Below are 58,621 nucleotides of genomic sequence, written 5' to 3'. Positions count from 1 at the left end.
AATGCAAAGAAGCTAATACAGGAGAAATATGTTCTCCTTGATTTGTTTTAGTTAGTACACGAGCTGCAGCATTTTGGACCAACTGGAGACTCTTAACAGACTTATTAGAGCAGACTGATAATGAGGAGTTGCAGTAGTCCAGCCTAGAAGTAACAAATACATGGACTAGTTTTTCGGCATCTTTCTGAGACACAATGTTCCTAATTTTCGCAATATTACACAGGTGAAAATATGCGGTCCTTGTCGTTAATTTTTTGTGAAAATCGAAGGACATATCCTGATCAAAAATAACACCCAGATTACTTACTGTGGTGCTAGAGGACAACATAACATCATCCATGGTAAGAATATCTTTAGCGATTGAGGTTCGGAGGCCTTTGGGGCCAAGTACAATAACTTCAGTTTTTTCGGAGTTTAACATCAGAAAATTGCAGGTCATCCAGCTTTTTATTTCCTTAATGCACATTTGAAGTTTAGCTAACTGATCGGTTTCTTCTGGTTTGATCGACAAATACTAATTATTGATAATTGTGTATCATCAGCATAACAATGAAAAGTGCTTCATTATAATATTTCCTAAGGGAGACATATATAAGGTGAATAGAATCGGTCCAAGGACAGAACTCCATGACTGACTTAAGTGTGCATGGAGGATTTGTCATTAACATGTATAAACTGAGATCTTCAGCATATCTGCTCCCACAAGACATCACTAGTTTCGCACACTGCCCTGGTTTGATCTTGGTCAATTCTTCTTCAGTCTTTTCCAGAGTTTCTCTATGGGGTTTAGATCTGGACTCTGGGATGTTCATTTCATTGTTTCAATATTCTTAGCTTCAATGAACTGCTTCACCTGTTTTGCAGTGTAACAGGGGGCATTGTCTTGCATGAAAATTGCAGTTGATTGGGAGACAATTGCAGTGGAGCTATTGCATGTTGCTGAAGGAGGTTCACATAAACATTTCCATTCACCCTGCCATGAAGCTGTACAAGAGGCCCAACTCCTGCTGCAGAAAACATCCCCAAACCATGACACTTCCTCCTTCAAATTGAACTGACTTCTTTACACACTTTGGGTTCAATCTTTCCCTAGTCCTACGCCCAACATAATGTTTCCCATCAGACCCAAATAAACTGAACGTCCTCTCATCACTGAAGTTACTCTGGACCAGTTTTCCTCTGTCCACACATGCTCCTCAGCAAAGGCAAGTCTAGCCTTTTTATTCTTTCTGCTGATGAGAAGATGACTAGCCGCTCATGCTCAGGTCTTACAGTTTACTACGCCGCCACCCTAATTCTGCATTTGGCACAGTTATTTTTAGACAATATGCAGAATCTTTTCACAATCGGCTATTTTTTCCCAGCACGCCTCCCTAGCCTCATCCCTAAGTTCATTATAATGATCTCTTCAGTACAATATGCAGCCCTTCATCTGTCCATTTTATAAGGGTGAGTAAAATAACGTGATACACGCCCTTTTTATGGGAACACGCATTTAAACAGAAAACCTGACTTGACAAACTAATTAGTAAGTGAGCTTCTTGGTACCATTTAACTCTGATTGCGAGTTTCGTATTTGTCGGCCCAGGTTATCCAAAGAAACCCCAGGTACTTTCTCCAACTTGATATTGCCAGCTGTGAAGTCGGAATTCCCAAGTTCCTGGTTCAACTGAAACGCAGCATGAGCCAGTGTCATGGGGCCCTGCTGCTGAATGTTAAACTCTAATTTACTGAAGAGGGAAACTTTCCTGAATTTAACCAACTGACACAAGTCAGCCTTCATACTTTAGTCAGTGGATGAGAGACGTGCTCCGGTTGCCGGCTCCCTTCACCTGCAGTGATACAGCCAGTTGAAAATCTTAGAGAAGTTACCCTGTAACTACTGTAGCAACCGAAAGCTGTATTTTCAGATGTCAAAATGTTCCAGTGAAGTGTGATGAAGTGAAAACACAGTGAGAGAGGGTCAAAGTCCTGAGACTTTAACACAGACAACACAAAAAAACAAGTCACGGCTATTTTAATGTCCACAGTACTGTGGATACATTTACAACTATGTTTACACATATCCTGATTGACAGGTGGCTGTGCAGCCCCGCCCTAAAGCATCCGCTGTGTTATGATCTATTTTACTCTAAATGTAATCATAAGTTACTAAATGAATGGCATACTGTATTGAAGACTTGAAGCTAGAGATTGAGACCATAAACTGTATGAATGAAGGTTTAGGTGCACACCCAGACCCGGAAGCACATCTGTCCACTTATTTTATTATACGTCTATGGTCATAACACTATGTCTCATCTCATCTCATCTTCAACCGCTTATCCGGGGTCGGGTCACAGGGGCAGCAGCTTTAGCAGGGGACCCAAAATTCCTTTTCCCAGGCCACATTAACCAGCTCTAACTGGGGGATCCCGAGGCGTTCCAAGGCTAGTGTGGAGTCCTGGGTCTTCCTCGAGGCCTCCTCCAAGCTGGACGTGCCTGGAACACCTCCCTAGGGAGGTGCCCAGGGGGCATCCTTACTAGATGCCCGAACCACCTGAACTGGCTCCCTTCAATGCAAAGGAGCAGCGGCTCTACTCCGCGTTCCTCACATATGGCTGAACTTCTCACCCTATCTCTAAGGGAGACTCCAGCCACCCTCCTTAGAAAACCCATTTCGGCCGTTTGTCCCCGCGACCTCTTTCTTTCGGTCATGACCCAGCTTTCATGACCATAGGTGAGGGTACGAACAAAGATTGAACGGTAGATCGAGAGCTTTACCTTCCGGCTCAGCTCTCTTTTCGTCACAACGGTGCGGTAGAGCGACTGCAACACTGCCCCTGCTGCTCCGATTCTCCGGCCAAACTCACGCTCCATCGTCCCCTCACTCGTGAACATGATCTCGAGGTACTTGAACTCCTTCACTTGGGGTAAGGACTCATTACCTACCTGGAGTAAGTAATCCACTGGTTTTCCTGCTGAGAGCCGTGGATTTAGAGGTGCTGATCCTCATCCCAGCCATTTCACACTCGGCTGCGAACCGATCCAGTGAGTGCTAAAGGTCACTGACCGACGATGCCATCAGGACCACATCATCTGCATAAAGCAGAGACGACATCCTCAGCCCACCGAACTGCAACCCCCCCCAGACTTCCATGCAATGTTGAAGAGACGTTTCAACCAAGACAGCCCCTCCAAACCCAAAGCTTTCAGCATTTCTGGACAAATCTCATCAATTCCTGGGGCTTTGCCCCAGTGGAGTTGTTTGACTACCTCAGTGACTTCCGCCAGGGATATTGACAATGATTCCCCATCAGCCTCCAGCTCTGCCTCTACAAAAGAGGGTGAGTTAGTCGGATTAAGGAGTTCCTCAAAGTGCTCCTTCCACCGCCCGATTACCTGATCAGCTGAGGTCACCAGTATCCCGTCCTTACTGTAAACAGCTTCCCCATTTCCCCCTCCTGAGATGTCGAATGGTTTTCCAGAAGCACCTTGGTGCCGCCTGAAAGTCCTTCTCCATGACTTCTCTGAACTCCTCCCACACCCGTTGCTTTGCCTCTGACACAGCAGAGGCTGCAGCCCTTCTGGCCCGTCAGTACCTTGCAACTGCCTCCGGAGTCTTCATATCCCGGAAGGCCTCCTTCTCCAGCTTCAGCAAGGGAAGCTTTGAACATTGCCCACCCTGGTTCAATGCTCCCAACCTCCTCAGGGATGCCAGAAAAGCTCAGCCGGAGGTGTGAGTTGAAGATCTCTCGGACAGGGGCCTCCTCCAGACGTTCCCAGTTCCCGCACTACGTGTTTGGGCTTACCCGGCCTGTCCAGAATCTTCCCCCATCCTCTGACCCAACTCATCACCAGATGGTGATCAGTTGACAACTCTGCCCCTCTCTTCACTCGAGTGTCCAAAACATACGGCTTCAGATCAGATGATACAATCACAAAATGATCATCGACCTTTGGTCTAGGGTGCTCTGGTACCACGTACACCTATGAGCATCCTTATGTTCGAATATGGTGTTAGTTATAGACAATCCGTGATTTAGATCAGGGAGGCCGTTCCTCCCAATCACGCCTCTCCAGGTGTCTCCATCATTGCCCACGTGGGCGTTGACGTCTCCCAGCAGAACTATGGAGTCCCCTACTGGAGCCCCATGCAGGACTCCTTTCAGGGTCTCCAAGAAGGCAGAATACTCTGAACTGCTTTTCGGTGCATATGCACAAACAACAGTCAGAGTTTTCCCCCCTACCACCTGCAGGCGTAAGAACCCTCTCGTCCACCGGGTTGAACTCCAACACCGTGGCGCTCAGCCGGGGGTTTGTGAGTATGCCCACACCCGCCCGGTGCCTCACACCCTGGGAACTCCAGAGAAGAATAGGGTCCAACCGCTATCCAGGAGTACGGTTCCAGAACAGTGACTGTGTGTGGAGGTAAGCCCCACCAGATCTAACTGGTAGCACTCCACCTCCCGCACAAGCTCCGGCTCCTTCCCGGGCAGAGAGGTGACATTCCACGTCCCCAGAGCCATCCTCTGCTGCCCGTATCTGGTCCGTCGAGGCCCCTCACCGTCACTGCCACCCGTGCAGCAGCGCACCAGACCCCAGCAGTTCCTCCTGCGAGTGGTGGGCCCACAGGATGGAGAGGAGGGAGGTGCCACGTCACTTTTTCGGGCTGTGCCCGACCGTGCTACGTGGCAAACCCGGCCACTAGGCGAGCCCTCCTTCTGGGCCTGGCTCCAGATGGGGGCCCCGGGCTTGCTCCGGGCAGGGTCTCTCTTCCTCTTCCTCATTTGTCTTTGTGAACCATTCTTAGTCCGGCCCCTTGCCTGAGACCACTCTGCCATGGGAGACCCTACCAGGAGCATTAGGCTCCACACAACACAGCCCTCAGGTTCACAGGGACACACAAACCTCTCCACCACGATAAGGTGACGGTTCCCGGAGAGGTTTTTTTTGTTCCTGGAGGTACTGCAATACCAGGTCGATGCGTGGAGTGGACGGAGCAAGCCCCTATTCCATCTCCCTGTTCCAAAAATCAATTTAATATATGGTCCCCGGGTAGGGTACGTATCAGATATTAAACTGATAAGAACAGATACTACACTTTATCTTAGCCAAAAGGCCTAAAAGTGTCATAACACAATGTCCACTATGAAATTAAGACTCTGTGTGACTCTGACTTTAATGTCTTAGTATACTGTAAAAGTCCAGCAGATAATTTGATGAAGTGCTGTGATTCATTCCCGGAATGTATTTATCTTGTTTTTCCCATTGCCCGTCTGTACCATAGGTCTGTACTTATCTGGGCTGCTCATATGTGTCACCTGGTGTGCACTGCAGTTACTGCAGCCACTGAAACTAACACCTGAATAAATTATTTACCCCCTTATGCCACCATGACAGTTACATGTTGATCAGGTCTGTAGTTGAGATAAAAATAAAGGCGAGTTCAAAGATGAGTGTGGCCCGAGCAAAGGCAGTGCCCCTGGACTGATTTGTTGTGTGGCTGGTGTGATCCCATCAAAAGATTTTCTCTAGTTATAAAAGATAACAACTGTTGACACAATAACATGTGTCAATACACTGCTTACATTTATTATTAAGATAAAGCTCTTCAATTTGCACTATCCACCTGCTGGAATGACAAGTTAAAGTTGTACTCCATAAGATTTGCGATATCTTGTTTCTAGCAACCTCTGTGGCAGTAAGATTTAACTGTCGGTGAGCCTGTTCTTTCAGAGCCTCCATCTTGTCACGTTCACGGTCACTTTGTGTGTTGACTATTTATTTTTATTTAAATGTTTTGCTCTTTTGTAAACTTTATTGAAACCCATTCCCCTCTCTACTTCCCCTATATGTTCCCCTCTTAAATCCACACACACACAACACACACACACACACACACACACACACACACATTCCTAAAACACTTCTGTCCTTACTACAAGCCTGGCTCAGAAGTTGAGGTTCCTGATTTCCGATTACAAGTGAACGCAGTATAAACCTTGGTGATTCTCGGCCGACAGACCAACCCCTGTCAGCAGAGTCAATAACATGGCGGCTTATTTACATCTAGGGAGGGAATGTCTCCACAGACACACAGATATTGGAATACTCTGAAAAAAAGTCTTTCATTAGTGGGTCGTATGATCAATCACCATTGTTTAACTCACTCTGTGATAGATAGAAACTAAAAACACTTTTAAATAGATGAAAATCTTGTGGAGTACAACTTTAAGACTTAATGTCTCAGTAATAATGACTAAGACTTTAATATAGGCAAGTGAGTCATGAAATCATGTCATGGTCACAATTTTATCAGCCTCTCATATTCAGCTTAAGTATAATAATAATAATAAGATCTACTATCTTATACTACTAACCTATTCTATATTTGTTTTCAAGTCATTGTCTTGCTGACTAGTATCATATGTTATGGTTTCACCTGCAGTAACCTCTCAACAAGTTACCTCAGGTCAGGGCCAACATGTTATCAGTGTTTGTGTCTGTCCCCAGGCCTGTTTTCTGTTAGCAGCCCAAAGGTTTATCTCCAGCATTTACCAGACAGCAACACAATTGTTCCTGTGTAAAAACGTGAAACTGATTACAATAAAGAACTCAATAGTGAACTGCAACCCTACAAGCTGTTGATATCATTAACTTTGGTCATAGGTTAAGAAAGGTTTCTGCTCACCAAGATTACTGATAATGCATAAGTAAAACTTGCTTTTGGAATATTCCAAAAACACCCACATCAGGAATGTCAGACTTGTAATGTGAGTTAACACATTGTTTTACACTGTGATAATTGTCACCTGGACCCAGTGCTGACTCTGACTTTGTCGCTGATAGGGCTACATGTGTGCCCTCTATTGACCAGCCTTCACAGGTCTCACTGGTACCTAAAGGTGCTTTACAAAAACAAGAGTTTCCTGATTATCTTAGTCAGATTCAGGTTTCCTGAGTGTGTATTAGCATCTGATGGTGTTTGAGATGGTATTTTGTTCCATCCAGATACCCAAACACCCACACACGTACATACACTTTACAAAGTTTCCAATAAGAAAGGATTGTAAATAGACTCCACATATATTTGTATTGACTAGGGATAGAGGTATAGTGACATATGTATCACTGCTCATTTATATTTATTGAGAATGTACATTGTCATACTCACTAATTTTAGTTATCTGTGAAGACATCCAGGGCCAGCACAGCAGCTCAGTAGTTATCTTATTTACCTTGTATCATAGTAGTATTTATCTTATCTAGTATTTACATAGTATTTCGTATTTCTATTGTTATTTATGACCTTGACTCTTATTCTTACCTGTACTCCTATTTCTTACTGCTGCAAAGACACCGGAATCTCCCTATAACAAAGGTTGATTTTATCTTACTTTGTCTCATCTTATCTCAAAGAAAATATGAGGTTTTATTATCCCTGTGATTCAGTAGCAGCAGGGCTACCCAGTGCGTTGAAAAGTGACACCTGCAGAATGGCAGTATGTGACGAGTTGGTATAAGGATGGGTTGGATTCAGAATCTACCAAGATAAATTAGAATACAGTTAAGATGAACTACATCTATCATCATACAGCATATCAGCGATGGGTAAACTAATGAATAAAATCTATCAACACTGAGTATATTAGGGAATATTTGTAGCACTGCACAGTACATTCAAAAGTGTGCAATGTACATCTTAGTAGTCCATGTGCAATTGCGCTAGAGTTACAGGTATCTCATGCTACCTCATTAAATATGTATAAAAAGAAAATCATCCAAGTAAAGAATGGGAATCTAAAATACAGCATATATGGTGCGGTGGTTAGCACTGTCGCCTCACAGCAGGAGGGTTCCTGGTTTGATCCAGGCTGGGGCCCTTCTGTGTTAATGGTTGCCTGTCTCTGTTTGTCTCTATGTGCCCTGTGATAGACTGGCGTCCTGTCCGGGGTGTGCCCCGCCTGACGCCCGATGTCAGCTGGGAGCGGCTCCAGCCCCACTGTGACCCCATCAGGGACAAGCGGTTGAAGATGGATGGATGGATATACAGTTTATTGTATAGTGTATGTATATATATACATACACGCAGAGGCATGAACATTAATTACAGTAATTTAAAGCACATAAGGTAAAATGAGCAGTACTTTTTGGTACCAACCTCAAAGACTGTGAATGAGGACGTACTTCCTCTCAGGCAGAGGGCGTCAGTTGAGTATGCTGTCATTAATGTGGTCAGAGTCATATACCTGTTCTCACTACTATCTGAATGTGGACACATGCAGCTTTAAACCAACTCCGAATGTAGTTTTTGACATCCGATCTTAATGCGTCCTGAGAGTGTTTTCACCTGTACTAAGAGCTGTTAACTTGTGTCCGGATCACTTAGGATGGACGTTAGTGTCAGGTGGGAACAGGGTGAATGACTTGTGTTTCATGATGTTGCTGGTGTTACCCTTCTAGCAGTAACAAAATAACACACTAAAGTAAGCACTATCATTGCATGTCATCATGTCTTAATTTTTGCAACAAATTATAGACAGTAGTATCGATTACACTATCGATTAAACTCAAACTAACCATAATTGTAACATTAACTTGCATTGCAAGACATTTCTCCACAGTGCTGGGTAAGTGCTGGAGTATAGTGTGGATGCAAGTTATGATTTTGGTATATATTCTTAATTACCAATTACAATCGTCTTGCATGACCCTAAACGCCAGATGCAGCGAAGGTGCCCTTGCAAAGAGCGCCATACTCGGTACATCCAGTTAGACCGACTATTGTAACACTAAACCTAAAATCAAGTCAAATACATGATCAAACCTGTAAGAACTAGCTTTTCAGTCCGCAGGAAATGTGAGTCATCACTGGGACTGTAAAATACCATTTTCCACAGTGTAATGACTACCATGCTTACAAGTATCTGAGCAGCTGGCCTTGACCTGACCAAAAAACAACTGTGTGTTTTTTTTAGCAAAAAAAATTTAGCAAAGTTTGGGGCATTACTCTGCATCCTTCCTAAAGTAAACGCTGAAGTCCAGACAGTTGACTCCAGAGGTTACTACAGGCTATGGGGTTATTAGAAGTTACATAATAACTCCATTCATTCAGGTGCAATGGCCTAATGCTGGCTAAATATGGTTAGATTAGCTTCATATGTACTAGTAAAATTTATACGGGATAAATATAATGTGCTTAATAAACTGCTGAAGGAGGTGTGTATAAGTGTGAAACCTCTCAGTTAAATTTTTTTTATAAGGGGCATTATCAATGGTGCAGAGCAAAATGCCTCTGGTTGCAATGCAACTATAAATCATTTGTAATGGGGATGTCTTTGGGACACTAGAAAGTACACACTTATATAGGAACCACAGTAGCTCACACACTCTCCTTCCAGTCAGACGGTTATTTAGCTAGGTGCAGGCTCTCTCTCTACTACCGGTCTGCAGGCGGAAGCAGAGTGCATGAGCTACTGTGGCTGTCAGGATCCCATCCTGGCAGTCCTTTCCTTTTCCTTTTGTGCTTGTGATTTTCTCCCTCTGTCTGTGTTTCCTTGTATGTGTCTCCCCTCTCTGTGTTTGTCTGTTTGGAGACGGAAGGCGTGGTTCTGCCCAACTGAACCCAATCCCACTAATCACCTCATTCATTCATTCATTGATAGATATTCTGCTCTGTGTATTTTTGATGCTTATTGTTTCTTTGTTTCTTTTTGTTTTAGTTTCCCGTGATCCTGTTCCCTTGCCTGCATCCCTGTCTGTTTTTCTACAACCCATTCATGTTTTTCCTGTGACCATCTCGTTGTCATTTGTTTTGTCACCTTCACTGGACTCACTCTGGAGAGCAAACCCTTCACCTGGACCCTACTTCTTTCCCCCCTGCTTTCTGGACTCACCTGTACATAGTTTAGTCATTAAAGACCTGACTCTGTTTCCGTGTCTGCATTTGGGTCCCGTTTCTCCATGGTTCTCCCAGTACCGTTCATGACAGAACGATCTGGCCAAAACATGGACCCCGCAGACACAGAAGCTGACCTTTAGAGTTTCTCTGTCCGCCGGGCAGTGTCCGCTCAAGGAGTTCTGCTTGGTCAACATTCCGAAATGCTGCAAGGAATCTTGGAGAATCTTAGACAGCTCACCACATGTGTTCCTCGTGTTAAGGGTAAACAGGTTAGGCCTCCTGTCGCATCCTCTGCTTATGCTGACTCATCCGCTACACCTGTGAGTAATCTTCTGCCCCGCGAACCTTATTTCCCGGCCCCCGGAGCGAGGTGATGGGAAGTTGGGAGAATGTACGATTTTCCTTTTCCAATGTTCGGTAGTTTTCGGTCAGCAGCCCCTTACCTATGCTAGCAATAGCTCTAAAATAGCCTATGTTTTAGGGTTGCTCACAGGCAGGGCCAGGAATTGGGGAGCAGCTTTTTTGAACAACCCTCTCACCCAGTACTCCACCCTTCAGCACTTCTCTAGTGAGATTCTCTCCGTGTTTGATCACCCTTTTTCCAACTGTGACACCAGCAACCAGCTTCTCAACCTCCGCCAGGGCTCTGCCAGGGCTCCGCCAGGGCTCCGCCAGGGCTCTGCCAGGGCTCCGCCAGGGCTCCGCCAGGGCTCGCCAGGGCTCCGCCTGGGCTCCGCCAGTGTGGCTTATTATTTAGTAGATTTTCGCACCCTAGCAGCAGAGTTGAGGTGGGACGATTGGGCTTTACAAAGCATGTTTTTCAAGTGGTTAAACAAGGAGGTTAAGGACTGTTTAGTGGGGAGATCCGAGACCAGTTGCTTACAGGAGCTAATCAGCTTAGCCATAAAGATCAACAACCTTCTCTGTGAGAGATGCCGTGAGCGACGGTCATCACCCTCTGTACCCCCTAACTCACTCACAGTTCCTTCCTACCCTGTTACTAGTCGTCCTAGCGTTCCAGTTAACATCGTTGTCAAACAGTTCTCCGCTCCTTCCAGGGAGGAACCTGGCCTGGCCGCAGCCACCTAACCCCAGCAGAACAACAACAGCGTTTCCGGGAGAGGCTGTGTATTTACTGTGGGGCCCCAAACCATCAGCTTGCCGTCTGTCTGCTTCGGTTAAACACCCAGTCGCAGACGGGGTTCTGGTGAGTCGGTCCTTTGTTCCAGCCATTACCCATAAAATAATTAATTTGGACATTGTTTTGAGCTGTGATGGCAGAGATTGTCTCCTTCAAGCTCTTATCGGCTCAGGGGCGGATACTAATATTATCGACACCGAGTTGGTATGTATTAATCAGTTCCCTACTATTTCCCTGGATACTCCGTTGGTGGTAAACGGTCTTAGTGGAGAAGAGCTAGCTCAGATCTCAGCCGAGACGGTTCCCTGGACCCTGTCGCTAGCTGGTTATCACACTGCTTTGCTCGCATAGCTTTTCACATTATGGCATCCGCTAATGCTCCTGTAGTTCTTGGTCTCCCCTGGCTCATTGATCACAATCCTGTTATTGACTGGGCAGCAGGTAGGGTTGTGAGTTGAAGCAGCCGTTGTCACTCGTCATGAACCGCTCTATTTTTGTCTACCTGGATGACATTGAGATTTTTTCCAAGGATGTGTCGGAGCAGGTCAACCATTTCCGCCAAGTCTTACAGCGTCTACAAGAAAACCAGCTGTTTGTCAAAGCGGAGAAGTGTGAGTTTCACGTTTCATCAGTGACTTTCCTGGGCTAGATCGTGGATAGCGGGCAGGTGAAAGCAGATCTGGCTAAGGTCCAAGTGGTGAAGGAATGGCCGGCGCCTTCTTCCAGGAAACAATTACGACGTTTTCTGGGGTTCGCTAATTTCTATCAACGTTTTATCCGACATTACAGTCAGGTTGTTTCCCCGATGACCCCATTAACCTCTCCTACTACTCCCATTGTGTGGTCTCCTGCTGCTGAGAATGCGTTTTAGGCTCTGAAGAAGCGCTTCTCTTCCGCCCCTGTGTAAGTCCAGCCCGATCCCTCGTGCCAGTCTATTTAGGAGGTGGACGCTTCAGGCATGGGAGCGGGGGCTGTTTTGTTGCAGCGTTCAGCGAAGGACAACATGGTTCATCCCTGTGCATTCTTCTTTAAGAAACTGTCCCCAGGCAGAAAGAAACTACGAGGTAGGAAACCGTGAGCTGGGCCGGTGGGCTTTGTTTTTGGGTGATTTAACCTTTCTTTGACCTACATTCCTGGTAGCAAGAATGTAAAGCTGGATGCCCTGTCCAGACAGTTTGGACTAGCTGAGGAGGAGAAAGCCGGTTCGGACCACATCATACCCTCTTCCTGCGTTATGGCCGCCCTGACCTGGGAGATAGAGACGATGGTGAGACAAGCACAACGCATTGACCCTGAGCCCACCAGGGCGTCTGTTTGTCAAGGAGAAAATGTTTGAAAGAAAATTCAGTGAAGTCGCTGAAAACGAGGAGAACAATGCAAGAAAAATTGAGAGTTTGGACCTGATTAGACAGCAGTCCCAAGACAGAGGAAGACAGTATATGAGGTCTTTTTTACGGAGCTGGCATGAAAAGGTCTCTTGGCTAACTGGGTGTAGTGAGGAAGGTGTCTTATTTTGCTTCCCTTGCTTACTTTTCCAAATTAAAGGGACCAAACAAGTGTTGATTTACATCACGTCCTGCTTGCATTAGCTAGCTCAAGTATGCTAGGATAGGGTGACCAGACATCCCGGTTTTACCAAACAGCCTCGATTTTGAGTTGCATGTCCGAAGTCCCGACAAAAGCCTGGGATGCTAAAGTGTCCCAGTTTCCACCAACAACTATGACATGTCCCCCATTATCAGCGATTACATAGCCAACGTGGTCTTATTATAGCCTGAGCATTAACTGGAAAGAATAAATGGTAAATGGTAAATGGACTTGTACTTATATAGTGCCTTTCTAGTCTTCTGACTACTCAAGGTGCTTTCACAGTGTTTGTCACATTCACCCATTCACACAGACATTCACACTGATGGCAGTAGACATCTACATACCATCTAATCTAATCCTTCACACCACAGTTACACACCCATGCGCAGCACAGGGAGCAATTCGGGGTTCAGTGTCTTGCCCAAGGACACTTCGACATGTGGACCGGGGGAGGTGGGGATCAAATTGCCAATCTACAATCTTCTGTCAACATCATACACATCATACGTTGTAGTGTAGCGTAGCTAGGCTAAACACGTTTTGTACACGACAATGCCGAAAAAAAAGTATTCCTTTTCCAAGGATCTGCAAGAGTCTACTCCTTCCTCCGCGAGGTCCAGGGTGATAAGTATGCAGCCTTCTGCATTAACTAGGGGTCATTTTCTGTAGCTCACGGTGGTAGTACAGTTACAAACCCCATCAAAACCGCGAAACAGAAGCGGTGGCTACAAGCAGGTGCTAGCAGTCTGACCATCTACTTTAGCAACATTGGCACTGGAAGTGATGAGCCAAAGCGGGCTGCTGAGGAGTGGACTTTCGCCCATCTGGTGAACCACAACCAGAGCTTCAGGTCCATGGACTGCACCGCAGGTCTGATAAGGAAGTTTTACAATGAGCGCTTCACCTGTGCACGCACCAAGGGTGGTAACCAATGTCATTGCACCCTATGCCATGGATCTGGTGAAGTCTGACCTTGGTGTTGCTTAGAGGGATACCAGTTATGGCTAGCTGAGCTTTTGAGGCTCTGCTCATGCTTTAGGGCATTGAGATGGTGAGCTCTCTGTTGTATAGTCCAATTAGATAAGCACAGTGGTTTTTAAATTCCTGTGCAACAACATCACCAGCAATACACTTGCAAGGGCCTTCATGTCACTGAGATTACTGGCACATTCATTAAGTTTCATTGTCATTGCTTCTCTAAAGAGGGGCATTGTACTTTCATCTTCACAGATAAAGCACAGTGCTGAAGAGGGCTGGGCAGCAGTAGATGCTCTCTTTTGGGCCCTTTCCAGTTGTGTGTTGTTGAACATAAGTTTACATCTTGAATGATACTTTGCTCTGTTTCTTGCCAATGTGATTTCTATGCCATCACCCCATCCAGTCAGGTTGGACTAAATAAGATAACAACCTTGGGTCTGTCACACCGCGGTGAGGAATGTCCTGTCTTGGGTTTTTTGTCTTGTGAATTTCATGTTTTTATTTTGAAAAGTAACTCTCCTCTCGTTTCAGGTCACTTGCCCTTCCTCTTGTGTCACCGGTCTGGTGTCTCCCCTAATCCCTGATTGTTTCCACCTGTGCTCCCTTCCCTGGTGTATATATTGTCTTTGTCTTCCCCTGTCACGTTGCCAGAGTATTTCGTCGTGTCATGAATCTCCAGCCTTTCACAGCCTTGCCACAGAGTTGGCCTTGCTTGTTTTTCTGTTTCCTTGTATTCCTCTGACGAAGAGTGATTTTGATTTTGATAAAGTTTTTGGTGAGTTGTGAACCCTTTCTAGAAAGCCATAGCCTCTTTGTTTTGTTCCTCCCTCCTTGTGGAGCGCTTTGATTTTGTAATTATTCTCAGCACAGTGTAGAGTAGATAATTTAATAGCCTTTTGTCCTTTTCCTCCTCGAGAGTGATTTTCTGTTGGTGTAACGTTTCTTAGTTTATTCATTATTAGACCAGTGTAGAGTTTTTGGTTTCACCTCCTTCGGGAGCGATTTTCAGTTTCTAGCCCTGTTTCATTGTTTTCTTGTCTACCCTCTGTCAGTTGACGAGGTAGAGTTTTAAAGCCGTTTTGTTGTCACTTCCTCTGAAGGAGATACAAGTGCTTCAGAATAAAAGCCTGTCATACTCGTTCTCTGACTGCATCTGAGTCCTAATTTCGCCAGGCCTGACAGGGTCGGCTCTCCTGCGCAGCTACAACCTGTCAAATCAGTTGCAGCTATCTAACTCTTTTAAGGTAATTTAGACAGCATTTGGTGTACTAACTTTCAAAGAGCTGACATTTAACTCTATAAGTTTAACAGCGGTGATCTATCACCAGTGTGCCATGGTAGCATCGATATTCACTCTTGTCTTATCTATCTTTGATCAACAAATAAACACAACTGTATTTGGAGGTGTTAGTCTTTCTTTAGCATAATGTGCCCTGCGATAGACTGGCGTTCTTTCCAGGGTGTACCCTGCCTCACGCCCGATCTCAGCTGGGATCGGCTCCAGCCCCCCCGCGACCCGACAGGGACAAGCGGTTGAAGATGAATGAATGATACCAAATCGTCCTTACTGAAAAAAGTCAATACATTCCTATGAGAAGATTGATCTTTAAAGGATCCAGGGGGCGACCATCTTGAAAATAGAAATTTCAGAGTGGCTGGAACGGTTTTCTTGTCAAGCAACCCTGACAGACCACTCATACCAATTTGCATGCTTCTGTCACTAACTAAACAATTATATTGCTTAGGCAGTGGCAATTAATCAACTTCAAGTGGTTGTGGACAGTTTCTTGTCAAATGACCCTTTGAAACAGCTCATGGCAATTTTCATGATTGTATCAACAATTCTTCTATTATTATTATTAATGATAATATTAGTCGCACTATATTTAATAATAATAATTATTATTATTAAATATAGTGCTAAAAGTAGTGCTGTTAATGGGGGAATTGTTGGGTCTCTTTTAATCTGTTGAATTGAATTGAATTGAAATTGTGTGTGTGTGTGTGTGTGTGTGTGTGTGTGTGTGTGTGTGTGTGTGTGTGTGTGTGTGTGCATGCATGCATTGGAGCTGTGTTGGAGCTTGTTGTGCAACGTGTTGTCTTTAAAAAGATATCCAAAAACATTTTGACTCTGAAGGCCCAGTGCCAGACCCCACAGTTCACTACTGTCGCATATGCATTGGGTCAACTTTATGTTGTACGAAAGAAAAGCCACAGTAAATCTTGTATCATTTCTGCAATGAACTCACTGGTTTGACAGGTATTCAGGTGTGTTCTGTTGTAGCTGTGACCACACCCTGCTGTGTGTACCTAAACACTGCACAATGCATTGTGAACACTGCACTGAATAGGGTGTGATCAGAAGGAACAGCAAGTGTTCTTGGAGACATAGTAGACTTCAATGAAATGAATCTGGTAAAAGCAGCATTCCCCCTGCCAGCCTAGTTAAGGTTTGCACCTACACGATGTTTGTTAAAGAATAAACCCAATACATTTTTCTTTAATTTACCTTGTAATAGTTGTATGTGTGTTGTATTTTGAATTGTTTTGTACAGTATGACATTGTCCTGCGCAAATAAACTTTTGATTGTTTGTATTAATCATTAGATATTACACTCTGCTTCACCTCAATGCTGAACATGCTGCATTTAACGTTAGCACAGATAACGCTCCTGGGGGACTGTCATTAGTTGATGGATCATTTTTGTTTCTGTGTTTTTGAAAACATGGAGAAAAGCCAAGGATATTATTCCAAATATTTTTGCAATGTTAAGTTTCCACTTTTCTTGAATATACTGTGCTAAGCACTGTTTTATTTTTTCTAATATATTAAGTCATATATCAAAATCCACTTAAATTTAAAAATGTTGCTACTTGTGTCAAATATATATATATGTGATTAATCCTGATTAATTAATTTCAAAGCCTCTAATATATATATATATATATAGATAGATAGATAGATAGATAGATAGATAGATAGATAGATATACTGTATTGGTGGTAATTGCTCTAAGACTGAAAAGAAAAGTGGTGAAATAAGTACTGCTGTGTATTTCATTGACTAAATACACGCTAGAAAACCTTCATCTTTTGTTCAGAATCAGTTACTTATCACAGGTGAGCGGCACAACTTCCGTCTAATTCATGCCCACAGCGCCACAGCGCTTTACACAGTTGGACTCTCAGCTTCTACTGATTTCAATGGGGAAGCGAAGAGCGGGTTGTTCCACTGCAGCCAAACTAGACAGCCATTGGATAAATGCTGGGCTTTGTCCCGCCAATTCGACGCTCAGTGTCCCTTGGGATCTATGGGACAGTGGGCTGGCCCAGACGCTCAGCTTCTGCATGATGATTGAATGAGCTGCCTGAGGCGGAATCTTTTTTGATTGACAGCTAAATGAGCGAATCAGCGATCTTGAAAAAAAAACACCCAGCGGAGCATTTTCCAAGTTTTTCATTTTGTTGTTCTGAACTGATCTGGAGACTTTACTGATCCCCAGCGTCTTTGTCTTTGCTCAAAACGACTAGCGTTGTGGTTGGCGACTCTGTTCTGTCACTCTGCAGTTTTTTTCCCCAATGAACAGCGGCAGCTGCGGCGCTTCTCCCCCCCGTCACTCACACTCACACTCACAGGCGGTCACACTTCACAGTAGCCTGGCGCAGCAGCTCCAGCTGGGCCAAGGCTGTTTAAGCAGCCTAGCTCTGCTGGCCATTGAGAGAACACTGGTCAAGTCCCTGGAAAAGAAGCCTAGTTGGTATGACAAGGTCACAGATCATTTTCTTGAAAAGGAACGAAGGGTAGAATTTACATATAAATAAACAAACACATTTATAATGTAGGCTGGAAAATATATGATCAGTGGCGTATAATATATATATATACATAGGGGATTTCAAAATTAGACAACGATTATTAAAACTTGATTTATTCTTAAATATTGTTATCTTTTATTGTTTAGAATTTGATAGAATATCGGCTGTGGCTATACCACTGCTGTACTAGTATGTTTTTTTAAATAACCAAGGCACAAACCTTTATTATGTTTTCTTCTATAGGATTCAAAAATGAATAGAAAGTGTAGAGGCCACAGCTTTGAATGACTTCAGCACATCTGGGCCCACAGGACAACACTAGTTTCTCACATTGCTCTGGTTTGATCTTGGTCCATTCTTCTCCAGTCTCATCCAAAGTTCACTAACTGTAGTGGGTTTCTTACACATTTCTTTGTTTCCCAGGATTTTCCAGAGATTCTCTATGGGGTTTAGATCTTCACTCTGGGCTGGTCATTTCATTGTTTCAATACTCTTAGCTTCAAAGAACTGCTTCACCTGTTTTGCAGTATAACAGGGGGCATTGTCTTGCATGAAAATTGCAGCTGATTGGGAGACAGTTTCAGTATAGGTATTGCATGTTGCTTAAGGAGGTTCACAGAAAAATTTGCATTCACCCTGCCATGTAGCTGTACAAGAGGCCCAACTCCTGCTGATAGAGAGAAAGAGAGGTAGACATTTGCATTTGCACCGAGTTTAACATATATTGACATCACAACAAGGCATGCAGACATGTACAAATGTATTGATTTATTATCTTTTTGTACCGCATCTACACATCAATACATGCATGTGTGTTGTGCTTTCATAGAAAAAGCAAAACAGCTGCACGTTTACAATGGTGTTCTAAACTTGCTTAGTAATTCATCACATTCACTCTACTCACAGAGCATGTAAACCAGTGGAGTAAAACCCATGTTAGTTCATAGGCCACATACAGACCACTCTGATCTCAAGTGAACCAGACCAGAAAAAAGAAACGCCTGGCAAGATCCAAAATCCTATTAGACACAGTTTCACATCATGGTGATATTGACAAAAGCTTGTCGCTTTTCAAGGTCACAAGATTTCTGCATCCTTAAGCATGTCTTCAGAAACTCAGAACACCGTACTCTCAGAGTAAGGCTTTGATGCTGATGTTATTTTGTTAGTAATAAGGTAGCTAATTTTCTGCTAAATCTCTCGGCTTCGACTTAAGACACACTGCTGTTACCTCAAACCTGCCACAAGTTAAATTATCTATTCTGTTCTTAGTTATTGCAATTTTCACCATGATGAGTAAAATAGTAGTGCTGAATATTCCTTGAGCACTGAAAGGTGCAATGAACACAACAAGCAAACTGGCTTTGAATTAACCACAGTGAAGACTGGTTCACATTCCTTGTAAAACCTGACACTGTGTGTCCGACTCTCTCCTTTCTGACAGAGACATTTTCTACCAGCAGCTCCTGAATGAATGGTTGCTTACGCTTAACAATGTTATAATCCAGATTGGACCCTTTGGCGGGTTGGTTTTTGGTCAGCAGGCCATATGTTTGACACCCCTGATGTAAACAAATTGTTTGTAATTTAACACTTTTATGTGAAAACAGTTATATCAATAACTGAATTACCTTCCTTCTCCTGCAGTGGGACTATAGCTTGACCTGGCTTGTGTTATCCATCTGCTGACAGCTGTATTTACAGTCATGTGTAATTATTATCATTGTCATATAATGTCATTATTATGTAATTCACAGTATGAAAATGTCAAGAAAGCTGATTTGAAATGTGGACATGCCTGCTGTGTCAGCACTCACAAACACCTTTATTACAGAAACTGTAATGCCAGCTATGTCGCAGAAATGTCACACTGACCTGTGAAATACCTTAATTTCTTGAATGTACCTTAATTAAGAGTAGCATTTCCTTTTACGATTCTAGTTCTATATACACTCTCCTATCTCTCTGGATATTTGCTTTGTAGCTGCAGTAAACAAATGTAGTCTACACTCAGACTACAACTTATTTTATTGTTAAACATCATGCCTTGCAATAATTATATGGAGAAGGTAGATGAGACTGACATCTAAAGGTCAGCACTGACCAACAATCAGACATGTATTTGGTGGTAGAAGGGCTAGAGTGAGACAACGAGAGAGCAAACTCCAAGGTTGATAGGAGCTCTATCTTCTATCTCAAGGTGAAGTCAGTAAATTATACTGATTACGATACCTTCATTGATAAAAAAGAGAAAGTTCACTATCAGCAGTTCCACATCACAGAATAAATAAGCTGATGCAAAATGACAAAGTATCAAACAAGTGGTCATAGAGCAGAATAGCTTTGTGTTCACACCGTTTTTTTTTACAGGCTACGTAATAAACACACAGAACATGTTTCAACATGTTTCACTGCAGAATGTTGGCTGTGATAGTCATAGTGACACACGTTAAAGTGGTAGCATTTCAAAACTGCAGAAATTCTAGAAGCTCTGGAGCTTAAAGTAGCATACCAGTGTTTTTGCATATGTAGCCTATTTACAACAAGTCCTCTTTACTTTACTGATGTATGTTTCCCAGAAAATTCCATTTTTAGATTGATATATTATCTGTCAGGCTCTCTTTTTAATTTAAATGACCTAAAAATAATCTTTCGACTTGAAACATGTATTATCACTGAGGTCATGTGCATTGTAGATAGCTGGGGTGGCTGGTGACTGAGTGGTTAGAGCAGTCGGCCCATGTAAAAAGGCTGAAGGTCCTTGAGGCAGCAGCCACAGGTTCAACTCCCACCTGTGGCCCTTTGCTGCATGTCTCTCATAATAAAGGCTTAAGAAGAATTGCTGAAATAATAATGTTTATAAAAAAAAAAGTAGATATCATTTTGTTTTTTTCATGTAAAGTTGTTGTGGGGGGCAAGGCAGCAAATCACACAATCACACAATCAAACACTTCATACTGACTGAATCAGTCACAGTAAAGAAAAAAAAGTTATTTTTCTGTTATTTGTCTCACATATTGAAACCAATATGCCTGCAAGGTGAACAAACTGCCACTTGTTCTGAAAAACTGTTGGCAGTAATGTCTCTCTACAAAATGTTGTTTAAATACATGCAAAATACTTTATTTTCTAAATTTCGTCAGGTCTGTCCTAAGACAAAGAAAGAGAAGAATTGTTTGGCACAACATCACCACATATACTGAAGGATTTTAACAGATTATATCCATATGTGCATAATACATGTTCTTCAGCGGCAGATAAAAGCAACAAAAATATATAATTCAGTCTATTTACATATACAGCCAAGCATCTTCCTTAACACTGTTAGATATACACTATGTACAATATGTATTTTAACCATTCTGCTTGACAAAGAGCTTATTGGTTCAATTTCAGCTTGTACCTAAAGTCCACATCATAGGTAGGCTGGAGGATTCCCAGACCAGCGCGGGATTGGTCAAGAAGTGGGACTTGAATAGCAGGGTCCAATAGTTCCATGTCAAAGTAGGACAGCACAAGAGTCAGGAACAGCTTAATCTCATACATAGCAAAAAATCTACCGGGGCATTTGGTGACTCCAGATCCGAAGGGCATGTTGAAGTAACGCAGGCGCCGGCCGCTGCGGTAAAAGGTGGACTTCTCCTGACCCTTCTCATCCAAGAAACGGTCAAACTTGTACTCCTGCAGGGTGAGGAGAAGATAGAAATATGAGTTTTCAGCAGGGCAACATCATTTGTAGTATAGTATAGTGATTTCCTGACGAAAGCATTTTTGTTAATTTATTAAGTAGTTTTACATAAGGGTCTTACATAGGGATTCTCATAGATTTCTGGATCGTAGTGCAACATGGGTGGATATAGGGCTATGACATCATCTTTCCTAATACGATAAGCTTCTTGGTTGTCGAGGTGAAGCAGGAAATCCTCCTTGGCAACTCGTACATTCATTGAAGCACTGGAAAGACGCATGGCTTCTTTTATGATGCTGTCTATACACAGAAAGTAGACAGAAAGACAAAAAGAAAGATATTAGTTTCATAACATTCCTTTACTGCCTAAAAAACATGGCCAAATTCTGTACATCAACCACAGTGGATGAATAAATGAATGAATGCTTTTCGAACAGCGACCCATCACCTTATCGTGGTGGAGAGGTTTGTGTGTCCCTGTGAACCTGAGGGCTGTGTTGTCTGGAGCCTAGTGCTCCTGGTAGGGTCTCCCATGGCAAAGTGGTCTCAGGCGAGGGGCCGGACTAAGAATGGTTCAAAGACTCAATGGACAAACAACGAAGAGGAAGAGAGACCCTGCCCGGAGGAAGCTCACAAACCCCCGGCTGAGCGCCGCGGTGTTGGAGTTCACCCCGGTGGGCAAGAGGGTCGCCTCCTTACGCCTGCGGGTGGTAGGGGGGAAAACTCTGACTGTTGTTTGTGCATATGAACCGAAGAGCAGTTCAGAGTATTCGGCCTTCATGGAGACCCTGAATGGAGTCCTGCAGGGGGCTGCGGTAGGGGACTCCATAGTTCTGCTGGGAGACTTCTACGCCCACGTGGGCAATGATGGAGACACCTGGAGAGGCGTGTTTGGAAGGAACGGCCTCCCTGATCTAAATCCGAGTGGTCGTCAGTTATTAGACTTCTGTGCTAGTCACGGATTATCTATAACTAACACCACGTCTGAACATAAGGATGCTCATAAGTGTACGTGGTACCAGAGCACCCGAGGCCAAAGGTCGATGATCGATTTTGTGATCGTATCATCTGATCTGAGGCAGTATGTTTTGGACACTCGGGTGAAGAGAGGGGCAGAGCTGTCAACTGATCACCATCTGGTGATGAGTTGTATCAGAGGATGGGGGAAGATTCTGGACAGACCAGGTAAACCCAAACGAGTAGTGCGGGTGAACTGGGAACATCTGGAGGAGGCCCCTGTCCGAGAGATCTTCAACTCACACCTCCGGCGGAGCTTTTCTGGCATCCCTGTGGAGGTTGGGGGCATTGAACCGGAGTGGGCAATGTTCAAAGCTTCCATTGCTGAAGCTGAAGCTGCAGCGGTGAGCTGTGGCCTCAAGGTCTTAGGTGCCTCAAGGGGCGGTAACCCTCGAACACCGTGGTGGACACCGGTGGTCAGGGAAGCTGTCCGACTGAAGAAGGAGGCCTTCCAGGATATGCTATCCCAGAAGACTCCGGAGGCAGTTGCAAGGTACTGACAGGCCAGACGGGCTGCAGCCTCTGCTGTGTCAGAGGCAAAGCAGCGGGTGTGGGAGGAGTTCGGAGAAGCCATGGAGAAGGACTTTCGGGCGGCACCAATGTGCTTCTGGAACACCATTCGACATCTCAGGAAGGGGAAACGGGGAACTTTCCAAGCTGTTTACAGTAAAGACGGGACGGGAGGTAATCGGGCGGTGGAAGGAGCACTTTGAGGAACTCCTTAATCCGACTAACACGCCCTCTTTTGCAGAGGCAGAGTTGGAGACTGATGGGGAATCATTGTCAATATCCCTGGCGGAAGTCACTGAGGTAGTCAAACAACTCCACAGTGGCAAAGCCCCGGGGGTTGATGAGATTCGTCCAGAAATGCTGAAAGCTTTGGGTTTGGAGGGGCTGTCTTGGTTGACATGCCTCTTCAACATTGCGTGGAAGTCTGGGACAGTGCCAAGGGAGTGGCAGACCGGGGTGGTGGTGCCTCTTTTTAAAAAGGGGGACCGGAGGGTGTGTGCCAATTACAGGGGTATCACACTACTCAGCCTCCCTGGTAAAGTCAACTCCAAGGTGCTGGAAAGGAGGGTTCGTCCTATAGTCGAACCTAAGATTGAAGAGGAACAATGTGGATTCCATCCTGGACGTGGAACAACGGACCAGCTCTTCATTCTTGCAAGGATCCTGGAGGGGGCCTGGGAGTATGCTCATCCAGTCTACATGTGTTTTGTGAAACTGGAGAAGGCATATGACCGGGTTCCTCTGGAAATACTGTGGGAGGTGCTGCGGGAGTATGGGGTGAGGGGGACACTTCTGTGGGCCATCCAATCTCTGTACACCCAAAGCGAGAGCTGTGTCCGTATCCTTGGCAGTAAGTCGGATTCGTTTCCGGTGGGGGTTGGCCTCCGCCAGGGGTGCGCTTTGTCACCAACCCTGTTCCTGATTTTCATGGACAGGATATCAAGGCGTAGTTGTGGTGGGGAGGGGTTGCAGTTCGGTGGGCTGAGGATCTCGTCTCTGCTTTTCGCAGATGATGTGGTCCTGATGGCATCGTCGGTCAGTGATCTTCAGCACTCACTGGATCGGTTCTGCTCCTTAGCGTTGAAAGGAGCCAGTTGAGGTGGTTCAGGCATCTAGTAAGGATGCCCCCTGGGCGCCTCCCTAGGGAGGTGTTCCAGGCACGTCCAGCTGGGAGGAGGCCTCGGGGAAGACCCAGGACTAGGTGGAGAGATTATATCTCCACACTGGCCTGGGAACGCCTCGGGATCCCCCAGTTAGAGCTGGTTAATGTGGCCCGGGAAAGGGAAGTTTGGGGTCCCCTGCTAAAGCTGCGACCCGACCCCGGATAAGCGGATGAAGATGAGATGAGATGCTTTTTGAACATGTAAATACCCTTTTTTTTTAAATAATAGAATTATAGTTAAAGACAGAAAAAGACAATATCATTAACATGCCCTTTTATTTAATCCTACCCCTTTTCCACTACTATATTATATCATTCATAATTAGTGGCTTCATATTTATATCATATCCTAACTTTAACACATTCTTTACAATTTCCTACTTATGTATATATGCACACACCACAAAAAACATAGATATTGTATATATTCACCATAGAAAATAAATAATGTAAATAAATAAATAAATAAATAATCTGTGAGAACATCTGGTCAAAATACTGCTTCTTTCTCCCGTACCTTGTGAAAACATATTTTTGTACTGCTTTCAAAACTGGGTCATGCATAGACATCAATTTAGCATACACCGAATCTGATCCACGGCTTCACTCCGCATATAATAACACAAAATGTTTTTAATTTTGTAAGGGCACAAAGATGATCAAAAATGAACTACGCACTCAAATTATATCCCCCATCTCTATTTAAAAAAACAATTTTTGAATATTGCTAGGGATGGGAGCAGTGCCAGACTTAAATTTAGCAATCTTAGCTGTCTTAAAAGCAATTACTACTTTAAAGTAATCTTTTGGTAATCTTACCCAGAACAGGCATGTTGTCCAGCTGCTCCCTGGTCAGGTTCAGCCTGGGGTCACTGGGGTCAGCCGTCTGACCTGAATCCTCCAGAACTTTTTGCACTTCCTCACAAGCTCCTTTCATGGCATCTGGACTCCTGAACACAGATACAAGAGGCTTTAGTCAACTGTGATCCCAAACTAAAAAGTCAAAGTACATTTTTAATGTACTGTCATTTTTGGTTTGATGGTTTCTGTCAATAGTTTGTATTACACTGATGTTTGTCTTCATTTTTGAATTAGCTAAAATATGCTATGAAAGTGGGAAGAAATGTCATGATTGACAGCTGTGATCGGTTTGGTCAGGCAGGTGTATGCGGGAGATGCGACGTCCATCTTTAAATATAGTATATGGGGCAAATAAATACTTTTAAAAAACGCTGGTTATTATACTGCTGATATTTAAATCACAAGCTTATTGCCATTAAAAAGTAATCAGTATTAGTTATATTACAGCGTTTCCTACTGAGAAAAGTAACTCGTTGAGAGTACTTTTGCATTGAAAAATGAAAACTACTTTGCGATTTCTTGCGCATGTTGGTTATATGGTAGAGAATGCCCAGTAGGATACTAAATGACTACCTTTGAATGTCTACTAGGATTGCGTTTACTCCACAGCCTTTGTAACAGAGATATTTTGATCATTAAAATCCAGATGAATGGTGTTTGGCTTCGCTCTTTGGCTGCAGCACATACACCAGCATGGAATTTTTCTTATGATGCTCTACAGGTGAAAACCCTCAAATATCAGGGTTTTCTGATAAAGCTCAAGGTCAGCCCTTTCACCTCAGCTATTGTTTTATTTCAAATCCAAAATGCTGGACTACAGAAATAGAACTAGGAAATATCACGTCCTAAAACATTTTTGTTGTACCATGCAAGATTGTATAAAAGCCCGGCACCATCCTAGCCGGTTCTTTAAGTAGGTACACACTGGTACGCAGTACCCCCACTTCTAGATTTTACCCCCTGGTGTACAGGGACTTGTCTCGGGGTACCACCGCATGGGCTCCCAGAACCGTCGCATTAGCCTCTGCCTTCGCGGATTTAATTCAGCATTTTGTTAGGGTTAGAGGTTACGGTTAGAAGTTAGGGTCAGGGTTAGGGGGTAGGGTCAGAGTCTACATAGGCCCTTTTGCCGTGGCACTGATTGTGGCAAAAATAACTGACTGGGCAACATTGGACCCTTTTTTAAAAGAAAGATCTACTGTTCCCGGGTCACAAACAAAGTGGGGAACATAGGACCTTTTTTGGGGAAAAGTTGAGAACATTAGACCTTTTTTAAAGAAAGGGTCCTATGTTCCCCGGTCACATACAAAGTGGGGAACATAGGACCCCAGGAACATAGGACTCAGGGAACATAGGTACACTCCAGTTAATCTACATTACCCAGGGCGCACTACATGATGCTTGCCTCTCTGCTTTCGCCGTGGGCTATTCAAGACGCCTACTAGTTTGTTGTCACAGAAGCGGAACGTCACATTAACCCTAACTAATGAGCCACAGCAATGAAACAGACAAAAAGGAAGATTAATACCCCACAGCATTGTCGGCCTGGCTCCTACAAGGCACAAAGAGAACGGGAACCGGAACAGAGTCGGATGATGAAAGAACTCTCTGTCAGTCAAAGTAAATTTTGATGCTAATAGTTTTGTACTTTTACTTAAGTAACATTTTGAACACAGGACTTTTACTACAGTGTGGAAAAAATCCTCCAAAGCACCAGATAACACCCTTTGTGAGGACTTTGCAGACCACTTCAGAAGAAAAATCAATGACATCAGATCAAGTTTTTATCCAAACAGCTTTGAACACCTGGATCATTGCTTTTGGCTGAGGAAACACTGGAGAGCTTTGCCCTGGTTGATGCAAGGAAACTTGGTCAAGTTTTCCCCCAGGTAAAGCCCACAACCTGCCTTTTAGATCCAATTCCCACACCATTTTTAGACACTATGGAGTCTTTGAGAAACAGTTCTTGTATCTGGTGAATTGCTCTCTTCAGACGGGTGTCCTCCCCACCTCCTTTAAAACGGCGGTGGTGAAGCCCCTTCTGAGGAAGAGTGATTTAGACCCCAATGTTTTAAATAACTACCGGCCTGTATCCAACTTACCATTTTTAAGTAAGATTTTAGAAAAAATAGTTTTTAATCAAGTAAACGTTTTTTTAAACTCAAATCATATTCTAGAGACCCATCAGTCTGGTTTTAGGAGGAACCACAGTACAGAGACCGCACTTTTCAAAATTTTAAATGACATCAGGTGTAATTTAGATAATCATAAACTCACAGTCTTGGTGCTGCTGGATCTAACTGCTTCTTTTGGATACAGTAGACCATCACATTTTATGAAAATAGACTGAGGAACCTCGTCGGCCTCCCTGGTACTGTTTTTAACTGGTTCACATCCTACCTTACTTATTGAAGTGTCTTTGTAAGTATGGATACGTGTTCCTCAGGAACCCATAAGATAAAGTGTGGGGTTCCCCAAGGGTCAATTTTAGCTCCAACTCTTTTTTTATCTTTACATGCTTCCCCTTGGGGAGTCATCAGGAGGCACGGCATCAGCTTTCATAGTTATGCTGACGATACGCAACTGTACATCGGCGTGTCTCATGATGACACAGGGCCAATTGGTGCCCTTTTTAACTGCATTGTACTGTAGACATCAAGTCATGGATGGCAGCAAACTTCCTGCAGCTCAACCAGGACAAAACAGAGGTTTCAGTCATTGATCCTGAAGGCCAGAGAGAGAAACTTTTACCAATGTTAAAGGATTTTAAACCCTATAAATCTGTAAAAAAAAAAAAAAAAAAAGGTGGGATATTTGACTCTGAGCTCTCTTTTATTCCACACATCAAAAACATAACAAAGATAGGTTCTTACCATTTTTAGCCGCACACATGCTGACAAGGACCAGAGGGCGGGAGCACATTACACCAGTTTTAAAACCGCTGCATTGGCTCCCTGTGAGCTTCAGGATAGATTTTAAGGTTCTTTAGCTAATTTTTAAATGTCTTTACGGCCTCAGGCCTTCTTATTTATCTGCAATACTTTTAGCCTATCAACCTTCGTGGACCCTGAGAACCGAAACACATGGGGAGGCGGCATTCAGTTATAATGGCCCCTGATTGTGGAACAGCCTGCTGGAGAACCTCTGGGCCGCAGAGAATGTTGATGTTTTTAAAAAGAGGCTCAAGACCCACCTTTTTAATCAGGCTTTTATCTTCTATTTTATCTATTCCTTTTTATCTTATTTCACTGTTCTGACTGTTTTTAATCCCTCAGTTTTTAGCTTCTATTCCTTTAATCTTATTTTACTGTTTTTATTCCCTCAGTATTTAGCTCCTATACCTTTTATCTTATTTTACTGTTTTGACTGTTTTTATTCCCTCATAGTTTATATTCCTTTTATCTTTTTTTACTGTTTTGATTTTTTTAATTCCCTCAGTTTTTAGCCTCCATTCTTTTTATCTTATTTTCTGTTTTGACTGTTTTTATTCCCTCAGTTTTTAGCTTCTATACTTTTTATCTTATTTTACTGTTATAGCCCCTCAGTTTTCCAGTGTATCCTCCAGGGGGCCGACCACACCAGGAGTTGTCTGTCCCGTGTATGGCCCTGGCCGGGGTAGCTTGAGAGCTCTACACCGTGGTGTGGAGCCTCCTGTCTGCCAGGGCTGGGGGGTCCCTGTGGCTGCACCCCTGCAGCCATGGGCCGTGATTCCTCTCGGTGTGCGCGGCCCCCAAAGGCAGGTTCTTCCTCACCTCAGATATCGGTGCCTAGCCATGTCTCCACAGCAACAGCTAGTGTATGTGTGTGTATGTCTTTGTGTATCTCTGTGTGTATATTTGTAGGTTGGGAGGTTTGGGTTCTCATGGTGTTTCTTTGTTGTTAATGTTTTTTTTCATTTTTTGTTTTGCTTTTATTTTCTGTAAGGCACTTTGTGCCACTGTAAAAAGTATGAAAGATGCCATATAAATAAAGATTGATTTGATTTGATTTGACTACTTTTACTGAAGTAAGAGCTCTGAGTACTTCTTCCACCATTGTGGATATTTGTATAAATTATGTTGTGAAAACCAGCATTATCTTTGAGTATCATTTATTCACTGTACAAATTCAGAATGCAGTACTAAACGATACATATGCCAACATGTGAATAAGGGGAGTACTGGCACTTACTTTCTTCTTTTTAACGCACTGATCCTAGCATATGGCTAAATTTGAAATGCTAATCTAATGTAAGCCTACTTTGTGTTGATCACAGTCAACGTTTTTTTATTGAAAAAGTTTTTTCCCCCTTGGATACTGTCGCATCGTCAATTAGACTGGCCTAATAATACATGTCTTTAAATATACACATAAATATGTGTATGACTAATTTAAGGCAGTATTGTTAGCCATCCTTGCCCCAGGATATCTGTGAAAAGAGATGTTTTTGCTTTAACAATTAATCACTCTTTAATTAACTGACATGAGGAAGACTTTTTTGTGATTTGCAAACAACTACAAGAGAATACAAAGATTTTTTTATTGTTATTGCAACACTCATCACTGTATTTTCCCAGTTATCCTTGTAACGCTTAAGGAGTTCCACAACATAAAAAAAATGTTTTTATTGTCTTTTTAAAAATTATAGAGATGTAGCTTTAAAGCTGTAGTACTACTGTATCTTTCTTTAGTATGAAAAGCCTTGATTTACTCTACAGTACAATAGATAGCAAATAAGTTCTGCTAAACGTGATCATGAGCGCTTTCTGCGAATGATAAAGTTCAACTGGCAACTGACTGTTTGTAAGGTCTTAGACATCATATAATTCTTTATCCTACACCCAGATTGTTTGAATGATTACTTTGCAGAGAAAGTTACCAGATCTACCAGAGCAGCAAGTAACCAGAGCAGAACTAGTATTGCCAGTTCAGCAATCCCTTGTGGCTGCCTTCTGTTCTATTTCCTGAAAGCACACACAATAAAGAAAAAGAGTATCAGAATCAGCATACCTGATCATATAAAATAGACTCCAGAAGGTAGCAGGCAGGGTGTTAGCCTGTGAAGCCCACAGCAGAGCGACATGGGTCCTGGCCTTGCTCACATCATTGAAGGTTGATAAGGAATCATTCAGAATCATCCTCATAGAGATTAGATCAGAGACGTTCTCTCTCTTGGACAAGTTTTCAGCATGCATTGTCTTCGCTAGGTTCTAGACATTTGAAAAGAATAAGTACAAAAAGACAATTAAATACTCTTATATAAAGTTCATACTTCTAAAATGGTTAGAAATGGCAGCAAGGAGACATTGTGGCATCAGGTCAGTTTATCTTGTCAATGCTTTCTTTGATAGTTGTATGAAAAGCCCTCTAACCTCTCTTGCACTGTGGGCACTCTTAAAGACATGAATGGGCAGGCCAGCTACCAACGCTGGGAAGATCTTGTCAAACTCTTTGAAGTTCTCCAAAGCATTGAGCACCAAGGCTTTCTGAGCCACCTGATGAGCCTGACACTTGTCTTCACCAAACTCTTTCCCAAACAGAGTCAGGTAGCCAGACTCAAACATTACCTGGAGGACAGCAGGACAGAGGGAAATCTGTTAGGACATTTTTGTCACACCATGGTGAGGGGTGTCCTGTCTTGTCTTTTTTCTTTTTTTCTTTATTTCTGTTTCCTTGAGCACCTCTGAAGAAGAGTGATTTTTTGTTTCTTAAGATTTTTGGTTAGCTTGATTTGCTAGTTTTATTTCATAGTGCGTTTGTTTTTCCTCCTTTTGGAGAGTTTTTGAGTTGTAGTTTCATAAGCTTTGTACAGCATGGTTCTTGTTTGTAGCCTTTTGTTCTTTGGCTCCTTGTGAGTGATTTTCTTTTGTGTAAATTTTCATAGATAGTTTTTCAGATCACTGTAGATATTGCCTGATGTCTTTTCCTCCCTCTGGAGCGATTTTCAGTTTATTTGTTTGGTGTTTCTTGCCACGTCTGTTTTTTTTTTTCATTACCTCGTCCGAACTGACGGGTTTAGAGTTTTGTAGCCTGTTTATTCATCGCTCTGTCTAAAGCGGTTAACCAGTGTGCCAGAAATAAAGCCTGCAATTATCGTTTCCTGACTGCATTTGAGTCCTCATTTAGTAAGTCATAACAATTTTGGAACCATTTTCAAGTCCAATTGTAGGGCATAGAAGCTATGGAAATGCAAACTGTGTCCAAAGTTGAATAATTACTCTAAGGGCACACTCACACTGTCCTTCCGCACCGCGCACCGGGCTTTAGGGTACTCGTCCCCCCCTCTCTCTCCCCCCGCTGGCCAGTACTCACACTGCCTGGGCCTTGCGCAAATGCTTCTTGCCTGTCCATACGTCATCACGCCGTAACACGTATTGATGACGTCATCGCGATGCGTCTCTTTGTTTACAAATCTTTTCATAGACCTCAGAGTTTTTGTGAGTCTTGTCCGACTGTTTTTGAATACTTTCCTCCGACCAAATCTGCTGTAAACACTCCACCTCCGCATCACACCAACGTGAACCTTTCGCCGCCATTGTTGTTGTTGTTAAATGTCCGCGCATGGTCCATCTTTTTTTTTTTCTATGTCCGAACAGGCTCACATAAAATGACGTGAGACGTAGGCGTCGTGCTCGTGCTCGTACACGTGCGCACGCTCGTACTCGTACATGTGCAAACGCACTCTACAAAAGCCCACCTCTCTCAAACGGGCTGTGGACGGCCAACTGCCCGCAGCTAGGTGCGGAGCGGTTGCACTCACACTGGTCAAACGCACTAGGCTCTACCCGAAAAAACCTGTTTTGGCCCGGTGCGGAAGGACAGTGTGAGTGCGCCCTTAGTGAGTTGATACATTTTTATTTGGTTGCAGCCATGACAATTGACTTAATAAGACAAAACTGTCTTGAATTATCTTGTATGCTTCCAGTCTTGAGTCCAATCACTGACCTTGTAGCAGAAAGCAAAGATGCCATCCACCTCCCAGTGGTCCTTGCTGGGGCTGAGTGTGTCTGACATTAGCATGACGTCCTGGAGGTGGCCCATCATGGTCTCTATCAGAGAGGGCAGAGCCTCACCCTGCAGGGTCTTCAGAAAGGTTTGGTGAAGATTCTCTGTGGTGTGGCCATGGCGTGGGTCAAAGCTATCATGGCCAAACGCCTGGCGAGGGTAGCAAGAAGAGGTTTAGGACCATTGAAGGACTCACTGATTGCATGAAAAAGTCCTCTGTAGAAAAAGAAAAATATCCTGACAGAATTACCCACTGCGCAATGTGACGTCTGAGTGACGTATTTTCTATGTCATTGTTGGACATCGCATTTCAGTCCACTAAAGGGGTTGTTTTTTAATGCCAGGTGACGTCTTTTTGTGACGTCCAAACCAATGTTTTTTGACCAATGTTAAAGTCTGTGCAACCTCTGTGTAAGGGCTTTCTGTAGTCCAAATGTGGTAAATCATGGACGTCTTTTAACATCAAAATTGGACTGATTTTAGACTACTTCTATAATAATAACATGGCAATTTTCTGCTGCTTATGGCAGCCATTCAGCGCCCACAGCCCCTCTGACCACCAACTCATACATCCAGCTTTCAGACGAGGCAAGGTGGGTGAAGGGTCTTGCTGAAGTCCAAAACTATCATGACACAAGGCAGGGTGAGGATTAAACCGCTGAACATTGGCCAACCCGCTCTAGCACCTGAGCAACAGCTCAGCAACAGCAGCTACAGTATAGCAAAAGATTGTTTGCTGCTAGCAGAGGCACTAACATTAGCTTGTTGCTCTTGACCAGCATTTTCTGGCTCAGTAGTATTTGACTGTCCAAGAGTTCTGTATAAAAAGTTGGATAGGCTACCTTGAAATTATTTCCACAAATTGCATTTCCAAAGTAAAAAAAAACAGATCAATGCAAAAAAACATATATGCATTAATAAATAAATTCAAAATAAACCAGTTAAAGAAAAACAGGAAAATGTAAACTAACAAATCACATCGTGTACATTTCCTGCACCTGTCATAGACATCCAGATAACGTCCAAAAAATGTACCCAGTTCAAAGGTCAAATGATGAACGTCAATATGACGTCCAAGTTGGGTCATGGTTGGAGGTCCCAATAGTGGACCTCATTTGGACGTTGAATAGATGTCCAGAATTGGTCATTGACTGAAGTCCAATGTTTAGTGGGTGGTATTAATCATTCAATTTAATTAAAATGTATTTGTATTGCGGGGTGCCCGGTTGCATGTTGTCTCTTTCCCGTTTCTATAAAACCTCTAGCTTTCCTATCAAATAAAGGCAATAAAGGCCAATAAAAATCTAAAAAAAAGTTTTCATTTTATACCACAATATCATACACACAAAACTACATAGTACAAGCATACAATATGCATACAGTGCATTCATTTAAGCAAAGGCTCGAGTGAAAAGAAAGATCTCTGTTCTTAAAAGAACACAATGTACAATCAAGTCAGAGATTAGCAAGCAAACGGTTTTATTCTTTAGGGGCATAAATGCTGAATGCCATCTCACCAGACACATGGAGGAGATTTCCACATTGTGATCAGAAGGATCTCCTTTGCATATTTGAGATGTACTGTGGAGCCATAGTGCAAGTGCTTTGTAAAGCAAAAGGATTGAATTCTAACAGGTAACGAAAAGAAGGTTTCAGAGGACAGTACTAAATAAAAGTAAATAATTAAAGATTCATTCAAATAAATTTACCTTGACAGATGTAGCGAAGTGAAACTTCCTCCAATCCAGATGTCTCCCCTGTCTGATGACTGAATGGTAAGAGAAGGGGTCACACAAGAAGTGGATGTACTGGCCTGCAATCTTGCAGGTGAAAATATGGCCATGCTTCTTCTGTCGGCTGCGGAGGAACTGAAGAGGGTTGGACCCGAACTGCAGAGCACAACCCAGGTACGGGATGAAGCCATTTTCAACTGCAGGCTCACCAGGTTGCCTATGGGCATTGACATGAGACAAACAGAAAACTATATTCACTAAAAGCCAAAACTATTTGCCAGTGATGGGAGGTCAAAGTGTTTTCTATATTGGTGCTCAGCTGTTTATCTAGGTAGTGGATTGTATTCATTCAAAGTAAATACCTGACATTTTTAAATGAGTTGCTTCTATTACTGACAGATATACAGCAAGGGAATTCCAGCTAATATAAGTTTTTATTTTTTGTAGTCAAGTAAGTCATATATGTTAAAAATGTCAATTTTTCATAAAATCGGAAAAACAGCCTTGCCGGGCCAATTGTCTGAATCCACAAATAGCATTTGAATTCTTCAGGTAATCAGAAAATGTAAAAATAACAAATTATGGACATACATGGTTTGCATGACAAAATGAAAAAAAATAATTGATTCATTCAAAAACTCCTTCAGACCTTTTTCAATGTTGACCTTGTTTAATGAAATTAAACTATGATCCTCCCAACAACCAAAACATTACAAACCAGTTTCTGATGTTGATATAGTTGAAAAACCAGCCAAAATGTTATGATACAAAACATATTTTTACATTGGAAACTTTATATTCTCTCTATAACTCTCATATTTTGTCAATATAACTACAGTTTGACTACAGCAGCTAAGCACTGATAGCAAACTGGTGACAATCTTTGTGAATCAACAGCAAACCAAACACATTACATCTTGTGTGTGCAAGATTGCTGGATAAATACCATATAATATTATTATTATTATTATTATTATTATTATTATTAAAGATAGTGTGACATGTTACTCATGGGGGAACTGTCTCTGTAAATCATAAAAAAGTCATAGAGTGTGGTCTTTACCTACTCTATATGTAAAGTGTCTTGAGATAGCTTTTGTTATGGTTTGGCACTGTAAATAAAATTTAATTTAATTTTATATTTACAAAAACTTTCATATGATTAGCCCACACTGCATGCATACTTATTGAAACGAACAATGGTTTCATAAGTGGCACATGCATCATGCAGTGTTGTTGCTTGACTGGAAAAACTGTCAGTGTTGATGAGCGCACAACAGCAGATTCCTATGAATGTTTAATGTTCCAGAAACACTGTTTAAGTACAGGCATTTAAACTATAAGACATGTCTGATAATGCCTTGTTTGTCCTTTACAGTTTGTTACAGTTTACAATCTGTTGGAGATAAGCACTGTTGTGTCTGCAGTGTTTGCCATATACATTTATTTGAACAGCAACCTGATAAGGCTTGAATGTATGATCCTGTTATGAAAACTAAAATAATTGTTTAAATAATTAAAAAGAAATGCCAAATACATTGCATCTTACATGTCCTACTGTATGTCCAGCCTCACCTGCGTCGTATACCCACAGCAAGCCATAGAAGGCAGCAGAATCCCACCACTACTGCCCAGATCAGAGCAATGCTTATTATCATGATGATGATGATGATGATGACGATGATGATGATGATGAGCGGTAGATCAAATACCCAAGGCTCACTAACCGCTACCAATGCTCCAGGTAGATCACACTGACTGTGATTCACTAACTCTTGCCTGCTTTATTAAAGTCTACAAGAGAGAATTGTGTATTTAAGATTCTGCCTTAGATTCCTCGAGTTTTCCAATGGACAGTGACACTGCTTGTCACTGCAAATTGTGCAAGCAGCCTGTTTAAGCAATGTGGTGTGATGACAGAGTGTATAGCAGGTTTTTATAACTGCTTTGTCCCTTAGGGCCCGCCCTAAGGGACAATGCAGCCAAGGGCAGATTCAGGGGAATGGTATGATGTCATCACTTGAGTCAGCCTCAGCTAAGTAAAAAATAATTGCAAAAGGAAAAAGTTCAGTTTTTTATCTTTATCTTTTGTTGTGCAACAAAATTAGCATTATCCTATCACCAATGATTAATTTGAGTGTGTTTTGGGGATAAGGAATGTTTCTTTTTAGCATGCGATAGCTAAAAATGGTAAATCGACATTTATATAGTGCTTTTATCCAAAGTGCTTTTGCTTCTCATTCACCCATTCACACACACACACACACACACTGATGGCAGTGTCTTGCTTAAGGACACTTTGACATGTGGACATGGCGTGAACTACCGATCTTGTGGAAGAATGATCTGCTCTACTTCTGAGACACAGCTGCCCAAAGTAATTTCTACATATTTCCAGTGGGTATTGATGTTCAAAACTTCATATCAACGTCATTCCATTCCATTCTTAGTAGAACAATTCAGATCATTTCATTACAAACCCATGTGTTTGAATTTGCATAAACAGTATAGTCTTTTTAAGTGTAACCTATCTTAATTCAAAATGTTTTATTAAGATTTCATTTGTAGAAAGAAAAAAACATAAGCCTTGAATTGAATTGTGAATTTCATTTGAAATAGTATCACGTTATCTGCCTTGGATTTCTCTAGGAATTAGGATTGTTTGTGCATGTGTTTTGTGAGAGAGTTGGCCTTGACCGGAGTCCACGGACGATGTTACCTGTATGGCTGTGCTGTGATAGCACTTCTGGGTTGGCAAATAGATTCAAGGTCCTTACTGTCCTCCTGTGTGTGTGTGTGTGTGTGTGTGTGTGTGTGTGTGTGTGTGTGTGTGTGTGTGTGTGTGTGTGTGTGTGTGTGTGTGTGAGAGAGAGAGAGAGAGAGAGAGACAGAGAGAGAGAGAGAGAGAGAGTGCAGGCATTGTATGGTATGGGACAAGTATGACCTGTTAAGACTTGCTCTTGTGTTAGTGGAGAAATCAGTTCATCTAGAAAGGAAACCGTAAAGGGATAAATTGGCTTTTTTGAAGTGTAGTTGTATGAGGTACATATCCATTATCAGTGTATTACCTACAGTAGCCTAAAGTTAGCATGCCCCCAGATTAGATAGGAGTACCGACATTCAAGTTACTGTGGCTGGGGACAACAGCAAAATGTACTTAAGTCACTTTAAAGTCCCCTTCCACTCAAAAATGTCCTAAAATGTCTGGCCTTGACTGAACTAAACTGTATCTGAGCAGTGTTTGTCACTAGCAAGGTAGTACGCGCATTATGTGAGAGAAAAGGGCCGGACCTAGCAGAAAATCTGACAAATATGTATTACTCTTAAAAGTTCCTCCATAACATAGAAAAAAATCCTAAGAGATCCAAGTAGTGGAAAGCATTTTTAAACGGTGTTTCTTAACCATTATTTTCTCAACTTGCAAACAGCCTTTGACACAATAAATCATCCTTTACTTCTGTTAAAGTTACATTTCATGAGTTTAAGACATACTGCTGTAAAATGCTTTCCTTCTTGGTTTACAGGAAGAAGTCAAGTTTGTGACGTTGAAGGGGTTGTATCAGAACCTCTGGTTATACCTTAGGGAAGGAAGATTTTCAATTGAATCACTTCTATCACTTTTTTACATGTGGTTCCCCTTTTTTATGAAGAACACACCGGTAGAACATCACAAGGGCATTCATATAGAATTATAATGCATTCATAATGCTTCATGCACTATATCAACAGTCATAAAACATTAAAGATGTGACTTTGAATGATTTATAAGTTCAAGTGTCTTATTGATGTTCTTAAAAACTAGTGATTGACTGATGGGGCTTATCATACATTATGGGTACCTATACTCATCAATCTATACACCCCTCCACAATCAGATGTAGTAAGGACATAGTGTGCTATAATAGTCCATGCAGTATCATACTGAAGCATTCATAATAATGCATAATTCCTTATGAAGTAAATTGTTGGTTGGAAGTAAAGTGTAATGCATTTTCATTATTATATTTTCAATATAAGAGATGATCATGTAAGATGCAAAAATGTAGAGAATGTGTCTGCTTTAGGAATGCAACTTTAAGGTATAAAACCTATATGATGTATTCAAAGTAAGAAAAAAACAGACTACATTTTGTCAAGCTTCATTTTCATTATGAAATGAAAACAGTGAGTTGAGGTGTTCTGACTAGTCATTCACATCTTTATGCAGGCACTATAGTCTCACATTGGCATCAGACACCAAAATAAATGTGGGTAGGTCCTCCTCAAAACATTTTTTTACTGGAGTAAATGCCTTTTAATGAAGCAAATGCTTTTATAGCCTAAAACGGTTGCCACATACAGTTGTGGTCAAACGCTTGAGAAGAGCATGTACTGTATGTCATGGCAGTCTTGAGTTTCAATAATTTCTACAACTTGTGATGGAATGATTGGAGCAAATACCTCTTTGTCACAGAAAAACATTCACGAAGTATGGTTCCTTTATTGATATATTAATTCAATTCAAATCCATTGTATTTAAAGTGCCAAATCATAACAAAAGTTATCTCAAGACAGGTCTAGACCACACTATATGTAGAAACAAGTCACACTATTATAGGTTTTCTGAAACTCTGCTGGTCAAATAATATACATACAGCAATGCTAATATTTGGTTACATGTCAACTGGCCATTTTCACCTCAATTAGGCGTTCAACTTTTGGTGCATCTGACCACAGAACTTTCCTCCAGAAGGCCTTTTTTTATCGATTTGATAAGCAGCAAACTTCAGTCGAGCCTTAAGGTGCTGCTTCCAGAGCAACGGCTTCCTTCTTGCACGGCAGCCTCACACTGACACCTGTGTTCCAGCAGCTAGCTAATTGCAGACCTGTGGTGGTTCCTGACCAATTTTCTATCAGCAGTAGGCAATAGCTTGCATTTTCTTCCAGATTGTGGCAGTGACAAAACCTTGCCATACACTTTATACTAACAAACAATTGTTTGCACAGTTGATATTGGGACCTGTTGCTGCTTTGAAATGGCTTCAAATGATTTTCCTGACTTGTTCTAGTCAATGATGCAAACTTACCTCAGACTCCCTGTCTCTCACTGTCTGTCTGCCTATTTATTTGTGTGCCGTTTGTTGTCTCTTGCTTTCTAATGCAAATGAAACATTTCCATATTAGCATATTTCACTTGTTTCTTGTGGTTTCTTGTATTCTCTGGGATAATAGACTATAGGTTTCTTACTTTGTGTTCCGGTGGCTGAAAAAAAACTTCATCTATCAGCTATTATCTTCTATCATTCTATAATGGGTTTCAATGTTAGCAAGTCAGTGAGGATAACTATACAGTAGACTTTGGCTTTAAGATCAACACACAGCACTGGTACAGCGACTACCATCTCTCATTTGACTTGGATTTAAAGAGTTGCTAACGCTGGATGATTGATGTGAACATTACTGTAGCTGGCTGGTTAGCCTAGCAAAACTGTCAGATAACTGTTAGCGTTATAACAACATAGTGTAAGTTGCCAGTCATTCAAGACTGCATGATTCAATACTCCATGACTTACAGTGCCTATAGAAAGTCATGATACCCTTGCAACATTCCAGTGAATTTGTTTTTCAAAATTTCTGAAAATTAATTAAAAAAATGAAAAACTAAAACAGCAGGGTCAGAAAAGTAATGAGTCCACAGATTAAATACTTTGTTGAGGCAGGACTGTTCGAGTTCAGTCAAATTCTGTGGTAGGGACTATGGACATCTGGTCACAGCTTCCCTCCGGTAGTTGAATTTGAGGGATCAGTCTGGAAGCACTAGCTGCCATGCCCTGCCTTATCTCCCTGCTCAAAAAGCTGTTTCTTATAGAGGGAAGGGAATGGAGAGGTGGAGTAAATTCCACCTAGTTTTAACAGTTAGGATATCACTTGCCCTGAATAGTAGCTTTAAGGGCTTCCCATAGAGTGCCACTGCTGACATCAGGGGTGTCGTTTAACTCTATGTAAGAGCGGATTTGAGTTGACACAAAATCTTTAAATTAACTATCCGATCACTAGAAGTGACTATTGGGTGATATTCACATGCGTTCACACAGTCAAGCAGATGTTATTGAGTAAAAAGAAATCAATTCGGGAGAATGTGTGGTGCACGTGGGAAAAAAGGAGAACGCTTTACCATGGGGATTGGGAAAAACCATATGTTTTTACTTTGTGTGCTGATTTGGATAGAGTAATCTGCGTAGGAGAAGGTCTGTGAAGAGTCACATCCTGCACCAGATTGAAGTCCCCACCCATGATAATGTGGTGACTGTCAGTGTTTGGGATTTTGGCAAATAGCCTTGTAAAAAACTGCTCATTGTCCCAGAATGTTGCATAAATCGAAACTAAGACCACTGGTGTGTTCTGGAGTGTGCCCGATACTATGACATAGCGGCCGTCAGTATCTAGGATTACATTTGTTGGCTCAAACATGACCCTTTTATGAATGATGATAGCTGCCCCTCTAACTCTATCTGTAAATTTGGAATGGAATAAGGGACTCATCCATGCCCTCTTAATACGTGAGATGTCAGGTGATTTGAGATCTGTTTCCTGCAGAAACATTACATCCCCCTTAAGGTACTGTAACTGTGTCAGGACCTTACTGATTTTGATCGCTTTGTTCATTCCCTTAGTATTCCATAAAATCAGACACACTCCAGTACCTGTCTTTACATCATTAGACATAGGAACAATAAGAATAAGTTAGAATGACACTGCATGGCCTAAAGTATTCTGTAGTTGTGGAGGAAGAGAGTGGGGAGGAAGAATAAAAATGAACAAAAAATTCACATGACAAACAGAATAAAACAACAAAAAAGAGAAAAAAACAATAACATTGAGACCAATCTGAGGGCTACTTCCAAAGCAAAAAACATCATCTGGGCTCTCCAGCTTGCAGCTAACAGCTAAACTGAGCTTCTTGGGTCTTTCCCCATACAGTATCAACTTTCTATACCAACAACCCATCAGACGACGACACCTGCTACTAAAGTAATGTTACAGTAACCTACCGTGGATCCCCGGTCAGGTCAATCTCTGTTGGTTCCTGAAACTGCTATCCAAAAAACGCTTTTCATCGCGGTGCTGTGGTCTTCCTGGACTCCTCCTGCCACTGTCATGGAATTAGCAAACCAAGCTAGGATGCTAGCAGCTTGCTGCCCCTCGGCCACAACTCTCATTAAATACACCGCAGTGGAACTCATGAGTCTTAACTCAAACCCACCTCCGAGTTGCCTTGAGGTGATAAAATCTGTCCATCTCCTGCGTCGGTCACCTTATGTCCATAGGGCTGCCCGTCACAAGTTAGTTTACTCTCACAAAACTTTGTTTGTCCCAGCTGTTTGGTGCCATGCTTCACGTCTGCGACGTCATGGATGCAAACCACGCCCATTGCCTGTAAATCTGCGATCCTTGGTCTGTGTGGACAACACTGTCAACACTGTCAGCCCTGACACTGCATTAACCAGGACAACATAATTTATGCTGCTTGACGTTGGCTCATTAAATAACAAAGCCCTCCTTATCCATGACCTCATCTCAGAAAAATCCCTGGATTTTGTACATCTTACTGAGACATGGCAGAACCAGCAAGAGTTCATAACTCTCAACCAAGCCAATCCCCCAGGTTATATCCATAAGCCACGTAACCTTGGTCGTGGTGGTGGGCTTGCTGTTATCCACCGTGCTGACATCCTGGTCAAAGAGATCCCAGTGAATACTACCTTTGAATGTGTTCACTTCATGTTGACTGGGTCTGCACAGCTACAGGTTGTTCTTATCTAGCTCCTCTCACCACACGCTATGTGTCTTTCTCTCGTCCCGCCCCCTGGTTCACCCCTGAGCTCTGCAGGATGAAACCTGGGTGTTATTCTGGACTCCACTCTCTCCTTCCGGTCTCACATCAACAATATCACCAAGTCTGCCTTCTACCACCTCAGAAGCATCTCACGACTCCAGGCATGGACACTCATCCATGCCTTCATCACCTCCGGTTTGGACTACTGCAATGGTGTCCTGTCTGGACTGCCCACCAAGGCCATTAGCAGACTGCAGTATGTTCAGAACTCAGCTGCCAGGGTTTTAACCAACACAAAGCCCTGGCAGCATATCACTCCCATTCTCCAACAGCTCCACTGGTTGCCAGTCAAGTCACGCATCGCCTACAAGATCCTCTTGCTCACCTACAAATCTCTCCATGGACTCTCACAATACCTCACAGATCTCCTCCATCCCTACACTCAGTCACGCTCCCTGCCTCTGACAAGGACCTGCTGGCCACCCCCCGCACCAGGTCGCGGACTTTTGGGGACAAGGCTTTCTTGGTCAACGCTCCCACACTCTGGAACAGCCTACCACTTCATGTCCGCTCTGCCCCGTCCCTGCCTATGTTCAAAAAGCACCTCAAAACATTTCTTTTCACCAAGTCCTTCGACTCCACTATCTTCTCTCCTTATTATAGAAGTCCCACACGTCCTAGAGGTAATCCCTGGTAAAATGATTTGTAGCTGTTGTGGTTTAAATGAATCCTGATATAGTTCCTGTATATGAACTTCTGTCTCAGTAGAGTCGACCCTTCAAATTGAGATGCATTGTCTGATTCTGTATTGTGGACTGATTGATATTTGATGTGTTTTTATATATCTATATATCTATATATATATAGATATATATATAGAGAGAGAGAGAGAGATAGATAGAGAGAGAGAGAGAGAGAGAGAGAGAGAGAGATTGTTTCATATTTCTATTTTTTCCAAATTTATAGTTTATTGTATGTATACAGTATATTGTTGTTGTCAATATGTCGTTTGTATAGCTTGAGTGTGCAACGCAAATATTTCCCCCTGGAATTATTTAAGTATTTCTGATTCCGATTCTGATGAAACCTTTGGCCTCAGTGACCGGAGAGAGCCTCTTCCTCCCTCTGTCCTTCATCACGATAGGATTGAACTCAAGTGTGTACAGAAACAGAAATTGTGGCTGTTTGGAGTGGGATGAGAGAAATCACCGGCCTAGACAGGAAAGACAATAGCCCGGTTAGGGGGAATCTTATCTGGGCTAATGAACTAAATCACTTTTTAATAGGTTTGACTCCCCCTCCCCCAGTAACAGTAGTATTAGCTCTGTCATTTCTCTGCAGCCCCATCCATCACTCCCCAGCAGCAGCCTGCAGTCCCTGGGTCAGACCTCTCCCCCTCACTCACCTTCCGACTATACAATCAGCTTTAATAATAGTTGGAGAGGCTTCAGCCCAAGGGTACTGAAGGGAATTAGGGCAAACGACTCTTAATAAAGTCAACAAACTCTTAAAAAATTCTAGATCAGTCATGGGGACCAAGCTGGCTCCACTGTAAGAGGTGTTGAGACACAGAATGCTGGGGCAGATCAAATCCATCATGGACAATGTCTCCCACCCCCTCCACAGCACCCTGGACAGCCTGAAGAGCTGCGGCAGCCGAAGACTCTGGCAGCCTAGATGCACATGGGAGTACTACAGAGCATCCTTTCTGCCTGAGGCCATCAGGCTTTATAACACATATGTAGCCTCCAGACATGTGCATTCTAGCTGACCAACTTTTTTAACGAATGAATGTTGTGTGTGTGCCTAGAGTATTTATTCTGTCTGTTTTTATATAAATTGTGTTTTTGTTTTTATTGTATATGGTATTGGGACAAACAAGTTTCCCTCCTCGGGGGATTATTAAAGTCAATTCAATTCAATTCAAGCCCGGCCGTGACCCCTCCACTGATTCAGGTAGGCTGACAAGTCTGATGTTATTCTGCTGGCTCGGGGACTCAAGGTCATTAACTGAAGCTAAGAGCTTAGCGTTTCTCGCTGCTAGCGTGGCGGATTACTCAGTTGAGTTTCGCACGTTAGCGGCAGAATTAGGATGGGATGATCGGGCTCTTCAGAGCATTTTCTTTAAGGGACTTAATGAGGAGGTTAAAGACAGTTTAGTGGGTAGATCTGAGACTGCTAACCTCCAGGAACTCATTGGTCTCGCTATTAAGATTGACAACCGTCTGCGTGAGAGACGCCACGAGAGCAGATCCCTGGTGTACCTGTGAGTAGTCGGGTGCCTCTATCCTCCGCTCCTGACCAGGAGGAACCCATGCAGCTAGGTCATAGCCATTTGACTCCCGCTGAACGTGAGCGGCGCTTTCGAGACTGGCTATGTATTTATTGTGGAGAACCTAATCATCAGATAGCTAACTGTCGGAAACGGTTAAACTGTCAGGCTCACAAGTCACAGGCGGGGTCCTGGTGAGTCGTTTAGTTGTCCCAAATAGTCCCCGTCTACGCATTAACCTGGATGTTATTTTGTCTTGTGAGGGCAGGGAATTTTTCCTTCAGGCACTTATTGACTCAGGGGCTGACACGAATATAATAGATTTTGAGTTTGTTACTGCTAACGCCATCCCCGTGAACCAGCTGGAGACTCCTTTAAATGTCTCAGTGGGAGCAAACTCGCTCAGATCTCCGCTGAGACCTTACCTTTAACCATGTCTCTGGCTGGAGTCAATTGCCTTTCACGTTATGCCTTCCACCAATGCTCCCGTAGTTCTTGGTCTTCCCTGGCTTATCACTCACAACACGGTCATTGACTGGTTAACGGGTAGGGTTGTGAGTTGGAGTTGCAATTGTCATTCTTCCTGTCTCCGCTCAGCTCCTCCTAGATGTCCTAGTGCCCCCAGTTCCTCTGTACCTGATCCTCCTGACCTGTCTTCTGTGCCCCCCGTGTATCACGATCTCGCCGAGGTATTTAGCAAGACTAAGGCGCTGTCCTTACCTCCTCACCGTCCTTACAATTGCCCCATTGAGTTGTTGCCCGGATCTACGTTTCCCACTAGTCGCCTCTATAATCTGTCAGGGCCCAAACGAGAGTCTATGGAGACTTATATAAATGACTCGCTCAAGTCAGGGATCATTCGCCCCTCATCTTCCCCACTGGTAGCTGGGTTTTTCTTTGTGGCCAAGAAAGATAAATCCCTGCGTCCCTGCATAGATTACCGGGGACTAAATAATATCACAATCAAAAATAAGTCTCAGACCGTGGTCCCCAGTTCACCTCCCGTGTCTGGAAGGCCTTCTGCCAGGCCTTAGGAGCAAAGGTCAGTCTATCGTCGGGATTCCATCCCCAGTCTAATGGTCAAACTGAGAGGGCAAACCAGGACTTCCCTTGTTGTGGTCTTCACAGCTTTCCTGGGTCGAATATTCCCACTACTTCCTGACCAGCACCACTACAGGTATGTCCCCCTTTGAAGCTTCGTTGGGCTACTTACCCTCTTCTATTTCCGGCCCATCCATCCAACACCATCTCCGAAGAGTTCGTCGGATTTGGAGGGAGACCCGTGGGGCGTTGCTCCGAATGGCGGAGCAGAACCGTAAGATGGCAGATCGCCATCGCATCCCTGCACCTAAATACAGACCCGGACAAAGGGTGTGGCTTAACTCTCATGACATCCCCCTGAGTGTCGCTTCTAAGAAACTCGCCCCCCGTTTTATTGGTCCGTTCGAGATTGAAGCCATTATTAATCCCAGTGCCGTCCGTCTGAAGCTTCCGGCATCCCTCAGGATTCATCCGACCTACCATGTTTCCCAGATAAAGCCAGTTACCAGCAGCATGTTGTGCCCGCCTGGCGTCGCCCCACCACCCCCCGTACCGTTGAAGGCCATCCGGCGTTCACGGTCAGTTCTATTTTAGATGTGCGTCGCCGTGATCGGGGTTTCCAGTACCTGGTGGACTTGGAGGGCTACGGTCCAGAGGACAGGAGTTGGTTCTCCAGATCCCTTATCCTGGATCCGTCCCTGATCCGGGATTTCTACCGGGCTCATCCTGGGAGGCCCGGTGGAGCGCCTGGAGGCGCTCGTTGAGGGGGGGGGGGGGGTACTGTCAAGACCTGGTGCTGTCAGTACCCTCCTCTCTTCCTTTTTGTTTGAGTTTGTCTCCCTCTGTCTGTCTATCCCTGCTTGTGTATGTGTGTTCATGTTTGTCCAGGTCCGGCAGGGGTTCCCCCAAAGCTGCAGCCTGTTACGCTGATCACCTGTGCCACCATAAATACCTTGAGCTGACAGGCATGCAGCGCCGGACTGTTGTAGACCCTTTACTGGTAAAACTATTCCCCCCGGATTGGCATCCCCTTTCTCGTTGTGGTTATCACGCTCCCTGACGTAAGTTTACTAATCGTGTTTGTTTTCTGTTTTCTCCGTAGTTTCCCATGTTCCTGTTCGTCTTCCTGATCTTCCATCGTCTCCTCGTTCCTGTTTTTCCCGTGATCGTCTTGTTATTTATATTAGCTGTTTTCTCTGTAGTGTTTGCGTTTGTCTGTTAGTATTATTAAACGTTTTGTTTGTACTTTTATTTCATGTCCGTGTCTGCATTGGGTCCACCATTTTTGTGTTATTCCTGAACCGTTCATGACAGGAAGCTTTGAAATCAGCAGATAGGGCTTTGCTGTGCTGTGGAACACTAAAGATGGCCGCCATGCTGAACTCATCGCCTGCTTCATCTGTGGGGCTAACCTTCGCCCCCTGGTCTTTTACATTCTGTCTGGTCGTATACATCAACATATTTCGGTGGTGTTTCCGTTAAACAAGACAAATATTATTACAATATTATTGCTGTGACTTTCAGGGTCTTGAATTGTGAAATTATCAAAAGTTGCAGTAGCGAGACTACTAACAACTATTTTTTATCAAATAATCTATCGACAATTTTATCGATTAAGTGATCAATCTAAATGATTCATTTTCCTCCCAAAAATCTGATTGATTGTTTTATTTATTTCATTTTATTTTGACAAACTGTGTGTCACTGCTTAATGTAAGAAAATCAAAACGAATGTTTACATTTTCAAATGTTATACTGTTCATTTGAGGCTGCAGGCAGTAGCTCAGTCCATAGGTGACTTGGCTGGGAAACCGTAGGGTCGCTGGTTCAAGTCCCTGTGTGGACCATATATGGAGTGTTGACTGGTGGCTGGAGAGGTGCCAGTTCATCTCCTGGGCACTGCCGAGGTGCTGTTGAGCAAGGCACCGAACCCCCAACTGCTCGGGGCGCTGGTCACTGGCAGCCCCCTCGCTCTAACATCTCTCCTCAATTGCATGTATAGGTCCTGGTTGTGCATGTGTGTATTTCGGGCCTGTGTGTGTAACATGTATGATAATAAGAGTGAAAACTGAATTTCCCCGTGTGGGATAAAAATAAAGTAATTCTTCTTCTTCTACCTAGTCATAAGGCCATGAGAGAACAGCTGTTTCCCCTTTTTTGCGACTACGTTTTTGTTTAAGTTATTGTCTGTGTGCTATCTGTCAATGGTGTCTGAATGCAATGAGTGTCGGACCGCTGGGAGCAAACTGACCAAGTGACGGGCGACGAAGCAACAGGTGAGCCTGCACACTACACCTGTGAGCCTGGCAGCCAAATCATTTCCCTCTGAAACCTGTATGTACGGGCAGCCAAGCCACGGAAGCCCTTGACGTGAGTGTATGCCTATTTTAAAAACATTTACCCGGGATTTGTTTGCTGTGTCATATAAATGGGTGGCCCGTCTGAGATCTGACAGTGTCGAAATGTCTTTGAAGCCATTTGCAAGTAGCCTGCTACTAAGGTCGCTACCATAGCTCCGCAAAAGTTATCCACCTGTATTAATACCTTAGCTTCATTGGGGAAAGGCACCAGAGGTGAAATTTCAGCCCATTGCTTGATGGCAGCGACAGTTTGGTAGGTAGCATATCTGTAATTATAGGGATAATGACCTCAGGGATTTTCAGTTATTCTGTTACTGACTGATAGGTCGGGCTGTGGCTTTGGTTTGGGTTGATGAACTATTGTTTATATATTCGGCTTTCAGTGAGGTTGATAGCCTTAAAGCAGTGCTGTGAGAAGAGATAGTTTTCTGTGTTCGTAAATTGGCGTAGCATTAAGTGCAATGGCAAATGAGGCAGTTCTGCAGCCGGTTAATGTGCTGACCATGGAGCAATTTAGGAGGCTAAATAAGAATCAGCTTATTGCTATAGCCGAGGAAAAGAAAGTTCTGCTAGAAAAGAAATTGACCAAGCCAGCAATAGCAGCCTGTTTGATTGGTGTCCTACAGTTTGAGGAATGTGGTCACATTAGGATAGGGATAAGGAAATTGTGAGAAGGAAAGCATTAGTGGCTTTGATACTCTGAGAAAAGATTTCTTGAAAACATATGGCATTGTACCAGAGACCTATAGGCGACTGTTCCATGAGTGAAGATGGCAGCAGGGTGAATCATACTTGGACCTGTGGTGATGAGAAAAAGTTGCGTTATATCGCTGGGCTAATCATGCCTCTAGTTATCAGGAACTAAGAGACTTACTGCTACGTGAGCAGTTAAAAGTCAGTGTCCCCAGGGAGATGGAGGTCTATCTCAATAAACGTGATGTGACCAACCGACGGTGTGCAGCAGAGTTAACTGTTGGCTATGAGGGCATGGGCGTTGGTAAAACTGGAGGACTGATCAGGGGAAGAAGACCCCAAGAAAAGAAGCAGGTAGAAGAATACTGTTCTGATTATTTCTTTGTCAGTAAGGTTTGATTATTTCTGTGTCAGTTTGGCTGCCCTGAAAATGCCCTGGAGCCTGCCAAGGCCTTGATTCCCTTGCCTTCAATCTGACTCTGCAGACTTAAACACACTTAAACACTCACACTCACTTCCTTAAAGTCATGTTTATGCATTATAGCCCATGAGATGATAGCACATCTCCTCTTGCTATAAGAATCTAATTTTTGCTGTTTGAGCCTCAGAAATGAGGTGGCTTCACTCACTACTTTTGTAACTACTTTGTGACAACTCTTCCGTTCTCCTTGGTCAAGTAATTAAACTCTCCAGTATCAGACATACAGGACTCTGGCATTTTCTTTTCTTTTCTGGCATCATAATAAATCCTTCTCTGACAGTGTCCGAACTTTAATGACAGAAAGGGGCCAGCTAAGCCAGTTGGGTTAGTGTCTGTCGGCAGGGAAGCTTCAGAGGACTTTCAGGGCAGTTTCAGAGAGCAGAGTCAGCGGAAAGCTTACTGGTGTCAGTCACCATACTTGGGGACACGGGGGCCAAACAAACTTTGCTCCTAAAAGGTTTCCTGGACAGTTTGCTGTACTGCAAGGGATAGGTGGTGGATATGAGACTGTGCCTCTTCTGGTAATGATTTTGCTGGGAATAAGGTTGTTCCACATGCATCTGAGCAGCCATGTGACTCACCTGAGCTGAGACAACTGGAATATTACTATCCTGAGGTCTTCCCGGCATGTGTGGTCACTCTTGCCCAGGTGAAAAGACACAGAAGCATGGTGAAGCCCATGTGCCTGCAGAACTGGAAAGCCAGGGCAGGAGAAGATGGTGACTGAGGAGAGAGAGAAGGATGTGTTAAATTCAACGGTGGGCAGCCAAGACCAGGGTGTAGAAGCTGAAGCTCAAGTGATGACAGGGGCTCCTATGGAACCCGAGTCACTGCCCCTCAACCGCCAGGCACAAGTAGAAGAGCAGCAGAAAGATCCATCCCTGAACTAGCTGAACTGAGCTTTAAAAATGGCAACCTGTGTTGGGGAGGCCAGGCAATTTGGTAAGAGATAATATTCTGTTTTGGATGTTAAGGCCGACTGCACTCATCTGTGGTCACAAGGTAAGGGGCCCATTGCATCTGTTTAGCTTCAGTTAGCCTGTGAGGTTGCAGGGAAAAACCCGGTTAGGGCCAAGGCCGGCATGAAGGCCAGGTATGATAAGAAGGCCGGAAGGCGTACTTTTGATCCAGGTGACCTTGTGTTAATGTTGGTCCAAGGGCTGTGTGGTCAGCTGGGACCTGGTTTCACTGGTCCATAAGGAGTGTTGAGGAAGGTGGGGGACCTGAATAACATCTCAAGCAGTCCTGACAGGAGGTCTAAAACCCGACTCTGCCACATCAATGCATTAAAAGCATACGAGGGTTGGAAAGTAGCAGTTTGCTGTACAGTGCCAAAGGTTGTTGAGAAGGGAGAGTTGAGTTGTTGTGGCAATGAGATGTACTCTCCTCCAGACATTGTGAGTGCCAGGTTTTACAATACACAGACTCAGGCTGTGCTTGAGGAGAAAATGTAGCATTTGACAGAAGCTCAGAGGCAGGATGTGTTTCATTTGGTTGATTCCTATCCCATGCTATGTAGAAACGTTCCAGGGAGAACCAATAGGGCAGTGCATGATTGTTGACGTTGGCAATTCCATCCCAATAAAACAGCACTCTCACGGTTACCCCCCTCATAAAAACAAAATTGACCCTTAACAACAGATATACTTGCTGCAGCAGTTTGGACAGGAAGTCTGTTCCACAGTCGGCGAGGACCTCCCTGGGAATGCCTACCCTTGAGAATAACTGCAAAAGACAATTTGCAACATGTCAGGCCTTAATAGATAGTAATAGTAGGTGTAATCACATATTACCAAGATGTAACAATTTCCAGATGAGCTTCTCTCAAGGGGCCCCACTATATCCATGCGTATTTGGTCAAATAGTGTGTCAACGATGGGCAAAGGCTGAAGCTGGGCACTGGCTACTCCCCTGGGTGATGTAAGCTGACATGTTTCACATGAGGCACAAAATGATTTAACTTGGGTGTACATGCCTGGCCAAACAAATCTCCTGACAATCCTGCTGAGGGATTTTTGGAAAGCTAGGTGGCCTGTCCAGGGGATCTAATGAGCCAGTTCCGTGGCCTTTTGTCTAAGGTCCTGGGGCAAAACTAAGAACTCTTTTTCCCCTGACACTGGTAGAGAATGCCTTTCCTAATGACATAGCTATTTCAGCTGATCAGTCTACCGGGATTTAAGCGTTGAATTAGCTTGCTCCATTGCTGCTATGTCAGAGGTAATGTGAAAATCTAAAGGCTGGCTGGGCTGTGTAACCTCCTCACACTGTTTCCTGGCCCTAGCCAAAATCGTTTTCCTTCTTCTTTTGGATCTGGACTTTGGCTGTTTGACTGGACCTGCCTCCACCTCTGCATGGTTAAAGGGTAACTCTTAAAGCATATCTCTTGCCCTCTGTGCCCTAGTTGTGACAATGTTATATGCAGTAACTGTAGTTTGGGGGACTGGCTGCTGCTGCTCAACCTGCACAACTGGAGCCTTAGTACTACCTTTTGTCTGCTGTATCAAGTCTAGCAGTGTGGGGACATCCTGTCCAAGAATAACTGGTTACAACAGTCTGGGCACTAAGGCTACCGGTAGAAAGTAAGTCTGACCTCCTATAGTAAGATAAACCTCAGCTGTGGGGTACAATTTCCCATCACCATGGACACAGCTAATGTTGGAAGGATTCTCTAGGAACTAGGCTGAGCAGAACTAAAGTCTGAAAACTGCCAGAAGAGTGCTTCTTCACGCTGACCATTCACTAACACTGGTACAGTGAGTGCAGTTCCCTGAATAGGGGTTGAGTGGATGAGCCTGGGCACTGTACACAAAAGAGAGGGTTTACTCTGTCTAGTGGCTGGGCATGTATACTGAGTGTGACCAATGGAATTACACTGATAGCAGCATGTATCCTGCCTAAAGCTAGAGAAGGGCTTTTAGTGGGAGGGAACTGCATGTTACTGTGCTAAGGACTAAGCTGAGCCTGACCACCCCTTTCACCCCCATTAGACTTGCTGCTTCCACTGAAGTAGATCTCACGGCCGAAGGTGGCCCTTCTGTTCCTGGTTCTGGCTGACAGGATGTGCAGCATCTCCAGCAGATGTAGCGGCACGTTCACAGATCCAGACTTCCAGCTTCGGGTCCACCATCCTCAAAAACTGCTCCAGAATAAACAGCTCAGATATCTCTTGCACCGTGTTGCTCTCTGGTTTGACCCATTTACAAAACATGTCCTTTAGGCGCACATACAGTTCACGTGAAGTTCACAATCAATGTCAAGTGAACGAAGCCTTCTGCTGTATATGAACTCATATTTAGCCAGAATAGCTTCTTTCACATTTTTATAGACCTCAGAATCAGTGATGTCCATAAGAGCCCTCCACTTTTCTTCTTCTCTGGCTCTCAACGAAGGCGGACGCATCTATCTCTCTCTCCCAACCCCTTTTCTTTCCTGCTTTGCCTCTCCTGTCTTGTCTTGTCTCATACTTTGGGAGCCTCTCTCCGCATTGATCTCCAACACTAAAATCATGGAATTGGTCAACTGGGGCCTCATGTATCAATGTTGCGTACACACAGAAACGTGACGTACGCCATTTTCCACGCCAACGTTCAGATGTATCAAAAGTGAAATGACCGTGGAAATTTGCGGTGCGCCACGCAAGCTTCATGGCTGGCCTACGCACGTTTCTACAGCTATTGTTTCTATGGCGACACTTAGAGGTGATGCTGGGAAACTGTTAATTTTGTGAAAACAATTCATCCTCAGTGTAATGTGCACATCAGAGACACATTAATGGACAATTAACACGTGTTTGCAATCATATGGATGGATATAAAAGCATGCGCGAAGTGATAAAATAATGGCATTAACAATGGCAGCCTTGGCCTTGTTAGAAGACATCACAAATGGTTATATCAGACGTAAGAGGTTGTTTAGAGAACGGAAAGATCTGTTAGCAAATGACGACAACTGGCTCATGAGTCGTTTCAGGTTGCCGAGGCCAGTGTTACTGGAGCTGTGCGCAGAGCAGCCCTAGAAAGACACACAGCCAGGAGCCAGGTGTAGTCCGTTCCCACACAGGTGCTGACCACTCTGGGGTTTCTGGCAACAGGAGCCTTCCAGAGGGAACTGGACGACCGGTCAGGAGTGTGCCAGTCCACTCTGAGCCGAGCCATGCCAGCTGTGTGGGGCGGGATCATAAGAATGTCATCCAGGTACATCAAATTCCCATACAATGCTGTTGAACAGGCCAACATTAAAGTGCAATTTGCAGCAAGAGCCGGTTTCCCTAATGTAATCAGAGCTATTGACTGCACACATGTTGCTATAAAAGCTCCATCACAGGATGAATTTGTTTTTGTGAACAGGAAACATTTTCATTCAATAAATGTTCAAATAATATGTGATGCGCAAATGCAGCTCACCAACATCGTGGCAAGGTGGCCTTGTTCAACGCATGACTAGTTAATTTTAACCAATAGCATGGTTGGTAACAGGGTGGAGGCTGGCACAATGCGCGATGGGTGGCTTCTCGGTGAGTAAATAATTTATCTGTTTAATTGCGCCCTGAATTTAAACCAGCACAATGCCCGTTTGGGCACGTGCATTCAAATATGTGTATTTGTTTTTTCCCTGGTGGAAATAGAGTGGCAGAGCTATCTAAGAAGCCTTTTTTTGTCTCCATGTGTTCAGTATTTTTTCTCAATAAACGCGTGCGTAAAGTTGGGAAAGTCACAGTGCAGTAGCCGCGGCGCACCTCTGCAGTCATTAATATAAGTGTGATCAGTCTTGTCAATCCTTGTAATGAAGTTGTTTTGTCCTGTTTGTTTTCCCACAAACAGTAGTGTGATTATATACTGTATATATATATATTTCTTTAGAAAAGTAAGTGACTTAAGTGGTGCATGAACAAAGGAAATTAAATCTATTTCACATTGATTTGATTGTATTATTCCTTTATTTGACTCCAGGGACAGTGGTTACCCCCTGAGAACGTGGCTGTTGACCCCTCTCACTAACCCCGGCAATGACCAAGTGGGGAGGTACAACGACCGCCATTCCCGAACTCGGGCAGTGGTAGAGAGGGCTATTGGCCTATTGAAGGGGTAATAATAAAAAATGAAGTAATTAAACATGAGTCAATGTGTTTATATCCTGGCAACTTGTGTAATGTGTAATGTGAGCAGCCTATTGTACAACCAGTATAATGACATTTCTAAATTTAACACATTTACCTTGAGGATGATCTGTGTCGCCTTCATTGGCCCCCACAACTCCGCTTAGAGCTGTGTCCCCCACAATAGCCGCCACTCTCTGATCAAAGGGAGTCACTTCCTCCCCTCCTGTCCCTGTTGCGGTGATACTTCGGCGGTGGGCTGAAATCCTCCGCTTCACCTCCACCTTCACGTCGGACCATGTTTTTTAATTTTCAGTGGGTGTTCCCTGCTCCGACCCCACAGCGTTCACTGCCTCACACACACACTCCCACTCAAATTTTTTTTTCTTTGTGTTTATCCCGGAAGAGAGGCTACCAAATAAAACAGCTCTTCGGGTCTCCATTTCATTTAATAAAATTTCGAGCTCAGACTCGTTGAGGTTGCGCTTCTTACCTTTACTCATCGTTTAAATCTGATGGTGCAGAGAGGGAATCCCTGGTGCAGGCCCTATTTAAATTGATTTGCATATTTAAATGGGGCCATGGACAGGGCGGAGTTTAGCACTTCTACATGTGCGCTCAATTCCACGTTGATTGGGATGTACAAAGGAAAAGTGCTTGGATCCATGCCTACGCACACTTTGATACATCTGATTTTTTTTTGGCCGATGACAGTTTCTGGATTCTAGCGTACGCCATGTTTCAGTAAGAAATCCACGCAAGTCTTAGTACATGAGGCCCCAGGTCTCTCAACGCTACTTGACAAGAAGCTCGTGTTCGGGGTAACCTCTCTGCCCTGAGGGAACGTTCATTGCCGGTTACACGATCGCCTCGTGGGAGCAGAGTCATGTGAGACTGGACAGGCCGACTCTTCGGGCCTATGATCACACACGCACCCATTGACACATATACAGGTAAAGTGTATATGTATTGTACTGTAAATATATATACACTGGATAAACATTTACACCTAAATGTATACATCTGATAAATACTTACTAATATAACACATCATTTAATACACTTAAACAGGAAACTCCAAACTCCACTATATCTACTTCCCACATGCTGTTACCCTCCCGGAACTATATGTTCCGCCTTTCATTTGACCTGAGCTCTGTGTGAATGCCGTGATGGCATTCATGGGGGTCAATCGAGATTTTTTTTTTTCTCGTTCATTTTACTCTCTGCAGTAGCTGCAGTGCCCACCAGGTGGCACATGTGAGCAACTCAGTTGAATTATTCAGTCAATGGTAAAGACGGGCAATAGAAGAAACAAGATGAAAACACTTCTGGAATGAATCACAGCAGTCTTGTCCCGGACTTTTACATTACAGAATGAGGCCCTGGCTTAAATTCTAGCGGTGAAGCATTTTGAGGTCTATGTTTCCAGCAGGGAGAAGGTTGTGGTATACTTTGATCACAATCCTTTAGTATTCCTTGCAAAATTTTAAAGTTCTAATGTCAGGGTGTTTCGTTGGAGTCTGTTTCTACAACTGCATAATCTTGATATAAAGCATATTGCAGGCAAGAACAATGTGATAGCCGATTCTTTATCCAGGGGCTGAGGAGAATTGCTCAGAGTGCAGAAGTTTGAGTATACCTGTTCTAAATAACCAGATAGTAAAGGGTTAAAGGAGGAAAAATGAATCATTCTTTTCTCCTGTAGCTTTAAGAAGGCTGTAGACTGTTGATCTGGTGCATCAGAAAGCATTATGTGTATGAGTGTAGTAGTCAAGCAGGATTATGAATGTATTATAATTCAATACAAAGATGTTGTCTTCATAGAAAGTGTTACTTAACGGGACATTACAAAGATATTGCAAAAAAACAAATCCAAGTGTTGCAATGTGTTGCTAAGCATGCATTGCTAAGCATGCATTGCTAAGCGTTCAACAGGCATAAGTTAAACATGTCACGTTATAACAAAGCCGTCTGGTGTGGGCTGCGGCTTCACTATCAGAATAATCGCGCATCAAAAATAATAGTGGCGTTGAATTTTTATTGTACTTATAGCGTTATAAGTGCCACAATGCAGTCTCGCATCCACTGCCGTTGTTTTACACACGAAGTACACTACTCTGCAAATAGCGAAATATTGAAACATGGATGATGTGTTGTCCTCCAGCACCACAGTAAGGAATCTGGGTGTTATTTTTTATCAGGATATGTCCTTCAATTCTCACATAAAAGGACTGCATATTTTCACCTGCATAATATTGTGAAAATAAGGAACATTGTGTCTCAGAAAGATGCAGAAAAACTAGTCCATGCATTTGTTACTTCTAGGCTGGACTATTGGAGCTCCTTATTATGAGGCTGCTCCAATAAGTCTGTTAAGAGTCTCTAGTTGGTCCAAAATGCCGCAGCTCGTGTACTAACTAAAACAGATCGAAGAGAACATATTTCTCCTGTACTAGCTTCTTTGCACTGGCTACCTGTAAAATCTAGAATAGAATTTAATATCCTTCTCCTTACCATCAAAGATCTTATTGGTCAGGCTCTGTCGTATCTTAAAGAGCTCATAGTACTGTATTACCTGTCTAGATCGCTGTGCTCTGAGAATGCAGGGCTACTTGTGGTTTCTTGAGTTTCCAAAACTAGAATAGTGGGCATAGCAGCTACCAAGCTCCTTTCCTGTGGAACCAACTCCCAGTTGTTCTCAGAATATAAGCAAAGACTTAAAACTTTCCTCTTTGATAAAGCTTATAGTTAGGGCTGGCTCAGGTTTGCCTTTGACCAGCCCTTAGTTATGCTGCTTTAGGCCTAGTCTGCTGGGGGAGTTCCTGTGATACTTCTTCTCTCTCTTTTCTCTCTGTATCTGTATCATTTGTGTCCCATTAATGCATGTTACTAACTACACTTCTTCCCCAGAGTCCTTGTGTCAGGTTTGCCTTGGACCAGCCCTTAGTTATGCTGCTTTAGGCCTAGTCTGCTGGGGGAGTTCCTGTGATACTTCTTCTCTCTCTTTTCTCTCTGTATCTGTATCATTTGTGTCCCATTAATGCATGTTACTAACTACACTTCTTCCCCAGAGTCCTTGTGCTCTCTGTTAACAGGTCTCTGCTGATCATGGTGGTGCCTGCTGCCCTGGTCCTGCTTGATGCTTCCTGCTGCTATTTTTATTATTCATGTACATTATCATTACTGTTATTAGTTCTAATATTCACTGCCATAATAACACTATTAGTTATATTTCTAGTAGTATAACAGCTATTATTGCTTCTATTAATATCATTCTATCGTATTTACCATCGTGTCATATTCATATTATTACTATAGGTAGTATTACAGTTAATGTTAATTCTGTGGTTGCTTGTATCCTGGGTCTGTCTGTTCGTCTTTGTGTCTTTCTGTCTCTCTCTCTCTCAATCCCTCTGGCCATGACTATTTTTTGTTTGTTTGTTGTTGTTTTTTTATTTATTCAGGGAAGTTTTCACTTAGAGGAATCCTCAATTTTGCAGGAACGCGCTGATCATATTCACACCTGGAGCCTGTCCATCGGTTGGACAATGAGAGGATCTACCATCTACTGACTGATGTCTGTGTTTTTCATTCTTTCCAAACTTCACTCAGTATTTTGATGTCAGGAATATTTTTTATTTTACTCACATTTTAGTCTCCAGTGAGATATTATTGAATGTATATGGTGTTTTTGCAGTTATAAACATTACTGTTTACCGCTCTAGATATAATTTTAGTTATAATGAAAATATAAATACATTTTAAGCCTGTTCTGGGTTTATTGTTTTTATTTTTTAAATGATGATTAAAAACAAAATTGTTATGAAAAAAACTGGTAAGAGTATTGATCAAGAACAAACTTGGTAATGGTAAATAACTCATTGGGCACTGATAAAATATAACATCAAACATGAATCGAACAATACAATTAGTAAAAACACAAATGTTATGGACAAATAAAATGTAATTGAAATAGAAAAGTTCTGTCTGTTTGATAATAGTTGCTAGTGGATGTGTCCACTTGACATTACCATCCTTGATCAGAAATTGAATTGCTGTACAGTACAGTAAATGCTGATAAAGAATGATATGTGTTATCCCAAACAAATACAACTAACTGACTGTGTCAAGGTCAAGGTTAAGGGTGAGTGAGGAACTGTTGTATCAGTTGGTCAATTTTCAGTCTCTTATCTGGTAGGCATATACAGTAATAGTACCTTTGCACCCTTATAAGGAAACAACTAGGGACTTCCAGTTTGGCTGAGATGAAGTAGACACGGGTCGAGTCTTGCTCCCGTAATTTTTTTAATGATTTCACGTTTTCACGACCCTGAAACAAATAGTAATATTAGTCTCGTTTGACAGAGAGACTGTAAAAGACCAAGGGGCGAAGGCTAGCCTTTAGCCTTTAGATTAGCATGGTGGCCATTATTAACCTCTTGGAGCAGCACTCAGTTGATCTCAAAGCCCCCATTTCAACGCTTGAAGCCAAGGTGGGCAGTATCCACGCCACAGTGTCCGCCCATGCTCAGAAGATAGGCTCCCTCGATAAATGCAAACCTAAAAGTTGAGCTTCTGCTAATGCTGGAGGCCTCCTGTGCCATGCTAACAGAGAGCAACGCTAAACCTCTGGCTAAAGTCAGCAAACTGGAGTCCTGGAGCCGTCGCCAGAACATCAGAGTGGTTGGACTACCTGAAGCAACCAAGGCCGACAGCCTTCTTTGGGGAGCTGCTCATGGAGGTTTTCGACGAAGGCTTCCTGGAATCACTGGTGTGACATTGCCCACGGCACACTAGTTGAGAAAGCCAAAGAACACGGTCATTATCAAGCTGCATAGATACCAGGTGAAGGACAAAATCATACGTGAAGCCCGCGCCAGGAGAGGGAAGCTGCAGTACATAGGCTCCCCTATTGCAATATACAAAGACTACGCACCGGAGGTAGTGGCGGAGTGCGAGAATTACCGAGAGGTGATAGCTTTAAAACCTGGGCTTTAGACCCGCGCTGGCTTGTCATCGATGAAGGACGGAGGGATGAAAAGGCTCTCTTCGCTCACCGCTGTGAAAGCCTTCATAACATCCAACGGAGGAGACCTGATGACTGCAGGAGGCTGGTGATCTCACCGCAGATGAGCCACTGTCACGCTATCTGAGTTGATGCGATGTCAGCTGAATAGCTGAATAGTGTTAATAGTTAAAGTGCCGACAGGCTGCTGATATTCTGCCTGTTAAAGAGTTTCAAACATAAATCGCTAAGTGGACATTTTAAGGCACTGTGGACATGTTGACTTGAGATCCAGTGTTTTCTGATGTTTTTTTGTTGTTTTTTTCATCTTTCTTTATGTGCCTGCTTACACTACTATGTGAATTCAGACTTTAATCGGCCTTTGTCCCCGGTACTGGAAGCTCTTCCATATGTGTATTTTAGTTTGTTGACATGCTGACAGTCACCGCATAATCATAGGTGGAGACTTCAATCTGGTGCAGGATGTGACTC

General features: G+C 43.3%; 1 protein-coding gene across 1 annotated transcript; it reads right to left on the bottom strand.

Moving 5' to 3' along the window:
- Nucleotides 1–20,444: 20,444 nt before the first annotated feature.
- cyp7a1 (cytochrome P450, family 7, subfamily A, polypeptide 1) lies at nt 20,445–35,182 on the bottom strand. Its single transcript, XM_083927971.1, has 8 exons — nt 34,939–35,182; nt 33,340–33,580; nt 31,571–31,780; nt 29,998–30,192; nt 29,636–29,835; nt 24,605–24,735; nt 21,218–21,396; nt 20,445–21,089 (listed from the first exon to the last, which is right to left on the bottom strand). Exons 1-8 carry the CDS (start codon nt 35,019–35,021, stop codon nt 20,787–20,789), a joined length of 1,542 nt encoding a protein of 513 aa, XP_083784097.1. The 5' UTR covers nt 35,022–35,182; the 3' UTR covers nt 20,445–20,786.
- Nucleotides 35,183–58,621: the final 23,439 nt, after the last annotated feature.

Source organism: Echiichthys vipera (assembly GCF_963691815.1).
Source record: "Echiichthys vipera genome assembly, chromosome: 15".
Classification (NCBI taxonomy): Eukaryota; Metazoa; Chordata; class Actinopteri; order Perciformes; family Trachinidae; genus Echiichthys; species Echiichthys vipera.
Note: the sequence above shows the minus strand (reverse complement) of the source record. Positions and strands in the feature narration are given on the sequence as shown.

Coding starts and splice junctions, on each gene's coding strand:
- cyp7a1 (XM_083927971.1), bottom strand. CDS start 35,021: ATGATAATAAGCATTGCTCTGATCTGGGCAGTAGTGGTGGGATTCTGC. Junction 30,193..31,570: donor TCTTTGCTTTCTGCTACAAG/GTCAGTGATTGG, acceptor GCTGTCCTCCAG/GTAATGTTTGAGTCTGGCTA. Junction 24,736..29,635: donor AGTCTATTTTATATGATCAG/GTATGCTGATTC, acceptor ATCTGTGTTCAG/GAGTCCAGATGCCATGAAAG.